General features: G+C 44.7%; 3 protein-coding genes and 1 long non-coding RNA gene across 4 annotated transcripts; 1 reads left to right on the forward strand and 3 right to left on the reverse strand.

The window, feature by feature from the left end:
* Positions 1–16,499: 16,499 nt before the first annotated feature.
* Positions 16,500–17,006, reverse strand: LOC100763797 (major allergen I polypeptide chain 1-like). The gene is made up of 3 exons (XM_027430250.1): positions 16,946–17,006; positions 16,628–16,815; positions 16,500–16,574 (listed from the first exon to the last, which is right to left on the reverse strand). Exons 1-3 carry the CDS (start codon positions 17,004–17,006, stop codon positions 16,500–16,502), a joined length of 324 nt encoding a protein of 107 aa, XP_027286051.1.
* Positions 17,007–24,429: 7,423 nt separating this feature from the next.
* On the forward strand, positions 24,430–26,255 carry LOC113837176 (androgen-binding protein homolog). Its single transcript, XM_027430254.2, has 3 exons — positions 24,430–24,490; positions 24,970–25,151; positions 26,154–26,255. Exons 1-3 carry the CDS (start codon positions 24,430–24,432, stop codon positions 26,253–26,255), a joined length of 345 nt encoding a protein of 114 aa, XP_027286055.1.
* Positions 26,256–26,932: 677 nt separating this feature from the next.
* Positions 26,933–28,013, reverse strand: LOC103159736. The gene is made up of 2 exons (XR_004771234.1): positions 27,744–28,013; positions 26,933–27,305 (listed from the first exon to the last, which is right to left on the reverse strand). It is a non-coding gene; the product is annotated as an uncharacterized LOC103159736 (long non-coding RNA).
* A 17,627-nt stretch (positions 28,014–45,640) lies between these two features.
* On the reverse strand, positions 45,641–46,426 carry LOC113837185 (androgen-binding protein homolog). Its single transcript, XM_035449527.1, has 2 exons — positions 46,366–46,426; positions 45,641–45,894 (listed from the first exon to the last, which is right to left on the reverse strand). The coding sequence occupies exons 1-2, from the start codon at positions 46,424–46,426 to the stop codon at positions 45,650–45,652; spliced, it is 306 nt and encodes a 101-aa protein (XP_035305418.1). The 3' UTR covers positions 45,641–45,649.
* Between the last annotated feature and the right edge of the window lie 25,167 nt (positions 46,427–71,593).

The following is a 71,593-nucleotide window of genomic DNA, read 5'->3' on the forward strand; positions in this document are numbered from 1 at the left end:
ATCACATATCAACGGGAACCAATACAACTAAAATACTTGTAAAGGAATGAAAGAGGCTGTTGTCTCATATGGTCTCTATAGCCCTATGTCAAAGAATTATTAAATTTGTGGGCAACTTTTAATAGGGTAACGCCCATAGATTGGGAATTCCTAATATCAGCTGTACTTAAAAATTCACCTCAAATACAGTGGAGGGCTCTATGGAGGGAGGAAGCAAAAGCCCTTGAGCTTCCAGGTTTAAAGAAAGGTTATGAAGCTCCCCAAAATAAGATTCTTGGTGAGGGTCTTTACAATGACTCAGAGACTCAGGCTGCATATGATGAGCACATATTGTCCTTATGCATGACAGCAGCCTTAAATGCCTGTCACAAGGTCCATGAACCAGGAGAAAGAGTAGAACCATACACTAAGATAGCACAGGGACCGATAGAACAGTTCCCTGACTTTTTACAAAGACTATCCAGGGCAGTAAAGCTACAGGCAGCAAATTTAGACTCTAGAAATATACTCATACAATCTGTAGCTTATGAAAATGTGAATACACTATGCAAAAGGATACTTTTGGCTTTAAAGATCAGATCAGCACCACTGGAAGAGTGGGTCTTGCATACAGCTAATCTCGAGTATAATGTCCAAGATACAGAAGCTTGGATAGGAGAGGCAATCTCAAAAGGATTAAAAAAAAGACACCAAGAGCTTTGTTTTCCTGCTCTGTTTCCTCTCAACTTCCTTTCCTACTCTCTCTCTCACCTATGCGCTCTCTCTATGGCGACCAGCCATGGCGGTCAGCCATTTACCCTGTTCCTCTTCTCTTAGTCTCCCTACTCTGCCGGGCCTTATAATAAATTTATAGTCAATATGTAAAAAAAAAAAAAAAGACACCAAGAGCTGGGTGTTGGTGGCGCACGCCTTTAATCCCAGCACTCGGGAGGCAGAGGCAGGTGGATCTCTGTGAGTTCGAGACCAGCCTGGTTTACAAGAGCTAGTTCCAGGACAGACTTCAAAGCCACAGGGAAAAACCCTGTCTCAAAAAACCAATAATAAAAAAAAGACACCAAAAGGCTAAATGTCTTCTAGGTGATGACACAGAATCTTGGGAAGGAGAAGCAAACCCCAAAGGTCTAAAAGACACCAAGAGGCCAGATGCTCTAACTGTAAGTAAAACAGGAACTTGGTTGGGTAGGAAGAGCAATCCCCAGAGGGTCGAGATGGCATGAGAATACTAGATGTTTTTTAACTGTGGCAGAATAGGACACATTAGGAGAAATTCTAGGGAAGGAAATTCCAACAATGTGTCATATAGAAGGCCTCCGCCTTCTGGATTATGTAGGAGATGTGGTAAGGGCAGACACTGGACCAGAGACATCAGAAAACTCCTTGAGGGGCCTTTCGAAGGCCCCTCGTTGAGAAAGGTCCGGTCATTCCCAGTCACTGTGGAGGACAATCTCTCACAGGACTAATAGATAGTAATTGACTGTTGTAAAGAATGGTACCACTCCTGACCTGAACATCAGGGAGCTCTTGCTCCCCAGATTGATAGCTGAGATACCAGCATGGGACTGATCCAGACCCCAGGAACATGGGTTTCTGTGAGGAAACCTTGGAAATCTACAGGACCTCCTGTAGTAGTTCAGTACTTATCCCTAGCATAGGTGTGGACCTTGGGAGCTCAATCCACATAGAAGGATACTCTCTGAGCCTAGACACACGGGGGTGGGCCTAGGCCCTATCCCAAGTATATGATAGACTCTGATGACACCCTCGGGAAGGCCTTACCCTCCCTGGGGAGCAGAAAGGATATGTGATAGGTAGGGTTTTAGTTAGGAGGGGTGGTAGGGGAGGAGGGGAGGGAGAGGGAACTGGGATTGACATGTAAAACAATCTTGTTTCTAATTCAAATAAAAAAAAGGGAAAAAAGAGAATGGTACCACTCTAGATGGGTAGTTTGGCTAGTGAGGAGGAATCAAACATGACTGGAGGAGACAAAAACGCATATTTTGGCAAACTTCTATAAAGGATCAGAGGCCCAGTTGAAAGTAAGAATAAATAATAAAGTTATTACCAGTTTCATGGATACTGGGGCGGATGCGACTATTATAACCCCAAAGTCCTGGCCTCAGAGATGGCCTCTAAAAGAGGTGGATGCTCAATTTTTTTGGAAATCTATCTAGAGTATGCCAGAGTGCAAGGTGGGTTGTCTGCATTGGACCGAAAGGACAGAAAGGAAGGTTAAAGCCATATGTTGCAGACATTGCAGTTAATCTCTGAGGTCATGATCTTTTACAGCAATGGAATACCCAGATTAGCATTCCTCCAGTATCAGATGCAAATCATATACAACCTCTAGATGGTAGACAAAATATAGTAAGGCTCTATGGAAAACAGATACCAACCATCCAGGCTGTACATAAACAAAGTACAAATGATAAACCTACAGAGGAACCAAAAGCTCTACCTTTAAAATGGCTTACAGATGAACCTGTCTGGGTAGGACAATGGCCTATGACCTCTGAGAAGCTACAGGCTTTAGAAAAGCTAGTTCAGAAACAGCTACATGCTGGGCATATAGAAGAATCTACCAGTCCTTGGAATTCTCCTCTATTTGTTATCAAAAGTCTGGTAAATGGAGGATGCTGACAGATCTGAGAGCCACCAATAAAGTAATTCAGTCTATGGACTCTCTACAGCCTGAAAAGCCTTTGCCTCCTTGATACCTAAAGGATGGCTGATCATTGTCGTTGATCTAAAAGATTTTGTCTTCACTATACCGTTACAAGAAAAGAACAGGGAAAAATTTGCATTCATGGTACCTACTTATAATAATTCACAGCCAGTTAAGAGATTTCAGTGGAAGGTTTTGCCACAGGGAATGTTAAATAGTCCTACCTTGTGCCAGCACTTTGTGCAAAAACCTTTGGAAATAATTCATAAGAAATTTCCACACTCCATAATATATCATTATATGGATGACATTGTCAGATTCTTTTTTTTTTTTTTTTTGGTTTTTTGAGACAAGGTTTCTCAGTGGCTTTGGAGCCTATCCTGGAACTAGCTCTTGAGGACCAGGCTGGTCTGGAACTCACAGAGATCTGCCTGCCTCTGCCTCCCGAGTGCTGGGATTAAAGGCGTGCGCCACCAATGCCCGGCTGTTGTCAGATTCTAAGAAGGAAACATTAGAACTGATGTCTGAGACAGTAAAGGAAGTTCTACCTTGTTGGGGATTACAGATTGACCCAGGAAAGATACAAAGAGGAGATTCTATTAATTATTTTGGTTATAAAATAGAGTTACAAAAGATCAGGCTGCAAAAAGTACAAATTAGAAGAGATCGTTATCAAACTCTTAATGACCTGCAGAAACTGCTAGGGGAAATTTCTCAACTACAGAGAAATTCTCAGTAATTGGTGTGGAAGGACATGGCCTAAAGCATTTAAAAATGGCCCTACAAGGGGACAAGGACTTAAACAGTCCACAAATGTTATCAGCTGAAGCAGAAAAGGAATTACAATGGGTGGGAAACAGAATACTGGATGCTCATGTAGACAGTGTGGACCCTAATTTAGACGGTATTCCTGTTATTTTCCCAGCCAGAGAATATCCTTCAGGGATTCTGATACAGAGGGAGGATATTATATTAGAATGGCTATTTCTGCCACATAAACAGAATAAAAAGCTAAAAACATACATAGAAAAGATTTCTGATTTGATTCTAAAAGGCAAATTAAGACTTCGTCAACTGACTGGAAGGGACCCAGCAGAAATAATAGTACCTTTAACTAATGAGGAAATTTCCTCCTTATGGAAGGACAATGAATACTGGCAGACAGCTTGTACTAACTCTTTGGGAACAATTAGCAACAATTATCCCCAAACTGACAGAATTAAATTCATAAAAAACACCTATTTCTGGAGTCCCTGAGAAAAACACCTATTTCTGGAGTCCCTACCTTCTACACTGATGTGAACAAATCAGGTAAGGCAGGATATAAGGCAAGAGAGATAAGTAAAGCAGTTCAAAGTCTGTATAACTGTATAGAAGGCAGAATTACATGCAATTCTTATGGTACTTATGGATTTTACAGAGCCTCTCAATATAGTTACTGATTCTCAATAAGCAGAGAGAGTTGTTTTACACATTGAGACTGCAGAATTCGTTCCTTATAATACAGAATTAACTTCACTGTTTATACAGTTACAGGAAACAATCAGTAACCAGAATAATCCAATATATATAACACACATCAGATCCCAGAAGGGTCTGCCAGGCCCACTAGCACAAGGCAATGATGAGATTGATCATTTTTTAATAGGAAGTATTCTAGAAGCCTCAGAATTTCATCAGAAACATCATGTAAATAGCAAAGGTTTGAAAAAGGACTTCTTCATCACTTGGCAACAGGCCAAGGAGATAGTGAGAAACTGTCCCTACTTGTTCATTCTGTAATCAAGCTCCATTGCCAGCAGGCTGTAATCCTAAGGGCATTTGGAGAAATGAGGTCTGGTATATGGATGTCTTTCACTTTTCTGAATTTGGAAATTCAAAATATGTATATCATACTATAGACATATTTTCAGGGTTTCAATGGGCTACTGCTCTTAGCTCTGAAAAGACCGATTCTGCTACAACACACCTATTAGAGGTGATGGCGGTTATACCTGCACAAATAAAAACTGACAATGCTCCAGCATATGTCTCCACTAAATTGGAACAGTTTTTCAAATATTATAACATAAAGCATGTGACTGGTATACCACACAATCCCACAGGACAAGCAGTGGTAGAGAGCTCTAATCGAACACTGAAAGAAATGCTCCATAAACAGGCAGGGGGAACAAAACTCCCAAACATAGGTTACATAATGTGTTGTTAACACTAAACTTTCTTAATGCCAATGAGAAAGGACAAACAGCTGCAGAAAGACACTGGACTACAGAAAAAACTGAATCAGCCGGTATACTTCAAAGATGTACTGACCTCTGTATGAAAACCAGGACTTGTGATATGTTGGGGAAGGCGTTTTGCCTTTGTTTCCACAGGAGAAGAAAAGTTTTGTTGGGGCGAGGAAAATTCCATTCTGAAATTTCCAGTGGTTCCAGTAACCAGGAGATCCGGTCTGCATTGAATAGATGATTTGCTATTGAATGGCATGGGCTCAGTGGGGAATGTCTCCTAGTTTGCATCTCTACCGAACTAAGCATTTGAATGGGTCTGCACCTGGGCGGAGGTGCTGGGTGTGTGAGTAACAAGTGAGAACAGAGAGTGAGGAGCAATGGAGCAGAGAGAGGGGTCGGGAGGAGAGAAATGACCTCGTAGCCATGGAAGCATGGTTAGAAAACAGCCAAGAAGATGCTGAATAAAGGAGAGACTCTAGTTTTACAGCATGGAACTGAGAGCTCTGTAGAGGTGACAAGATGCCTGTGTTTGGTCTTTATCGACGTTGGGTTGCTAGGAGTTTCCAAGCCCATGCTCCCCGACTCAGGCCGAACCTCATGGCTGACATGGCTTGGAGCCGAGACCAGCCGGGCCACGACAAAATGAATGCGGGAGCTGAGAACGGGGGAAGAAGCCATGGACACCGTGAAGAAACGGACACCAAAGAAGCAATGGACAAGGCAGAGGCTTGGACACTTCAAAGAGACAGTCTTCGGGGTCAAACCGGTCGGAGAAGAATTACACACAGGACAAAAGAAGTGGCCGGGTGTGGTGAGTGAACAGTGTTAAGTCAGGAATAAAACTGTGTATAATTGTAGAAATAGGAAACAGATATTTGTAATATAAAATAGGAAGACGTCAGCCAGCAGCTGATGAGAAAAGATAAATCGGGTTATTTAACCCTCAAAGCAGAAATGTGCACAAAGTATATGTAAGACGAAAATGTCAGCCAGCAGCTGACGAAAAAGGTAAAGTGTGTTATTTAACTGTTAAGGGAAGAGAAGGTGCACACAGTGTTAGACCCCCGAAAACTCAAGTATCCGGGGTCCCAGGCCACGTTCGCAGTCACCCCAATCACCAGGCGGATTCGAGAGCTTGCTGCAAACTGCACAAGGCTTTATTGTAATTTAACGAGCTAACCCCATGTTAGCTCGGGTCTTTCACCCACCCGCCATGGCGGATGGCTAGAAAAGACGGCTCCTAGGGTCTCCCAAAAGATCTTATAGGGCAGCGTAAGGGGAGTGTCTAGGGGTACACACAGGCTCAGGATTGGTGTGCCTCCAGGCTTGGAGGGCTTGCCCTGTGTTGATTGGTCAACTGGTTGTTATGGCTCATAGGCCCTCCCAGGGCAGTTGCTATGCTCTCTACGTCATTGCTGTGCGCTTGTCCGTAAAGCACAGCCAGAGCCATAAAGCATAGCACCACCAGCTAACTTCCGATTGGTTCCTTGCCATGAGGCAGGCATCTGACCTCCAAGTGACCAAGGCAGGTTTATGGCAAGCACGTGTTCGGCCGTTATGGCTGCCGAAAGGGAAGCTGGTCCCTTCATTAGTAGGTGTGAGACTGAAATGTCAGTCAGGTGATAAAAGCAGTAAAATGTAATGCATTAAACTCCGGAATGAAAAATGCAGGTACTTGTAAATATGAAACAGGAATATTAGCCAGGTGATAAAAAGAAGCAAGTTATCCTTGAAAGTGAATTGTATATATAGTTAGAGAAATCAGGCAGGTAATCGTTAGTCAGATGATTGTATATTTATTTACTTAGATATAGTTTAATAGCCAGGGAAGCTGAAACAAAGCAAAAGCAAATTCAGAAGATTTTAGAGTTTTAAAAGGATCCTCCCGGCTTGCAAAAGCCACCGCCGTGGCCCTGTCAGCGTTTCGAGTTGCACAGGGGCTTGGGAAGACATAGGTGCAGCCTTGCATCCACGCAGGCCCTCGGGAGATATCTAGGAATGTAAAGGAGAACAGAAAACTCCGCGCCTACTTAGAGGCAGCTGGATGGTAAAGAATATACAGGACCAATGACTGGGATGAGCAGGGAGAGAGAGTTAATAAACACCAAGATGGAGGGAGCCTTCACCTCCTTCATTTTAAGATGGGAATACAGAAAGGCAAATACTCAATGGTAAAATGCCCTGGACCTCGGGGCTCCGGCAATTCATGGGTCCGAGGTGGATCACGCCTGCAAATAATGGGCGAGAAAGAAGCCGGACCAAGCAGATTCCATTGTCAAGGCCGATTTTATTGAAACCAAGGAGCTTTTTAAAGAGAAAGGAGGAGCAGAGATAAAGGAGGTGGGGGAGGCATGAGTTAATTGTTCTCAGGCAGGTATCCTGAATCTCCTGTGTTTATCTCAGGCACTAACTAAGGAAATGGGGGAGGGGACAGGTGTTAGTTGCTTCTCAGGCAGATATCCGGAATCTCCAGTGATAAGCCAGACTTTCTGGCGTCTAACTAGTTATGGGGTCGCCAAGGCTGGCTTCTGACAGTAAAATTCAGCAGGAGCTAAGAGACTCGGAAGTTTTAGCAAAATCGCTTACAGGAGATGGGAAATTTACAGGTTTCCTCGGATCAGAGAGAGAGAGAGAGAGAGAGAGAGAGAGAGAGAGGCTCAGGGGAATATAAGCAAGATTCATGCGCCAATACCATTCAAACAACTCAAGGAACTAAAGATGGCTTGTGTCCAATATGGACCAACAGTAATTTTTACCCAGAGACTGATAGGGAATATTTCTGTAGAAGCTTCATTCCTAGGAAATTGAAAGCGAGTAGCCAAGGCCTGCCGGTCAGGAGGAGAATATTTGTTATATAGAGAGCAGGCAGGGACCTAGGGAGTTAGTTCAGAATTGGTTTCTAGGCCTGTGTGGACATTATACAAAAAGGTTAGAGACACAGGTGTTGGAACTTTGATTGTGAAACAGCTAGCTGATGAGAATGCTGGTACTGCATGCCAGGCCACGCTAAGGCCTCACAGGAAGAGGACTGACGTAGGCGAGTTCATTAAGATTTTTTCAGATGTGGACCTAGCTCACACTCAGGGATTAGCAATGGTGGCTGCCTTACAGGAACTTCAGTTAAAAATACGTTATTCCTACAAAGAAAGCAAGGCATAGGGAGGAAGAAATGCACAGAGCCTTCTAGAGGTTGCTTTGGACGTGTTCAGGAAGGACACCAGGTCAGACAGAGTCCCAACAAAAGAGAAAATAGTGGATCAGGCTTGTGCCCAAAATACAGCCATAGATTTTCCAGCGGCTGGGAGGGCAAAAGTCAAGCTAAGGCCAAGGTAAATTCTGACAGCGGCCGAGGTCTGCCAGCTCTCAGCCAGTGGCTTAGTGCCACCTCCTGCCAGCATCTTTGGCGGGCTGGACAAAATGGCTGATGGGGCGGCAGGCAGCCTGAAGCTCCTCGGGGTAACTTGCAGCCTTGGGAACCGCCTCCATGGCTGATGGCTAGTCAAATGTATATAATGCTATTGATACAGCCAGACAGAAACTGTTTTGGGATTTATAGAGAAGAAAGGGCAACATATTTAAGCTTAGATTTGTTCAAATTTTGGATGCTCATATTTCAAGGATTGACTATAGCTACTATGCTAGGAGAAATTTCAATTAGGGATTTTTCTTTTCAACAAACTGACCATAACCTAGGCAAAAGGAGAAATGTGAGATGTATGCAAGCTATGAATGTTTGGTGTGGCCACACCTGGATGCGTGATGTGATTGTGAATTTATGAATGAAAATTCCTAAATTGCCTTGGATATGATTAGAGAGATGCTTGAATTGCCTCGGGTATAGTTAAAATTACCAAAATCACTTTAAATAATATAGTCACAAAGAGCATCTAGTCAGTCAGTCAGTCAATGTCTTAACAGGGAAAATTAATGATTTAAGCCCTAGGAGATAGTCAATAAAAAAGATAGCAAAAGCCTATAGCAATATGTTGTATTCTAAAGAAATTAAGGCTTAATAGATAAGTATTAGAAACGATAGTTTACAATTTTTTGTTAGAAGTTGTTAAATATTCAATAGTAGAGTCCCTTTTTTGGGGCATCTAATGATGACTTAAATTCTTTAAATAAGATTCTATAAGGAGGTAGTGATCCAAATGTACCCAGATAATTAACTAAGAAGGTAGACAAGTCTTTCTATAATTAGAGGAGTCGATTCAGCATCAATAGATATATTATATTGACTCTGCAAAACCATGGGAAGCTTATGTGATCCCCACAAAGCATAGTCCGACTTCTGTTTTGTGGCAGAAGGAACCATTATTATGGTTACACCTACCTGTCTCACCAGCCAAAGTATTGAACCCTTATTTTAAAGCAGTAGCCTGCATGCTGCAGAAATGCCATGTAGATTCTAGGAAGTATTTTAGGAGAGAACCAAGTATGATACATGTCCCTTACACCAAGCAACAGTTTAATTGGTTGTTTCAGAACAATGATTCGTGGGCAATTGTCTTGGCTCAGTTTTCAGGAAGAATTGATAATCAGTTTCTAGCTCATGGACTGTTGCAATTTACACTAATGCATCCTTTTCTATTTCCAAATTTGTAAAAAAGCAGTCCTGTAAAAAATGCTATATTAGTTTTTACTGATGGCTTTAATGAGAGAGTCGCTTGCTATGTTATTGATAAAAAGAAATAGATGGGGCAGACAGCTCTGGCTTCAGCTCAAATAGTCAAATTGCAAGCTGTTGCAATGGTCTTTCAGATCTTAATAAATAATTCATTTAATTTGTATACTGACAGTCACTATGTCTTTAAAGGCTCTTTAGGTAATAGAGACAGTTCCATACATAAGAGCCAATGATAGCCAGGTTAAAATGTTATTTGAGCAAATTCAAAATGTTATTCACCTGAGAGAATTGCCATGGTTCATGGGTCACACTGGGAAGCCATTAAATAAGGCCTTTCTCTGATTACTAGCCAAATGAAATTAGTCAACAGATTAATTAACAAAATTGGTTGATTTGCCTTAAATAGAGAAAGCTCTACACTCTTGTAACTTTCATCATCAGAATAGCAGGAGTCTAAGAAAGCAATTTGACTTAACCAGAGAGACCGATGGTCAAATCATCAAACAATGTGGAATGTGTCCACAGTATCTACCTATAGCTACTTTAGGGGTGAATCCTCGAGGCCTACTCCCTAATCAACTATGGCAAATGGATGTTACTCATTGCAGAGTTTGGCAAGTTAAAAATACATTCAGATTTCTTGATTTATAAGTCACTGTTTTTAAGATGTTTTTGCTTACATGAGAGTCCCAGAAATTATAAAGACAGACAATAAAGATGGATATTATGGTAAGACATGTAAGTTATTTTGTACTCTTTGGAAAAGTGATCTAAAGACAGATAGATAATCCTTATGATCCTCCAGGACAAGGAGTTTTAGAACATACTCATTGCTCCTTAAAAACACAGCTTCTAAGATAAAAAGGGGGGAGCTGTGCCCCAGTCTCCATGATGCGTTAAACCACACACTGTTTATTCTAAACTTTTAAAATATGGATGCCAATCAGCAATCTGCTTCAGACGGATTCTGGCATGAAGGAACTCGAGCAAATTTTGCTCAGGTCAAATGGAGAGACGAATAGAGGGGACCAGACCCTGTAATTATTTGGGGTCGAGGGCATGTCTGTGTTTTCTTGAAGGTGGAGAACGAGACGTGCTGGCTGCTGGAGCGGTTGGTGAGATGCATGGAGCAGAGAGGAATTGGACCTGAGGCCTTGGAGATCATCTGAACCAGCTGGAGTGAAACACTGAACCGGTGTTCTGAACCTTGAGGACATCCAACCTACAGCCAGAGGAGGAAAGGAGACACACCCAGTTCCAGTTTCATGATGCTTTCCAGAGTCCCAGCTTCCCTACAGACGGACCCTACAGCTGGTCCCTTCAATACATCTCCATCCTGCAGGAGAACGTTTGCAGCTGTGAGAGCTCAGGTGCTACCTCCCGGAGGATTCTTTCTGATTCAGGAACACTTGGAGCTGGACCATAGCCCATCCGCCATTTGTTTTACAGAGACTGTTTCCAGCCACAGAGGGGTATGGTTTTCCTTGCCTTCAGGGACTCTTAAGACAGAACATGCATGACAGAATGTGTGATTCCATGACGCACACTCCTGGTAGGTTAAAGGGAGCCTCCTAAAACAGGTGCAGTCATCTGTCCTGATGCAGAAGCTCAGGTTTCTTTTTATTAATTTAAGAGAGGGGAATTGTCGGGATGGAGGAAAATTCCATTACGAAATTTCCAGCGGTTCCAGTAACTAGGAGATCCGGTCTGCAGGTCTGCATTGAATAGATGATTTGGTATTACATGGCCTCAGTGGGGAATGTCTCCTAGTTTGCATCTCTACAGAACTAAGCATTTGAATAGGCCTGCACCTGGGCGGAGGTGCTAGGTGTGTGAGTAACAAGTGAGGACAGAGAGTGAGGGACAGTAGAGCAGAGAGAGGGGTCGGGAGGAGAGAAATGACCTCGTAGCCATGGAAGCATGGTTAGAAAACAGCCAAGAAGGTGCTAGATAAACAAGAGCTAGTTTTACAGCATGGAACTGAGAGCTCTCTAGAGATGACAAGATGCCTGTGTTTGGTCTTTATCGACGTTGGGTTGCTAGGAGTTTCCAAGCCCATGCTCCCCGACTCAGGCGGTACCTCATGGCTGCTGTGGCTTGGAGCCAAGACCGGCTAGGCCACCGCAAAGCTTTGGATACCATCAAAGTTGATCAAGATACTAGTCAAAAAAGAAAAACCTCTGGATAAGGAGAAATGACAGGTCATCCACCAAGGTATAATCTCATAAACTGTATAGAAACCTCCCAAAGGAAAGGGAAGTGTTTTGTTTTTATCTTCACAGGAATACTCATCTCCAGAAAGCAAAAAGACACTGCATGGGTGGATACTTAAAGAAGAGAGGATAGTTATCCAAAAAGATCCATCAAACAAAAGGAATTTGCCGTATGATAAACTCTACAGCTGTATTTTGATAAAATCTATTTCTCTTTACTTCCTGGTCCCTATTCAAGTAAAACAACGATGGTGTTAGAGTTGCATTTGGCTTTCCTCCTCTAAATCCAAGCATGTTGCTAAAATAAAATTCAGAGTTTCTGTACTATATCAAGAAGCCAATTGATGTAATATAGAATAAGAAAAATTGGGGACTGTCATTTGTCTAGAGGATTTTTCTCTGAAAGTATAAATTCCCTCATAATTATTATTTTCCTTATTGTTGCCTTTCCCAGTATGCATACAAATAAAAGTTAAAATTTCTCTGCTACCATTAAAGTACTTCCTAACAGCATTCCTTGAACTCTCTGGAAAGAAAATGGGCCCCACCTCATTGGATGCCAGGCTTTGGTGGGGAATGGCTCCTATTTCTGTATAACAAAGACCTGGACCAGGGAGAGTCTGCATCCACCCTGAGGGCTAGTGAGATGTGCTGGGGTGGAGTGTGTGAGGGCTTGAGTGTCTCTAGGATTAAGGGAAATATTTGATACCAGCCCTATATACATGATAATAGATGTCTTCGCTGGGCATTAGTGGTGCACACACCTTTAATCCCAGCACTTGGGAGGCAGAGGCAGGTAGTCTGTGTGACTTCTAGGCCAGTCTGGTCTACACACAGAGGGAGTTCCAGGATAGTCTCCTAAACAATAAAGAGAAACCCCGTCTTGAAAAACCAACCCCCCCCCCAAAAAAAAAAAAAAACCCAAAAAGACAGGGCTTCTCTGTGTAGCTTTGGAGCCTGTCCTGGAACTCACTTTGTATGCCAGACTGGGCAAACTTCCTTTTTGCGTCTCACTGTGTAGTTGTTGTGCGATCAAACTTTTCCTGGAGAAACCCAGGCCACTTCTGTTCACCCCAGATAGGGAACCCAAGACTGACCAAGGTAGAGAAATCCAACTTGGTGAATCAAGGAGTTTTATCGGGGTCACTTACAGGAGCAGAAATGACTCAGAGACAGCTGCATCACCAAAACCCACGACAGCATGAGTGACAGCTCACAATCAATGGAAATTTGGAGCCCAGCCTGCAGGCGGCTCAACAGGACGAACTCTCGGTTTTATTGCTTCCTCTGGCACAGAGAGACTGAAGCTCTTGTGAGTTGTTTAGCTTGCTGCCTAAAGAGCTTCTGGCAGGACAGAAGGGCTCCTTCTCAAAGGAAGCTATTCTACAACAGGGGTGTTCCAGAATTCACAGTGTGACCAGTCTGACCTTGAACTTTCAGAGCTCTGCCTGCCTCTCTGCCTCCCAAATGCTGGGATTAAATGTGTGTGCACCCACTACGCCTTGCCTCACTTTCTTTAAGCTAATTCTTTTTTCTTTTACATTTTTAAACTGTGTGTACAAGTATCTGCATGGCAGGGCACACCCGTGGAAGCCCTAGGACAGCTGTGGGAGTTAAGCCCATATGGACTGTCAGGCTTAATGGCAAGGTCCTTTACCCACGGAGCCGTCTCGCTAGCTGTTGTCTGACACTGTTCCCAAGAAGATGTGAACAGTGTCTATTCATTCCAAAGAAGGGGTCAATGGCAGACTAAAGTACAAGTACCACAGGAGTCCAATTGATAAACCAGTAAGTTTTATTGGGACAGGAGCACTCACGACTCAAAGACAGCCGCGTCACCAAAGACAGCTCACAAACGCTGGGATCCTGGAGCGCACTGCACAGTTAGCAGGCAGCTCAGTAGGTTGGCTTGGATGGCAGAGCCTGAAAGATCTGGAAGGTCATGTCATGCTGACCCTTTCTGACCCTAGAGGGTTCCGACTCTGTAGGTTGGAGAATGCAACTGAGAAGGGGAAGGGGCGGCAGCTAATGGCAGTCTGATGTAAGTCCCCGGGGAGCTGTGTGGGAGGGGAGCCCGGGTGTGCTAGTGAGGACAAACCGGCCCTCTCACACGTGACACCTTCACACTCACTGAAGGCTATGACACCATCTGCCTAAGGCCAGGCCTACCTAATCCATCTGGTGCCTTTCTCTCTGGAAGCCCAGGCTTCTTAGTTTTTGTAGAGCTGTGTGACTGAGTCCAAGGGCCTGGACATGCTGAATGGCTGCTGAGAGCTGAGGCAGGCCCCAGACAAAGAAGCCCTGAGTTTTTCAATCTGTGGAAAGGAGCATGGCAGGAAAGCCCCCTGAGTCCCACATGGGGACTGAAGAATTCGCACACGGTCTTCATAAGCCCCTAGACAACCCTAAGTTAGCCCCTGCGCAGGCAAGAGGCCCCCTTCAGAAGCACCGTCCAGCCGGATGCTTGAGTCAGAGTAGTGGGTCCTAGACATTAGACCTTATGGGCCTCCTCTTGCGCGGTTTGCTTTGGATTCAGTTTCCTTGTGTTCCCTAACAGTTCCTGTGCTGGAAACTTGGTCCCCAGTGAGGTGACATGAGAGACGTGTAAGAGGGGAGACAACTGGGAGGCGAAAAGGTGACTGGGGTGTTGCCCTGGGAAGGGGTCTGGGTGAGGGGGTCCCCCTGTGTGAGGGCTGGAGGCCACCCCCACGATGACTTGGCCTCGTGACTAGTGCGATTTTCTGCACCTTTGTCTCATGCAGCCGAAGGGTCCTCACTAGAGGCTAAAAAGATGAGCCTGCAGAACTTTGGCCTTCAAAATGATGACGTTTTTCTTTATAATATCCAGCCTTCAGTAATTTATCACGGCCTTATATAAAAGAATAATACACTCTATGCCTCTAATGAGAAGACCTGCACCCCTGGGGCTTCCCATGAGCCTGTGCATTATGAGGAACCTACATACATCCTTCTGCATCGAGCCTGGTGGCGTGAAACCGAAGATTCACATGGGGACACGGCTCATTGATGGAGCAGGGCGACCCATGGCCTCACAACTGGCCACAAGGCAACTATTTGGTGACTGGTGTGGGAAAGGACTACTGCCATGGTCACAGAGTGGAACCACAGCGTGGGTTCTGGACCTCTAAGATCCTGGGTCCCACAGGGTATAATCCACTGGGGATGGATGGGCTCAGAACTGTGGAATGGCAGTAGAACACTCTGAGGTTGAACCCTTGGCTCTGGCCTGGTCCTGCACTTCTTTTCAGGCCAGGATTTTGTTCTCATGCCAGGGGTGTGATGCCTCACTGTAGGCCTGGAGAGAGGGAGGCTGTGTTTTTCATTGGTCTTGAGACAGGGTTTCTCTCTTCAGCTCTGGCTGTCCTGGAACTCACAATGTAGACCAGGCTGCTGGCAAACTCACAGAGATCCACCTGCCCCTGCCTTCCAGGGGCTGGCATTAAAGGCGTGCACCACCACCCTCCACTGAGGCAGGGAGTTTTATAGATGGGACACAACGAACCAGAGGAGCCCTGTGACACAATACTCTACACAACTGGCCCATGTCACGCGCAAGGGGCAGAAAGGACAGATTTTGCTGTGCAGAGGCTGTGACATCCTCAGCATACACTGGGCCTCTCTGTCCCTTCACTGTTCATGCTCCTGGGAGTTCAGTTGGGAAGGTCATATGTGTGCCCTATGGACGTGTCCCACAGACACTCTGGCTGCAGTGACTGTGGTCTCCTGGCATGCCCTAATGCATTCTGCTGGGTATTTTGTCATTGCTGCAACTGAGCAGTGATAGTTCAATGTCCATTGGTTTTTCCCCCCATATTGTCCAACCCAAGCAATGCCCCATCTCAAATCCAAACAGTCAGGCTCCCCTGTGAATTGCAAGGCTTTTATTGTTGGAATCCTGGTTTAGACACCTGGAGGGTAGGGTAGGGCTTGCTGCATCTATGCAGGTGAGCAGGCAAGTGGCTTCCTTGAGTCTTCTGGCACAGATGGATTCATCAACAGAATTTGTTAGCATCTATTTTAGCCTGCAAAGAGAAAGCCAGTGAGCCATCAGAGGTGAAGGAGATGTCACTGATCATACACAGGACACCTCTAGGGAGGGACCTGTACCTGTGTGCCAGAGCTCCTGGGCCTGACTAGGATCAGGGAGCCACCTCTCCATCCTGTCTCCCTAAAACCACATCAGGGCAAGCATTGTGAACAGCCTCCAATCCAGCCTGATGGAAAGAGCCACCTGCACTTGGGTCACCATGGGCACATGAGGGACAGAATAGAGAGGCAGCTGGGCAGGACCTGGAGTGGCTCAGGAGAGCCTGCAGGCAGCTGTGACCCCAGAAGTGAGCTGATTCCTGTCACATGATGACCCTCAGACACAAGCAGCTGAGGTGGTGACTGATGCTACTAGTTCTAGGGACAAGAGGGGACTCAATTACATGCTGCACCTGAGTCACCTAGGCCTGGATTCCACAGAGTGGCCTTGGAGATCCAGAGGACAAGAACAAAATTAGTGTTTTGGGAATGCGGTGGTAGACTTGACAAGTTAGGATAAAAGACCCAGGCTGGAGAAGGGTGCCGGGCCCTGAGCTGGTGTGGCTGCACCCAGAAGGCTGGGCCAGAGGCTGCAGGAGGCCAAGTGGTATTGTAGGGGGCAGGGATCCTCAGGGTCTAGTCTGGCTGGGTGGAGCTGAACGGCCAGGCCTAGCTCAGGCTGCCTGAGTGTCCCTTCCTGCCCCATCCTCCTGATACCATCAGGTGGGAGAGGCAACTTTCTGGATGCACAGAGAAGTTGCAGTGGTGGGGAGGAACACAGGCTCCATCTCTAACTGGGGGGAGCAGGGCAGAGGACAGGCACCCGGGCAGACACAAGAGAACTCACCACTAAACTTTGTATACTCTCCTTGTCTTCCTGTGTCAACTTGCTGTCAACACATTTCTTCAGATTTTCAGCATTTTCCAATACGGCAGGGCTATTACTGTATCGCTCCACAAACCCAACATAGTCAGACACAGACTGGCCAAGAAGAAGGTCAATATCCTCCTTTATAGCTGGGCAAATGTCACAATCTGGAACACAAAGAAAAGGGGATCCTCGCTTGAAACCTTGTGTCAGAACACAGGAGTCCTTCCTGGGGCAGTGAAGGTGTGAGCGCCCTGGAGACCCCAAAATCGCCAACACCCACAGCCTAGTACCCACCTCCCCCTGAGGTCAGGAGCAGGGCAGCCCCAAGCAACACGAGAGCACCAGGGAGCTTCATGGTAATGGCGGCAGGTGCTCCTACCTAGCTCAGGTCCCTTCTATACCTGCCCTGGGCTGCTCAGTGGGCAGGAAGGGGCTGTGTCTGAGCCCCTCCAGACTCCTCCCAGATCACTGTGTGAAACTTCCTGGGAATGTGTCAGGGGAGATGTGTATTTTGGCAAGAGGATAAGATCCTGGTCAACAAAGGGCCCTGGCTCAGCCTGGTCCCATTTTTAGAGCTCTGCTTAAGGTCACATTTCATCTGAAGACCAAAGGAAATGATGACTAGGGCGCCAGGCAACAGGCCCCTCAACCAGGCCTCCAGGATGAGCCCTAGGACACCCTGTGAGGAAGGGAACTCTAGGTTTACTTAAAAGTCTCCCCAGTAGTCAATGTTTAGGATAGACCAGATCCCAGACACTTGGGGACGCTGCTCTGACTGTTTCTGTCCCCGCCCCATCTTTCCCTTGCTTCATGGCTCCCTTGAACCACTCTCTAACCCTGAAGTCCTCCTGCTGTTGAAGTCATCCTTCAACTTGATCTTTTCCTTGTTGTTGTTTTGTTCTGAGACAGGGTCTCTACACATTTCCCTGGCGTCCTGGAAAATCTCTGTGTAGACCAGGCTAGCCTTGAACTCAGAGATCCACCTGCCTCTGCTTCCTGAGTGCTGGGATTAAATGTGTGCTCTACCAGCTAAACTGGACCTCTTATACCTCTTGTTGATGTTTCTGTTTTTTTTTTTTTTTTTTTTTTTTAAACAGGATCTTTCCCAGGTTAATCTTGTGTTCATAAACCTCCTAAGAAGGGAGTGGTATGTCTCTCTCTCTCTCTTTCTCTCTCTCTCTCTCTCTCTCTCTCTCTCTCTCTCTCTCTCTCTCTCTCTCTGTGTGTGTGTGTGTGTGTGTGTGGTGAATTCAGCTCTCCCTGTGGCTGGCTGTAAGCACTTTTAAAATCCATTAACAATGCCTGGTGTGGTGTCAAACACTTTCGATCCTAGCACACAGGAGACAGAGGCAGGTAGATGTCTGTGAGTTTGAGGTCAGCCTGGTCAGCACAGGGAGTTCCAGGCCAGCAAGAGCCACTCTGTGAGACCCTGTTAATATCATCATAAGTGTGTTCATTAAGACAACTGCCTCATAGTCATTTTATCATAACTAAGGAAAGATATTTCAGTGTGGAGCAGTCTGAGTCACTAATTGGCCACTGCCCGACTCTGCCTTGCTGCTCAGGTTGCCTTGTCCCTCAGAAAGGCGGCCTGACTGCCTTGGGGACAGCACCAGTCATTTTGAAGACTCCACAGGTACCTTGGGAAAACTAGAGGGAAATCTGGGCTGGTTACCCCGGCTTGGGAAAGCACAGCCTCAGTAAGGCTGTTTCAGAGTGTCTCGAAGAGTTTTGCCATTATACAATTCAACCATTTCCACCTGAGCCAGAGTGGAAGCACCTTCCTCCAGGAGCCTCGCAGAGGGGGTGCTGGGAGGCAGGCTGTGGCAGGCTGCAGTGCCCCTCTGACTATGGAGGTGGCCGCTCAGGCCACTCCCTGCGCTGGAGACACACTCTCACTCTCTCCCCTGGGACTGCCATTTTAGGCCTCATGAAAGGCTCTGTTGAGCCGTGACCTTCTTGCAGTACATTCAGGGGTGTGGCCTGAACAGACACTGACGGAGAAGAAGACAGCAGACATTACCTCAAAGGCTGAGGCAGGGGAGTGACAGCTGAGTGGTCAGCAGGCAAGGAACTGGATGTGTGGTAGCTGAAGCCTCTGACAGGAGACAGGGCAGGAAAGGGAAGGGTCACAGCAAGCGAGGGCAGAGCAGAGTCTGAGGAAGGGCGAAAGGGTACAATCCAGAGGACGGAAACTTGAGGTCCGGTTTTCCAGAATAGGGGAGCTGTGGTGTCTTTAGACAGAGGAGCTCACCAGGGCCGAGGGCCGCGGCACTGTGAGTGCCAAGCAGGTCCCCTTCCTAACCATGAGGTTCTGGGTCTAAGCTAGTGTGAGGCCTGCTCACCAGAGGGTGCCACCTGCTGCCTGCTTCTGTCCACGCTGCGGCACAGGGATGGCAACGGAGCAGCCCAAGCCAGCAGCTGGAGACCCCCCCCCCCCACAATGTCTGTCTTTTGAGTAAAGGGATCCCAGACAGCTAACCGGGGACTCACCTGCCTCAGCCATCCACAGAAGGGATTACAGGAGGGAAGCACCAAGTCTTCATTTCCTTGGACTCTGCAGGTCACCTGACCACTCTGTGTCTCCGGAAGCTAGAACTTATCATCTACCTGACCTGTTTGTCACCTGGAGCATCTCTGCATGAGGCAGGACACCATTTGCCATAAGTGTGACTCCAGTGAGAAGCAGGGCCTCCCAATGCTCTGCCCTCAGTGGCTGATGTGCTCGCCCTTCACCTGGCTGTGAGATTTGATGATCAATCCTCAGACATCATCAAACACCATGTAAGAGGGACAGGCAGCTATGGTTGAAACTCGGCTAGGCCACACACAGCAACCCCACCTTGAGCCTTGGTGCCCCGTGTGGCAGTGCTGAGAGGCAGTGATGTGGGTGGTGACAAGCAGGCCGAGCCCTGCTCTAGTTCTGACTCCACCAGCTCCCTCCCCTCCCCACCCCTCACCCTGAGTCCACACAGTGCAAGCAGTGTCTAGATGTGGCTGCCCTATCTGGGGCTGTCAAGACTCCAGACCATGAACCAAATTAACCTCTTTCCACATACAGTGCTGAGTCTGGGGAGTTTGGTCACAGCAATGGAACACAGATTACAGCACCACAGTACACGTGGACCCTGTACATAAGAACACGCCTGGGCTCCACCACAGCTCAGGGTTCTACACCCTGTCCCCAATTCCCCAGCTCCTCTTGCATTGGCCTCTTTTGTGTCCCTTAGATGTCTAAGGGCTCAGGAGAGGAAGGCCTGTGCCACTCTGTCCCAGGGACACCACATAGGAGGTCTCCACCATGGTGGTTAGATGGGCTGCAGGGCTAGCTGGCTTCTCTCAAGTCTATAAACAAGACCTTTCTGAAGACATGAAACAACAGGATCTGCCCACATAGCCCAGGCTGGCCTCAAACTCTCCACACCCTTGCCCCGCCTCCATATTCACCTTATATAAGTGCTTATGTAATTTGGCTGGTGTTCAGTTTTAAAAGTAAAGACTCTAAGTGTTTTGTTCAATCAGAACTAAATAGTTTCTTGTTAAAGGCATTGACTGTCACTTTCTCTCCATCAGTAGTGACAGATGAAGTTTGCCAAGGACTTTGAAAGGCATGAGCCTTTTGACTTACTGGATGCCTGAGCCAAACAGGATCTACATCCGGTAACTGTTTTGGGAAAGAGGTGCCAAGCACTAAGACCCACTTGTGAGCTGTCCACTGTGTCCACTGTGTCCTTGTTTCGATGACCTTGCAGGTCCCAAGAGCTGCTGAGGCCCAGCTAGGCCTTTCTCTTTGAGGGAAGTATTAGGAATGGAGACAAGGGCATATTGTGGCTAAGAAGTGTCTCCTGGTGGGTGACACCTGCATCACCCTGCTAGTTTATGAGAGTTGGCCTTAGGCTTATGTAGATCTGATGGAGGTTTAGTGCCTAATCCTGCTAGTCAGAGGACACGTGACAGCTACACCTTTCCCCACTCACTGGAATCTCTCGATTGAACCATTAAGATTCTGTGACCAGATATTTCTACTGTTTTCCTACCTACTCACATTTGCCTGTTTTTGTGTGTGGGTGTTCGTTCTTGTGTGTGTCTGTGTGTGTATGTGTTTGTGTGCACATGCACACATGTTCATTTGTGAGATGTGCTGGCTAGTTTTATGTCATCTTGACACAGGGTAAAGTCACCAGAAGGAGGCAACCTCCATTAAGAAATAGCCTCCACCTAGCAGTGGTGGCGCACGCCTTTAGTCCCAGCACTTGGCAGCAAAGGTAGGTGGATCTCTGTGAGTTCGGTGGCAGTCTTGTCTACTCTGAATTCTAGAACAGCCAGGGATACACAGAGAAACCTTGTCTCAAAAAAAAAAAAAAAAAAAAAAGCCAAGCAAAACACACAAACAACAACAACAACAACAAAACCAAAAAACAAAAAAGAAAATGCCTCCATAACTTTGAATTGCAGGCAAGCCTGTAAGGAAGCGTCCCCTCACCCCCACCACAAGACTGGGTTTATCTTGTAGCCTTGGCTGTCTTGGAAATCACTCTGTAGACCTGGTTGGCCTCAAACTGTCTCCTCTTCCCAGGTACTGGGATTAAAGGCGACTAGCAGTGCCCAATGGCCATGCATTTTCTTAATTACTTCTTGATGGGAAAGGATCTGCCCATTGTGGGTGACGGCATCCCTGGGCTTGTGGGCCTGGGTTCTGTAGGACAGCATGCTGAGGAAGCCATGGTAAACAAGCCAGTAACAGCACTCTGCATGGGCTCTGCGTCAGCTCCTGCCTCCCGGCTCCTGTCCTGCCTGAATCCTGTCCTGAATTGATGATGAATGGTGCTATGGAAGCAGAAGCCAAATGAACCCTTTCCCCTCAGTTTGCTTTTGGTCATGGTGTTTCATCACACCAATAGCAACAACAACCTTTTTGTTTGTTTGTTTGTGTTTGGATTTTGAGACAGGGTTTCGCTGTCGATGCGACAGTCCTGGAACTTGCTTAGTAGACCAGGCTGGCCTTGAACTCAGAGATCCACTGCCTCTGCATCCTGAGGGCTGGAATTAAAAGTGTGCACCACCACGCCTGGCTGAGCAATAGTAATCTTAACGAAGACACATGGCAGCCAGAGAGAGATAATAAAGAGCCTTCAGTCACTCTCTACCATATAAATATGCCTGATTATGTACGTGTGTGCATGTACATGTACACATACACACATACTTTATATGTAGATTTCTGTTCTGTAAAAGGATTTTTTTTTTTGTTTTCTATGCATGGAGATTTTGCCTGCATGAAAGTCTTACACACCGTGTGTGCAGGGCCTGTGGACCCCAGAGAAGGGTGTTGTATCCTGAGGAACTGGATTTACAGGGGGTTGTTAGCTGCCATGTGGGTGCTCAGTTCTCTTAACAGCCGATCTCCTTATAGTTTTTGACATAGGGTCTCTTCCTGAACCTGGAGCTTGCTAATGTGTCTAGACTCTCTGGCCAGTGAGCCCCAGGGGTGGACTCCCTAGGGCTGGAATTACAAGGTGCATGACTGTACCTGGCTTTCCTCATGGGTCTGGGGACTGAAACTCAGGTATTCAAGCTTACATAGCAAGTATTTTCCTAACTGGGGCAGCCCCAGCCCACCTTGCTTTTCCCTTTGGACACATGGAGCTCACACTGAAGGACTGAAGGAAGTAAACTTTCCTCCGGAGAGGAGAGGAGCCCATATAAGTACTCATGATTTCTTCTGCAAAAATAGTCTTTCATTCCTATTAATGTATCTGCCTATTCAATCATTCATGCCAGCACGGATTCATATCATATGTCACAATTATGTTATAATCCAATATGATGCTATTTAGTTTGTTATTGAAACTGTTTGATATTAGACCACGAAGAGGTAGTTTAGGCTTTCTTGTGCCAGTTTCCACAGACCTTATTCATATGTGTGTGTGTGTGTGTGTGTGTGTGTGTGTGTGTGTGTGTGTGTGAACATCAGAAGAAAACTAGGAGGAACTATTTCTCTCTTCCACCATGTGAGTTCCTGGATTTGAACTCAGGTCATCAGGCTTAGCAGCAAGCACCTTTAAATCACTAAGCTATCTCCACAGCCTTCCACCCTATTTTTTTTTTGTTAATTAAAGTTAGGGAACAGGCTTGTTTCACATGTAAGTCCCTTCTCCCTCTCCCTTCCCTCACCCCCATCCCTCCTCCCCCACCCCCAACCTACCCCCACCCCATCCACCTACCACTCCCCAGGCAGGGTAGCGCCCTCAACAGGGGCTCTGCAAAGTCCACCAAATCTTCCTGTGCTGGGCCTGGGCCCTTCCCCATGTGTCCAGGGCAAGAGTGTATCCCTTCACGCTTCCACCCTATTTTTTCAGACAAGTTCTCCTACTGAACCTGGAGCTCTTGTGAAATTAGTGGTAAATGCCATCACACTCTCCTCTTCACAGGGGACCTGGGGATCTGAACTCAGGTGCTAAGGTTTGCATAATGAGCACCGTGCCATCTCCTTAGACACCTGCATTTGTGTGTGCGTGGTCCAATGGATTAATCCCAGGTTTTTGCAGATGCTAAAATCACTCGTGTAAGGTATCAGTGGACTAGTGACAAAATCCCAGAGCAGGAGTGACTTTGTGCTTACAGTTTGAAGGGATGCAGTCCATCATGGCGGGGGAGGCCTGGTGCAGGAACTCGTCTTGGTTGATCACATCAACAATGAGGAAGTAGAGAGACATGGATGCCCAACCTGATTTCTCCTTTCCACACTATCTATGCTGTCCACATAAAGTCAGACTGCCTACATCAATTAACCTGGCCTAAAAACTCCACACTGACAGAGCTTTGTTTCCATGGTGACGCATGCATCTATCTGAGGGAAGTAGGTTGATTTGAACTTGAGAATTTCCACACAAACAGCACTTCCTGTGGACAGTGGAGAGCTCTAGTTTATAGACAGCCAGGCCAGTGTAGCCTCTGGGTCGGTGGACATTGCAGAGTTCATGGTACAGGGACGAATCCCTCCACATGGACCCTACTCTTTGAACTGTTAGAGAGCTGCTTCCTGGTAGAGGAGAGAAAGACAAGAGCAGGACAACAGGAATGAGCTACCGTGCCAGTGAGGAGGGAATGGCAGCAGGATGCAGTTGAGGGGACAAAACACCACCAGCCCCCGAGGATACCCACATGACCTAACACACTGGGACCACCCTGGGTGCCAGTCACTAAAAGCTTCAGATGGCGTCCCCTGTCCTGAGAGGTCTAGTCCAAAGTCTACAGCAGCTAGGATGTCCAAGAAACACAGTATGGCCATCAGATGTGAAAAGTCTTAATCTCACAAAAGCAGTATTGTGGGATGTTGGCTGCCTACAGTGACAGAAACCCTCCTTGAACCCTGTGCTTTCCACCTGCAAACTGAAGAGGACATGCTTGCAGCCAGGAGAGGAAGTAGTGATGACAGTTGTGCCAGGAGAACAGGGCACTTGGCTCAGCATGTGGCTGCTTAGAAAGGTCAGTCCTAATGTCTTCTGGCAAAGCTACAACCACTTCTGTCCAGAGACTGATGACATTAGGATGTCTCCGGACATTTGTTCTTCAGAGTGGGAGGGGACCCTATGCTCACTCCCCCATGCACGAGGGACAGGAATCCACAGGCGCCAGACTCTTGCCAAAGGCATTTGGAACTCCTGGGAGGCAGGGTTGGGGTTGGGAGGGATGGGGTGGGAGGGACTGGCTCAGGGAGACAGCAGCTTATAAGGCAGCAGGATCTGCTCTGAGAAGAGCATTCAGCACTCTACACCATGAAGGGGACCCTGTTTCTGCTGGCCTTGCTGGTGACCGGGGAGCTGGGCTTCCAGAAAAGTGAGAATGGGGACAGGGACAGATGGCTTCTCTGATCCTAGCTCACCCCATCTCACCTCCTTATGGATCTGCAGGCAGTGCAGGAGACAGATCTAAGGGGTCCCTGGAGGTCACTAGTCAGGAGTCCTACTGAAGACCCTTGAGGCTGACTGCTCTGGATGGAGACAGTTGGGGTGGGGGATGGGGAGCAGGAGGTGTGGTGCGGATGCCCTGTCCTTAGCTGCATGCACAGTTGAAGCTGGGTCATGTGTGGGCTTCTGTGGAGGTCAGATATGCAGGCTGGTGCACTCATTTATCCCCTTCTGCTGAGAGTGCGTGTCTATGGAAACTGTGTGCTGTGTCTGGGAGGCAGCAGCCTCGGGAGGGCAGGACTGTGTGGAGGGTCACTTAAGACATTTGTAGATGTGGCTGGAAAATGTGAATGTCTGCTTCTCCAGCCTGGGGATCCTTTAATGATGGCTTCCTGTCTGTGTTTACAGCGGAAGCTTGTGTCCTGTTTTATGAAGTCTTTGGTGGAGTGCTCAGTGGATCCAAGACATTGTTGAACCTCTTTCTTAGCAAGTTTAACCCGACTGCCGAGGAAAGGGAGGCTTTTGAGAAACTCCAGGAATGCTACAATGAGGGAGGATTGAAAAGCAAAGCCCTGGATGCCTCAGTTGTGGTAACTTCCTCCCTACCCCATTCCCCATGCACACACGGCACAATGCTGTGTACAAGGGATCCATGTAACCAATCACGTATTCAGGGGATGAACAACAGAGCACACAGACCCGTGCCCGCCATAGCACATGTCAATGCAGCATGCCTGGTCCACAGCCAGCCTGGTGTAAGCAAGCTCCTGCAAATCACTCTCATGCTATGGGAAAACTCGGGTTGTCCCCACACTAGGGCAGGCAGGGACACAGGAGGTCCTTGCTCTGGCTGCTGCACAGGTGGGGCTCCCTCAGCTCTACTCTAAGATGTCTGAATTCTGTCTACTGGCCAGTGTGTCACCTTCTCTGGAGCCTCCCTTGACTCTACCCCCTGTCTCAGATGGAGCCTTCCACTGGCATCCTCAGAGCCAGGCCAGAACCGCCCTGCATGGCTTAGATGCCACCCCACCCCCAGGGAGTGCCTGCAGCCGCTCACCACAGCTGCTCCTTGTTTCCCTTTGTCTCTTCTTTAAGCAAAGCTCTTGTATAGAGATGTGTCCTTTGAATAGTACAACCCTCAGGATGTTTGCATTTTAGATTTGAGTGACAGGTCCTGCAAAATCACAGTAGTACCTCCAAAAAGATTTCCTTCTAACACACTCACACAGGGGATGCATTGCTAACATGGTCACATGGCCAATGTGTGGGACAGAAGTCCTCAGGTATGGCAGACGCCATCAAAACTAACACTCAGCCATCTGTGTGGTCTCCAGACTAGTCCCCACCGTGACTTCCAGCACCTTCTCCCTTCATCCCTGCCTGGCTAGGGTGGCTTTTCTGACTTCCTCCTGACAGCTGTGGAGGAGCTCAGCTCCCTTGGGCAGAGTGTGTCGTGGAGACCTGAATCACTGCAGGGAGTTTTCTTCCCTTGGACAAGGGGCAGCCTCATCGTGGGGGACTGGGGAGCCCTGCTAAGGTTCTGCACCTCGCCTGTGACCACCTCAGACCCTCTCTGTCCTTTTGTTTTCCAGAAAACCATCACCTTCAGCCCAGAATGCAGGTATCATTTTACCACTGACGTACTAGAAAAAATTAACAGCATACTTTCCCAATTTAAAAGCCTTGCACAATGATGGCCGATGCGAGCGCCATCTTGCTGCCCCGTCCTCTCTCCCTCCTGAAGTTGGAATCCAGACGCCTGTCCCCTCCTTGTTCTGTCTGCTAAGCTTATTCTAATAAACACCTGCAGCTCTGCTCTGGTCTCCATGTCTGTGGCTGTGCAGGTGTCATGTGACATCTACAGAGGCTCTGGAAGACAGAGACAGAAGTGACTTGTGTGGGCACTCAGAGCAGGGTGACTGGAACTGACTGGCCAGGTAATCATGGGAAAGCCACTGCAGCCTTTTTTGTTACTATGTAGACCAGGCTGGCCTTGTACACCCAGAGGTTCACCGGTCGCTGCTTCCTAAGTGCTGGAATTCAAGGCATTTATCACCACCAGGGCAGGCTGAGTGCAGCTTTGTGACACTGTAAGGCAGAGCTGTCTCAAGGTAAATAGCATGTGAGCATCTACAGCCATCACAGGGTTGGCAGGACAGAAATGAGGAGCACAGATACTCACCTCACATGTCACAGGGCAGCTGGCTCCTTAGACATCCGTCCATAACAGTGCAGAGACTCTGAAGATGACTTGGGTGTGCTTGTTTATCAGATTCTCTTGGTCTGCTAGTGACAGTCACCATTCTTCATAGCCTGTTCCAGGACAGTGAAACTACATAGAAAGACCCCGCCACAAAAACAAAAATGAAACTTAATAATCAACAAAAATCTTTAATAGGGAAAAGATAGGAGTAGACGCTCATAAAGAAAAGAGAGTGTCTGGGAAGAAGATTGAAGGGATAAAGGGCCCCTTGCATTATGGGGACCTGAGTTCGAATCCCAGAACCCAAACAAAGACAGTGTGGCCAGCATAGGTCCATAATCCCCGTGCTCCTGTCCAGAGATGAGAGAGACAGGTGAATATCCAGAAGTCTGTCTGCAGTCCAGTGTCAGATGACCAGAGAGACCTGTCTCAAACAAGGTAGCTGAGGAGTGACACCCGAGATTGTCCTTTGACCTCCATGTGCACACTGGGATTGTGCATGGATGCTCTCTCATGTGCTCACACACAAAACACCAGGCAACTGAAAAGGAAAGGAATGTCAATCAGTACAAACAGAAATCAGGAGCAGCATTAGTTCATAGAGATACAAATGACAGCACAACCAATGAGAGTGGCGAATACTGAGAAGACAGACTGAGCAGAGCAAGTGTTTGTGAGCATGCTGAGGAACCCAGGGTCTAACTGCTGGTAGCAGAGTCACACAGACAGGACACAGTGTATCAGATAAACATGCAAGTAGACTATGACCATAGAGTGCTGTGTTCACTGGTTCTCTGATGTGACAGATTGTAATGCTTCCTAAGGAAGGGCGACCACCCCTTAGAGAGACCAAATGCCCCACCAGGATCACAGCTCTCATGTGCAAACCAGTGACTCCCCAGTGTACAGACTGGCTTCAACTCTGAGCATCACGCCAGTTTTTTTCCACACCAACACCTCAGCACCAGGCGTGACTGACATCTGAAACCTGACAGGATTATTCAAACCAGGAAGTCCGAGAAGTGTTTCCTCAGCATGTGGAGTCTCAGGTCAAAGGATGAGCCCTCCTGCTCAATCCGGGTCTCTCATGCGACCAAATCACCATCCAGAGACAACCACAGTGTCCTCAGCTCCCCGCCCCGTGTCCCCTGCGCTGCCCTCCCGAGTCTGCGGCGTCTCCGCGGGGCCCCGGCTGTGGGGACGCCACACTCAGACTCAGATGGCACCAGGACGGCAGCCTGAGCACACCGGAAGTTGTGTCTGTGAGGCGCCGCGCTGAGTCTTCTGGGTAATGTAGTTCCCTCTGTCCATGGTGCTCAGTGGCCATGAGCACCACAGAGTCAGTCACTTGGGTACCTGCTGTCTGCTGTCCCCATGTTCTGGTTTCCCTCCTTCTCCTGGGGACAGACCGAGATGGTCTGGGAAAATTGCAGCCAATCTCAGAAAATTCGAGAGACCTCATTTCAGATCTTCTCTAATGCTATAAATTCAGAAGACTCAGGGAACCAGATTCGTCTGACCTAAGAAGTGTGCTCATCTGATGACCCTGGAGTTCATATTATTCCCTTATTTGGATTTGTGTGCATGTAGAGTGTCCCTTTCAAAAGGGAGTTGTGCAGCTGGGGAGATGGCTCAACAGATAAAGGCACGTGCTCCCTAACCTGGAAACCTGAGTTCAGGCCTCAGAAACTACATGGTCGAATGAGAGCACTGTGGTGATTTTTTGATTGTGCTCGAACAACTAAAGCTTGCGTGAAGGTCCTGGGTGAAGTTAGGCCTAGTTGCCCATAGAGGGCAAGTTGTGGTGCACACATCTTTAATCCTACCACTTGGAAGAAGAACAGCAAGATCCGGAATTCAAGGCAACTCTGGGCTACTTGAAATTGAACACATCTAAAAGAGAAAGACATGCGTGGTGGTGGCTCTCACCTTTGATCCCAGCACTTGGGATCTAATGCCTTTGCACCCAGAACTTGGGAGATACACACCTTTAATTCCAGCAATGGTGAGGTGGAGACCAGAATGTAAGGCTGGCGGTGAAAGATCTCTGCCTCTTCAGTTGGAGGATTGGTAGGGACAGGACCCCCTCTTCTGTCTGAAGATTTCATAGAGAGGCTTCTTAAAGTCTCTCCAGTGGCTGACTCTCTTACTTCTCTCATCTTTCAGCATTTATCCTGACTTCTGTCTCCAGGTTTTGGTCATTATGTCCATTAGGATTTGTTCTACATCTGGTGTCCAAGTTTAGTGCACAAATTCACAAAAGTCATAGTTTGTCATTGAGAAACACCTAGGGGAGCCTCTCAAAGATCCACATGCCCATTCGGTCAGTCCCTTCCTGACTTTTTAATCCCAGGACTTGGGATGCTGAGGCAGGTGGATATATGAGAATTTGAAGCCAGACTGGTCTACCGAGTGAGTTCCAACCCAGCCTCCAAAGCAACAGAGAAACCCTGTCTCGAAAAGCAAAACAACAAACAAATGACATTATCATTTAAATTCTTATAGATTCAGGTGGGGATAGAACAAGATTGCATTAGATTCTTGGCATCCAAATTCCCCCTCTTTGGGAGGTAAATGTTCAGCTTTTAGGAATTGGAACCTTAATTCAGGTTAAACAGGATGCAAGATGGGTCCATGTATAGGTGCCCAGGACACAGAGAGAAATTAAAGCCATGTGTGTCTAACATCACAATGAATTTATGGGGACATGATTTGTTACAGCACTGGAATACTCAGACTAACATTCCCCCAATCTTAGAAATGAACCAAAAATTAACGAAGTTTCTGGGGAACATGTGAGAAGGTATTATAAAAACAGTAACCCACCATTCAGGTTGTGTAAGAGCAAGGCACAACAGCTTCTGGGATTTCAAAGGCTCCAACAGTGCTACCTTTAAAATGGTTCACAGACAAACTGGATAGAGTTGATTAATGGAATGGCTTTTAGCATCAGAGAAACTGTTGGCCTAAGGGAGTAAGGGACTCCACAAGAGCCCAGATAAGAAGATATAAAATATTTATTTGGGGGAAACACTCACACAATCCCTCAAATTTCCAGAAATCTAACATTGTCACAGGCTTGAGTTGTGTTGATCAGCTCAAAGTCAACATAACGAATCAGGTGGGATCCTTTTATTGGACTCCATCTTTTTTCTGGAGATTTCAGAGACTGCAGTTGGGAAAATGTCTTGTTCACTGTGGAAAATGTAAACATCATTAATAGCAAAAGGAAGAGTTTAAATTTTTAAGGATATCCATCCAAAGAAACGAACCGATAACGATGAAAATAAGTATGGGGAGAAGTAGAATTTTGGTGAGAAACAAGGTTATGACAAGCATAGTCCCTAGATTTTAGGATTTCTTCTGTCCCACGCCAGGTGGCTCTTCTGATATGAGACAGAAACTTATATCACAAATTGTCTCTTAACAGCATGACTGAATTTTAAGAAGATAGTCCAACTCCAAATCCAGCTATGATTTTAAGTGAGTTGGGACTACCACTATGCTTAGAAGTAAGGAGATAGAGATGTTGAGGTAGTGAGATTTTACCCTGCAGAGAATATCGGTACCATAAGTCAGATTTTCTTTGCCTTATGATTCTCTCTGGGTAGGTTTCTTTCAAAGTGTTTTGATTTCTTGAAGATGGGCATTTTTATTTTTCTTGAAGATGGGCATTTTTATTTTTCTTGTGAAGATGGGCATTTTTATTTTCCTGCAAAGACAAGAACAGAACCCTGCCAGAATCCTTGTGAGGTTTCCTTACAACTTGTAAGACAGTCACCTCGGGGGATGAACTGTCATTTCTCTATATCAAGATACTTCTGTTCAAACTGAATCTTAAATAATTTTGATGGTATCCAGAGCTTCTCTTAATCTGTGGAAGCAAAAGCAAAAACCTTCCCCAAAGCAGGACACATCCCTGTCTCCATTCTGAGGTCAACACGTCCTTGAAGTTCTTAGGCTGATTTACTTCATTGGTTTTGCCTATTGTCCAATGTCTCTCCAAAGCTGTTTCTACTTTCTCATTAGCATTAGGGAAATTGAAGGTGAGAAGACATAGTGCAGTACACTTTTGGGGGTCTTGGCTCCCCCCTCATGTTTACAAAACATTTATTTAAAGTGCAGTTAGATTTCTCAACAACTGCATGTCCTGTAGGATTGTGTTGTTAACCTGTAATATGCATTATGTTATAATATTCAAAAACCTGTTTCATCTTGCTAGAGAAACATGCTGCAGCATTGTCAGTTTTAATTTGTGCAGGTATTCCCAGGATGGCTATTATTTCTAATAGGTGTGTAGAATCACAGAATCATCCCTTTCAGAGATCAAAGCAGCTGCCCATTGAATCCCTGAAATTGTGTCTATTGTGTGGGGTATATATTTCAATTTTCCAAATTCTGCTAAATGAAACACATCCATTTGCCAAATTCCATTTCTTTGCATACTTTCTAGGCTATTGACTGCAGGTAAAGGAGTTTGACTAAAGAAGGAATGAGTAGGACATTTTTTTTTTTTTGCGATTTCCTTGGCTTATTGCCAGGTGATGGAAACATGGATTTTTAAACCTTTGCTATTGACATGGTATATTTTTATGAAATTATAAGGTGTCTATCACACTTCATATCAATAACTGAACAATTTCATCATCACCCTGTGCTAGAATAGTGGCAGACCCGTATGGAATCTCATGTTTGTTATACATAAAGAATGATTCCAGGGGCTGGAGAGAGAGCTCAGTGATTGGGAGCATGGGTGGCTCTTCCAGAGGTCCTGACTTCAATCCCTGCAACCACATGGTGGCTCACAACCATCTAGTAATGAGATCTGGTGCCCTCTTCTGGCCTGCATGGATATATGCTGGCAGAACACTGTATACATAATAAATAAATCTTAAAAAAAAAAAAAAAAGCTGTGTGCCACACACTCAGCTATTTTGGATGGAACTCGAAGAACCCATTCTGAGTGAGGTAACCCAATCACAAAAAAGACAAACATGATATGTACTGACTCATATGTGGACCTGCTTTATGATACATAGTAGTGACTGTGCTTTATCAGAGCTGTTTTTAATGATGTTGCTCAGAATGGTTTCCTTCCAGATGATGATTGAGAAGCTAATTAAAAAAAATGGTGCCAAGTACCACAAGGATAATGGAACTGTGCTGTTTTTCTGGGATTTTGTTTTTTACTTTTTTTTTTTAATGGAGAGTGTTGGATGTCTCTACAATTTTGTTTAAATGACTGCAGAACCTGGGAAAGCTGTTGCTGCTATTGATGCATAACATATTGCCATTATTGGGCTTTATATATATATATATATATATATATATATATATATTGAATTTTTGGAAACTTTAGCTGTGCTGTCAACTTTGGAAAAAAGTATCCCAGTTTACCATGTTGAGTTGGCATTGTACAAAAATTAACAGCCATATTGTTCTAGAAATGTTGAACTTAATTTTTTTCCATTTGTACAGGGGTAACTCACTGTATTAAATATGTAAGATCTTAAAAAAAAGAAGGGATCTTGAGAGCCCATCCCATGTGAAGGGATGCTCTCTTGACCTGGACACATGGGGAAGGGCCTAGGCCTGGCCCAGGATGACGTGGTAGACTTTGGGGAGCCCCTTTTGAGGGCCTTACCCTGCCTGGGGAGTGGAGGGGGGATGGGTAGGGGCAGGTGGGATGTTGGGAGGAGGGGAGGGAGAGGGAGAAGGGATTGACATCTGAAGAAAGCTTGTTCCTAATTTGAACTAATAAAATAAAAATAATAATAAAAAAGTACTGGTTTCATGAACAGCTTGAATAAACATTTTTGTTTTAGTTTCTCAAAGTACCACTAGAAGTTTGTCTGTTATTATATATAATTATTTTGCCACTACCTAGTAAGCATGGTATTTATTTTCAGTTTTAGAGACACAAAGGCTATACCCCAATGGACTACTGGCTCCTGTATTCCTATCTTTATCAAGTTGTGTAACTTAATAATTTGTATAAACTTAATACATTGTTTTTATCAGCTGTGAATCTGCTTTAGCTTACAATTAAAAAAATAATTTATGACACTCATTATGTGCTCATTGCCTTATACAACTGGTATTTGTTATACTGATCTATAACTTCAAACATGCCTACCTCATAAGAAATATCCATTTTATCACTGAGTTTTATAATACAGTCGAGGTATAGTTCCTTTAAGAATTAATGAGTCAAGCATTCTTTCTATACAATAAAACTGTATATGTGATATTCAACAATAAAGTTCTTTTTTATGGAGTGAAAAAAAGAATGATTCCAGGGACTGGAGAGATAGCTCAGTGGTTGGGAGCACGGGCGGCTCTTCCAGAGGTCCTGAGTTCAATCCCTGCAACCACATGGTGGCTCACAACCATCTAGTAATGAGATCTGGTGTCCTCTTATGGCCTGCAGGGATACATGCAGGCAGAACACTGCATAGGTAATAAATAAATCTTTAAAAAAAAAAAGCCGTGTGACACACCCAGCTATTTTGGATGGTACTCGAAGAACCCAATCACAAAAAGACAAACATGGTATGTACTCACTCATACGCGGTGTTTAGACATAGAGCAAGGGATCACCAGCGCACAATCCACACTGCCAGAGAAACTAGTAAACAAGGAGGACCCTAAAAGAGACAAACTTTGTCCCCTGGAGAAGGAGAAAGGGTCACCATACCCTGAGCAAATTGAGAGCATGGGAAGAGGGGGGAGGGAGCTACGAGAATGAGAAGGGGAGAAGAGGAAGGATGCAGAGGTCATGAGGGAGCAGAAAGGTCGAGTCAGGTGTAGATTAGAAGAAAGGACATGTGATAGGTAGGGTTTTAGTTGGGGGGGGTGGGAGAGAACGGGAGGGAGAAGGAAACTGGGATTGTCATGTAAATCAATCTTGTTTGTAATTCAAATAAAAAAAGACAATGATTCCTAGTCCTGATTATTTCCTGTGATTGTATAAATAAGAAAGTTAAATATGTTTCATCAGGAATAATTCAACCGTTTCAATATGTAAGCCAATTCTCTGTGCATATGGAGAGTAAGTAACTATATTGAGGACTTCTGTAAAGTTCATTAGTACCATGAGAATATCAGACAATTCTAAATTTTACAGAGTTATGAGGGCTTTGAACTACTGTACTTGTATTTTCTGATTTGTATCTGCCTTTCCTGATTTGTTTTCATCAGATTAGAACATAGGGACTCGAGAGATTGATGTTTTCCTTACAATGCATGGAAGGACATAAGTGGTTCATTTTATGAATTTAATTTTGTCACTTTTTGTAATAGCTGTTATTCATCTATCCCAAAAACTTACTGCATGCCCTCTGCCAATATTCATTATTTTTCCATAAAGAGGCAATTTCCTCATTAGTTAAAGGTGCTGTAATTTCTGCTGGGTCCATTCCTGTCAGTTAATAAAGGCTCAATTTCCCTTAAAAATCAAATCAGAAATCTTTCTATGGATGTCTTTCTCATTTTGTTTGTGTGGTAGAAATATCCATTCCACTCTAATACCTTCCCTCTGCATCAATCCCTGACGGGTATTCCCTAGAGGGTGACATCACCAGAATACAGGTAAGCTTTGGATCCTCATGGTCCACACGGGCCTCCAGTATCTTCCTTCCATCAGAGCCAGTTCTTTTTCAGGTTCAGTTGATAATTCCTTTAGACGATTCAAGTTCTAATTTTTCAATTCATGTCCTTCTACTCCAATAGTGGTCTGTAGAAGGAAATCTCTCCAAGCAATTTCTGAAAACCATTAAGAGTCTGGAATTGACTTGTTCTGATCTGTACTCTCTATGATCTAATTTTCTGTAGACCTATTTTATAACCTAAGAAATTAAAGGAATATCTCTGGGGAAGGTTTAAGAGTAAGGGGCATGTTCGGTGAAGGTCCTTTCTTCCGTTTCATCTTCGGCTGGCTGTAGTTACTGAAGCCCTTCTGGCTGGCATGGTTGCTCTGTAAGTAAGGCTTTTCCCTATTAAGTTTCCTTGTATTTTTACCTGACACCTAATTGGTAATTTCCACAACATTTGGTTGTCAGAAGCAGGATATTGTAACCTAGGCCTCCTTTGAGAGGGACCCAAGGGTCCCACCGGGACAGCAGACTAGTTGGCTGGGAAGCTCTCTCTCTCTACAGGTGCTCCCAGCTCCACAGCCGACTTGCTGTGCCACACAAGCATGTTCCTACTGCCACTGACCGGCTCCGAGCAATCCGCCCAGCTGTTCTCCAGACTTCCCCACGACTTTACCACTACAGTTTCTATTTGCGCACATGGGACTGGCCCAGATTGCAGTCTACCCGGGCCCAGAAACCTCCTGCCCTTGAGCCAAGTAGGCCTCCGTTTTAAGCAGGATTCGATGCTCCCCCTGGCAGAGGCAGCCGTTAAGCTGCTCTTCTGTCAGCGGTTGTCGCTGAAAGGCCTTACATGCTCCCAGCTAAGGGCAGTCGCCCGTGTGACATCATCCCCACCGCCGACACCATGTTACCTGACCCACCGCTACCAAAAGCTGCACAGACTAGCTGAACGACTGTGCCCCTGCTGGTCAAAGGTAGTTACTGCATCTGGAGTAGGAGCCACCAGGTAAAATCCTGGCAGAATGTTTATCATTTGTTTCAATTGGAAATACTTTTGCTCCTTACATGAATTCAATGTTCGAGGAGGATGCTGGTTTGCCCATCACCTGCCTGTATGCAGCAGGAGGAATGAGCGTCCTGGTACAAATAACATTACTAGTCAGAGCCATCAGTAACAGGGACAAAGATAACCCCACCACCTGCTTGCAGGAAATAACAGATTTACGCAATGAGGTTTTGGAGAACAGATTACGTCAGGCCACATTTTTGCAGCAAGTAGAACAGAAGTTGGATGATAAGCTTGGCTTTATGTCCAATGTGCTAAAGGCAGAGCTGTTTTACCCAAGATGAGATGCAGCGTATTTCTGATAAGATAAACACAGAGAGATGCTCCATGTCTGAGGCCTTAGAGGCTAGGCTGTCATAGGACCATGAGGAACTAAAGAATATCTGTAGCCACCTAGAAACTCAGATAGGCTCTGTGTCCCAGAAATTAGATGCAAAGGTGCCAAATACCCAGGATAGGGTTGAAGCATTGAATAATGCCATTCAATCAATCGTGGAAGCATCTAAGGCAGCAGATTACAAATTTGAGTCTAGATTCAAATGTTTGGAAGATAATTTACAGTACCGGGCTGACAGATTAGATAGTTCCATTCAGTCAATTGCTGAGGCCTCCAAATCAGCAAATCATGACCTGGAGTCTAGACTCCAATACCTAGAAGGCAATTTCCATGTCATCCAGATGCTGTCTAAGGAGCAGCGTATTAAAGACCTAGAGAAACATGTAGAGGAGCAGTTAGAGCAATTTACAGATTAGCTAACATGCTTGGAATACTTAATGATGCAGGAAGTTGAAACTTTTCATAAGGATATCATTACTAGGCTTAAAGATCATTGGGATGCCTCAGAGGCAGAATCACTCCAATCCAAGGCACCTACTCCACCCAGGCATCATGACTACTCTTCTAAGGTTCTTATAAGTGCACTATTAGTGTTCCCAGCTACCATGGTAGAAAAGCCAGCTTCTAAGAAACACCGTCAGGGACAGATGGCTTATGTATTGCAACCTATAGATGTGAAGGATCTTAAGAATATTAAAGAATCAGTTGTCTCATATAGTCTCCATAGCCCATATGTAAAACAGCTACTATATTCAAGGGCAACCTTGCACAGGGTGATGCCCATGAACTGGGAATGATTGGTAGCAGCTGTACTTGAGAATTCATGACAAATCCAGTGGAAGACGTTGGTCACGGAAGAGGTGAAACATAAAGAGGTCAAGGCATAAAGGACGGTTATTAAGCCCTCCGAGATAAGATTCTTGGTGAGGGTATTTATGCTAACCCACAGATTCAGTCTGAATATGACGACCATATTCTGTCCCTATGCAGGAAAGCAGCATTAACGCCTGGGATAAGGTTTGTGAGCCAGGAGAACGCCTAGAAGCTTATACCAGAATAGAACAGGGACCTACAGAACAGTTCCAGGACTTCTTACAAAGGTTAACTAGGGCAGTGGAATTACAGGTAACAGATCCATAAACAAGACAATCAATTATATATACATTAGCTTATAGAAATGCAAACCCAATATACAAAAGAATACTTTTGCCTTTAAAGATTGGATAAGCTCCGCTAGAAGAATGGGTTTTGTATGCAGCCAACATTGACTATAATGTGCAAGATACTGGAGCTTGGGTAGTAGAAGCCATCTTGAAAGGTTTAAAAAGGCAACAGGAGATTAAAAGTTCTAGAGGTGAGGACGCAAGGGCTTGGGAAGGAGAAGCACCTTACAGAGGTCAACATAGGTATCAAGAGGCTAGAGGTTACTACTACTATGAACCAGAACCTTGGGTAGGAAGAGCCTTCCCCATGAAGGCGCCAGGAAGCTAGATGTTTCAGCTGTGGTAGAATGGACATACTAAGAGAAATTGTAGACAAACGAATACTAACAATGCCTCATATGGAAGGCCACTGCCTTCTGGATTGTGTAGAAGATGTGGTAAGGGCAGACAATGAACCAATGAATGTAGATCGACCAAGGACGTTCAAGGAAACCCCTTAAGGCCGGGAAACACTGAGGGGGGACTCAAGAAGGGCCCCACATCGAGAAAGGTCCCTTTGTTCCCAGTAGCAGTGGAAGACAATCTCTCACAGGATGAATAGATAGTTCTTTGCCTATTGTGAAAAAATAATACTGCCCTAAATGGTAGTTTGTCTAGTGATGAAGAATCAAATGTGACTGGACAAGATGAGAAACACATATTTTGGCAAACTTCTTTTTTTTAACTTAATATGGTTAAAATTTTAATTTATATTACCAATTTTTAAAATTTGTAGACATGAGAAATCATAGCAAACAGTTTACGTTTTTCTGTGACCTTCTACGACTTGCTTTAATCCTTTATAACATTCTATAAACCTTTAGTTCATTTCTGTGATTTTCTTAAGACATTCTTAGACACATTTCTCTTTCTCTTTCCCTCTTTATTATTTTAGTCTCTTACATTTTTTCTCATTTCTCAGTCAACATAAAAACTCTTATCAAAGTCCCTTTTATAGTTTTAATAACTTTAAGGCTGTTTCTTTAGAATGTCCAGAGCAGGCCAGATAGTTCATCTGCCCAGCTCCATGTGCTCAGGGCAGAGACCTGGGGTGTGTGTGCTGGTAATCCTAGACCCTCTGCCAATGCAGGGGTGGGAAAAAGACCCCCGCATTTTCCCTGTATACCAGGTGTGTGGAGCACAGAGAAGACCAGGCAGCCGGGCAAATGGTGGTCTTGCAGCCATGTGCTCAGGGCAGGGAAACTCCTGCCACAAGCCAGGACCCATTGCAGGATGGCAGTTGGGGCAGAGACAGCCCCACTTCTCATGCCTCATAGACCAGCAGGTGAGGATGGAAAAACAGACTCTTCTACATTGGCCAGGCTCAGCTGTGAGGGCTGCAGCAGAGGGTTGGAGTTCAGAGTAGCAGCCTAAGGGGACTCCTCTACAGCACACTCTAACCCATGGTGCATGCCAGAGGAACTCCTGTCCCATGCCACATACTCAGGGCAGCAAGAAAAGACCTCTGACCCACGCATGCCACATGCGTGGGCAGTAAGGACAGAGAAAGACGCTTAACAAACTGCAAAATGTGAAACTTGGACAGAACAAAATTAACAGAATAGAAGACCTGAAAACACAAAACTGACACAACACCGAAAAGCACACAGGGAGAGTGTGGGCTGCAGCACATTAGATAACACAGAGAGCAAACCTGCTGCTCAACTGCCCAGCCACCCAGCCAGTTCCAACCCTCCAGGCTTTACAGAAACCATTCAGAAACAAAAACTGGAAAAGAAAGTTACCTAGTGTGGCACCACATGACTCAAAGAAAGGGGGTGTCATGGTGGATACTGAATTGAAAATCAATGATGAAAACACACAGACAGAATAGACAGAAAAGAACAGACGTCAACCCAATCCGTCTGAGCTGCTTATAAGGCAATGGCGCTGGGAAGACGGGCGGCAGAACCAGGCGGTATAATCACTGCTAACAGAAGAGAGTCCAAGCGCCCTTGGCCCCCGTCCGTACCTACTGGGTGTCCTCAGGGCAGCAGGCTGTGATCCTCCGGGCACATATGCCGTTCACAGTTGAGGTGGAATCCGGGGATGGGGGTGGCTAGTACGGAGACAGACACAAACAGCAAAAACAGAAGGACAGACACAACAGACAGGACAAACTATGCGGCAGACCAAATTACAGACATGGCACCAAACCAAAATTACAAACAACACTTAGACTTTTGTCCAGGGCGGGTCCAAGGGATCTCAGGACATGTCTGCCTCTGAGGCACATCTGCTTTCCCTATGGTCCAAATCAAATGACCCTTGGACTTTCGTCCAGGGCAGGACCCATCAGAGTCTCAGGACACATCTGTCTCCCCCTGAGGTCCAAATTACCAAATACAAGTCCTGCGCAGGCACAGATCAAATTCAAGTTTGATTTGGCACTAAACCAACGAAACAGCAAGAGACATAACAAGCAAACATGGACATAACATTGAACATGTAAGTTGCAAGCTCGATTGATCTTACCTCCAAGATAAAATCCACTCAGGTGAGGGGTGTTTGAAAATCACGGACGAGCCCCAAAATGTAAGACCTCTGGAAGGCTCAGGCCTCCAGGATCTCAGCCCAGGACCGCAATCACCCCAATCAAAGCAGATTCGAAAGCTTGATGCAAACTGCACGAGGCTTTATTGTTGTTTAATGAGCTAACCCCATGTTAGCTCGGGTCTTTCATCCATCCACCATGGAGGCAAACTTCTTTAATGATAAAAGACCGCAGTTGAAAGTAAAAATTAATAAAGTTATTACTGGCTTAGTAGACACTGGGGCGGATGTGACAATTATTACCCAAAAGCCTTGGACTCAGAAATGGCCTCTTAGAGAGGCAAATGTACAATTTTTAGGAATTGGAAGTCTATCTGGAGTTTGACAGAGTGTTAACTTGGTGATCTGTATTGGACCTGAAGGACAGAAAGGGAGACTGAAACCATACATGGCTGATCTAGTTATAAATCTCTAGGGTCATGATCTCTTACAGCAATGGAATACTCAGATTAATATTCCTCCAGTGTTGGATACAAATTATGTACAATCTTTAGATAGTAGAAAAGATCTGGTAAGACGCTATGGAAAACGGTTACACCAACCACCCGGGCTGTACAGAAACTAGGTACAAATGATGGACCTTCAGAGGAGCCAAAGGCCCTGCCATTGAAGTGGCTGACAGATGAACCAGTTTGGGTAGGACAATGGCCTATGAACTCTGAGAAGCTAGAGGCTTTATAAATGTTAGTACAGGAACAGCTAGATGCTGGACATATAGAGGAATGTACCAGTCCTTGGAATTCTCCTGTATTTGTTATCAAAAAGAAGTCAGGTAAGTGGAGAATGCTGACAGACCTGAGAGCTATAAATAAGGTAATTCAACCAATGGGCTCTCTGCAAACTGGAATGCCATTACCTTCCGTAATACCTAAAGGATGGCTGATCATAGTCATTGATCCGAAAGACTGCTTTTTCACAATACTGTTACAGGAAAATGATAGAGATAAATTTGCAGTTACTGTACCAACTCTTAATAATTCACAGCCAGTGGAGGGTTTTGCCACAAGGAATGCTAAATAGTCCTACTTTGTGTCAGCACTTTGTACAGCAACCTTTGGAAATAATTTGTAAGAAATTTTTCACAATCTCTTATTTATCATTAAATGGACGACATTCTTTTATCAGATTCCAATAAGGAAACTTTGGAACGTATGTTTGAAATGGTGAAGGAAGTTCTGCCTAGATGGAAGTTACAGATTGCCCCAGAAGAGACACAAAGAGGAGACTCTATTAACTATTTAGGTTACAAGATAGACTTACAAAGGATCAGACCTCAAAAGGTACAAATTAGAAGGCATGGTTATCAAACCCTTAATAGTATTCAGAACCTGCTAGGGGACATTTCTCAATTACAGAAAATTATTGGGGTAGAAACACATGACTTAAAGCATTTAAAAATGACCCTTAATGGTGAAAAGGACCTAAACAGCTGAGGCAGAAAAAGAATTATAATGGGTAGAAAACAGAATATTGAATGCACATGTAAACCTTGATTTACATTGTATTCTGGTTATCTTGCCATCCAGAGAATACCCTTGAGGGAGTCTGATGCAGAGGGAAGACAGCACATTGGAGTGGATATTTCTGCCACATAAACAGAATAAAAAGTTAAAGACATATATAGGAAAGATTTCTGTTTTAATTCTAAAGGGCAAATTAAGACTGTAAACTGACTGGAAAAGATCCAACAGAAATCATAGTACTTTTAACTAATGAGGAAATTTCCTCCTTGTGGAAGGATAATGAATATTGGCAAATAGCTCTTACTGACTTTTTGGGAACCATTAGCAACAATTATCCCAAAACTGACAGGATTAAATTCATAAAAAATACAGTCTGGATTCTTCCACGTATTGTAAGACAAACTCCCATTTCTGGAGTTCTTACCTTCTACACTGATGCCAACAAATCAGGTAAGGCTGGTTATAAAGCAGGTGAGGTAAGTAAAGCAGTTCAAAGTCTGTCTACATCTGTACAGAAGGCAGAATTATATGCAATTCTCATGGTACTTATGGATTTTCTGGAACCTCTTAATATAGTTACTGATTCTCAATATGCAGAGAGAGTCGTGTTACATATTGAGACTGCAGAATTTGTTCCTGATAATACAGAATTAACTTCTCTGTTTTTACAATTGCAGGAAACAATCAGAAACAGAAGTAATCCTATATATATTACACATATTAGATCCCATACGGGTCTGCCAGGCCCGCTAGCACAAGGCAATGATGAGATTGATCGTTTATTAATTGGAAGTGTGCTAGAAGCCTCAGAATTTCATAAGAAACATCATGTAAATAGCAAAGGTTTGAAAAAGGACTTCTCCATCACTTGGCTACAAGCCAAGGAGATAGTGAGAAACTGTCCTACTTGTTCCTTTTATAATCAAACTCCACTGCCAACAGGCTGTACTCCTAAGGGCATTTGGAGAAATGAGGTTTGGCAGATGGATGTCTTTCACTCTGAAAAAGCTGATTCTGTTATTACACACCTGCTAGAGGTGATGGCAGTTATGGGTATACCTGCACCAATAAAAACTGACAATGCTCAGGCATATGTCTCCACAAAATTGGAACAGTTTTTCAAATATTGTAACATAAATCATGTCACTGGTATATCACACAATTCTACAGTATAAGCGGTGTTTGAGAGATCTAACAGAACACTTAAGGAGATGCTCCATAAACAGGCTGTTAAGTCAAAACCCCCCAAACATAGGTAGTACAATGGTTTATTAACACTAATCTTTGTTAATGCCAATGAGAAAGGAAAAAAAGCTGCAGAACGACACTGGACGATGGAAAGAACTACTGAACAGAATCAGCTAGTATACATCAAAGATGTACTCTGTTTGGAAACCAGGACATGTGTTAAGTTGGGATAGGGGTTTTGCATTGGTTTCTACAGGAGAAGAAAAGCTTTGGATACCATCAAAGTTGATCAAGATTGAGTTGAAAAGGAAAAACCTCTCGAAATGATAGGTATTCTACTAAGGTATATCTCATAAACTAAATAGAAGCCTCCCAAAAGAAAGGGAAGTGTTTTGCTTTTATCTTCACAGGAAAACTCATCTCCAGAAGGCAAAGGACACTGCATGTGTAGATGCTTAAGAAGAGAAGGTAGCTCTAACCATTAAACAAAAGGAACATGCCATTCGGTAAACATTACAGCTGTCTCTCAGAGAAATCTATTTCTCTTCATTTCCTAGTCTTTATTCAATTAAACCAATGCTGGCTTTAGAGCTTTATTTGGTTTTCCTCCTCTAAAATCCAAGCACGTTGTTTAACAAAACTTTAGAGTATCTAGAAGCCAATTGATGTAATACAGAATAAGAGAAGAATTTGGGGACTGTCTTTGTCTTTTCTTGGCTCTTTCTCTCATGGTGTACACCCTCTCATAATGGTTATTCTCCCAGTATGCCTTTCCCAGTATGCGTACATACACAAGCAAAGATTTCTCTGCTAACGTTTATGTTTGAGTCCCACACAGCCAATGAAGACCTGCCTGACAACAATCCCTGGACACCCTGGAAAGAAAATGGACCACACCTCCTCGACTGCACTGGATCCAACTTGATCCATTCCAACTGACACTCCGAACAGAGGTTCGAGTACTGACTTCAATCAAGTTGAGGATTTCAAGCGAGATCTTCAATCAAGTGAATCCCATCTAACATGGACTGGATACAATCCATTCAAGACTTTCACTATACTAACATTTTCTTCCTACAGGACCCCACCAAGCTATCACCATCCAATTTCAGCAGGAAGTAACTTGGAGGATGCTATGCCCCCTTTCCCCATTGTTGTCACTTAGGATAGTGTATATACCTAGTTAGGGATAGCTTCCTATTATTTATGGTTGGGATTGGAAGGAGGTGTTCAGGCTTGGAAACCTCTTTCAGATGAACTTAGGGTTTAGTTAAAATAGATAATTAGGATGTGACATAAGCAGATTGTTGTGTCTTCTTATATTTCATCTTTATGATTGCTAATTTTGGATACTTTACACTGTTAAGTTTTAATCCTCTTTTAGACTAAAAGGGGAATTGTAGGGGACATCTTAACCACGCCTGCTAGGGGCTGGCTACAGGTGTGCCTGACCATGCCTGCCAGGATGTGTTCAGTGTGACATAGGGAATGTTTAAGAGTGAGGGGCGCACACGTGCAAGGTCCCTTCTTCTGTTTCATTTCTGCTTGCTGTACTTACTGCTGCCCCGCCGGCAGCCTAAGTTACTCTGTAAGTAAAGCTTTTCCCTAATAAATTCCCTTGTATTTTTACCTGACTCCAAATTGGTATTTCCCACAATAAAGGTATTTTTGCAAGGTCTAATGGATATATTTGAGATAGACAGGCATTTTCAAACACTTCAGATTTCAGACCCTTTTCTTATTTCTTTATTTGAGCATCTATTCAGCCCATTACCATTAAAGGTGTTGGTCTGTCTTTAAGTTTTAGTTTTTTTTTGTGGCTGGTTCATTCTTCGTAGTTTCACTGTCCTGGAAATTGCTATGTAGACCAGGCTATTAGAAATGGTGATTGTCACTAGCAGACCAAGAGAATCTGATAAGAACTCCCAACTTATCTTTGGAGTCTCTGCCCTGTTATGGATTGATTTCTAAAGAGCCATTAGACCTGTGACATGTCAGGGGAGTAGCTGGACACCCCATTTCTGCCCTTCCTGCACAGTGAAGGCTGCAGCGAGTCACATGCCATTTACCCTGAGCAAGCTCCTGTCTTAGCATCTCACAAAGCTGCAGTCAGCCTGCCCTGGTGGTGATAAATGCCTTTATTTCCAGCACTTAGGAAGCAGAGACAGGTGAAGTTCTGGGTGTCCAAGCCTATCCTGGTCTACATAGCAACAAAAAAGGCTGCAATGGCTTTCCCCGATCACCTGGTCAGTCAGTACCACTCACCTTGCTCTGAGTGCCCACACATGTCACTTTTGGCACTGTCTCCCAGATCTTCTGAAGATGTCACATGACACCTGCACAGTACATAGACATGGGGACCAGAGCAGTGATGCAGGTGTTTATTAGAATAAGCTTAGCAGACAGAACAAGGAGGGGACAGGTGTCTGGATTCCAACTTCAGGAGGGAGAGCCGACAGGGCAGCAAGAAGGTGCTCAGCGGTTACAAGGAAAAGAATGCTTGTATTTTTTGCATGGTGTCTTCGGTATAGTATTCCTTGCATTCTGGGCTATCTGTGATTTCATGCTGGAAAACAAAATGACAGAGTAGGTCAGTGGTGGTCACAGGCAAGGTGTAGAACCTCTGCAGGGCTCCCCAGTCCCCCACAATGAGGCTGCCCCTTGTCCAAGGGAAGAAAACTCCCTGCAGTGATTCAGGTCTCCACAACACACTCTGACCAAGGGAGCTGAGCTCATCCACAGCTGTCAGGAGGAAGTCAGAAAAGCCACCCTAGCCAGGCAGGGATGAAGGAAGAAGGTGCTGGAAGTCATGGTGGGGACTAGTTTGGAGACGACACAGATGGCTGAGTGTTAGTTTTGATGGCGTCTGCCATACCTGAGGACTTCTGTCCACACATTGGCCATGTGACCAAGTTAGCAATACATCCCCTGTGTGAGTGTGTTAGAAGGAAATCTTTTTGGAGAGTGCTGTGGCTTTCCAGGACCTGTCACTCAAACCTAAAGTACAAACATCATGAGGGTTGTACTATTCAAAGGACACATCTCTATAAAACAGCTTTGCTTAAAGAGCAGACAAAAGGGAAATGAGGAACAGCTGTGGTGAGCGGCTGCAGGCACTCCCTGGGGGTGGGGTGGCATCTAAGCCATGCAGGGCGGGTCTGGCCTGGCTCTGAGGATGCCAGTGGAAGGCTCCATCTGAGACAGGGGGTAGAGTCAAGGGAGAAGGTGACACTGGCCAGTAGACAGAATTCAGACATCTTAGAGTAGAGCTGAGGGAGCCCCACCTGTGCATCAGCCAGAGCAAGGACCTCCTGTGTCCCTGCCTGCCCTAGTGTGGGGACAACCCGAGTTCACCCATAGCATGGGGGTGATTTGCAGGAGCTTGCTTACACCAGGGTGGCTGTGGACCAGGCATGCTGCATTGACATGTGCTATGGCGGGCACGGGTTTGTGTGCTCTGTCATCGATCCTCTGACACACATTACTGGTTATAAGGATCACTTGTGCCATGTGTGCATGGGGTTTGGGGTAGGGAGGAAGTTACCAGAAGTAAGGTGTCCAGGGTTTTGCCGTCCACTCCTGCCTCATTGTAGCACTCCTGGATTTTTTCATAAGCTGCTCTTTCCTCGGCAGTTGGCTCAAACTTGCTAATGAGCGCATTCATGATTATCTTGTTTCCACTGAGCATTGTCGCGTAAGTTTCAAAGTAAGTGATGCATGCTTCCGCTGAAACAGCACACGGAAAATCACCATTAAAGGAAACCCAGGCTGGAGAAGCAGACATTCACATTTTCCAGCCACATCTACAAATGTCTTAAGTGACCTTCCACACAGTCCTGCCCACCCGAGGCTGCTGCCTCCCAGACACAGCACACAGTTTCCATAGACACGCACTCTCAGCAAAAGGGGATAAATGAGTGCACCAGCCTGCATATCTGACCTTCACAGAAGCCCACACATGACCCAGCTTCAACTGTGCATGCAGCTAAGGACAGGGCATCCACACCACACCTCCAGCTCCCCATCCCCCACCCCAACTGTCTCCATCCAGAGCAGTCAGCCTCAAGGACTTCAGTAGGACTCCTGACTAGTGACCTCCAGGGACCCCTTAGATCTGTCTCCTGCACTGCTTGCAGATCCATAAGGAGGTGAGATGGGGTGAGCAAGGATCAGAAAGACATCTGTCCCCATTCTCACTTTTCTGGAAGCCCAGCTCCCCGGTCACCAGCAAGGCCAGCAGAAGCAGGGTCCCCTTCATGGTGGAGAGTGCTGAATGCTCTTCTCAGAGCAGATCCTGCTGCCTTATAAGCTGCTGTCTCCCTGAGCCAGTCCCTCCCACCCCATCCCACCCAACCCCAACCCTGCCTTCCAGGAGTTCCAAATGCCTTTGGCAAGAGGCTGGCACCTGTGGATTCCTGTCCCTCTTGCATGGGGGAGTGAGCATAGGGTCTCCTCCCACTCTGAAGAACAAATGCCTGGAGACATCCTAATGTCTTCAGTTTCTGGACAGAAGTGGTTGTACCTTTGCCAGAAAACGTTAGGACTGACCTTTCTAAGCAGCCACATGCTGAGCCAAGTGCCCTGTGTCCTGCCCCAACTGTCACCTCTGCTTCCTGGTCACATTCCTCCTCACTGCTCCTGGCTCAAGCATGTCCTCTCCATCTTTGAGGTGCAAAGCACAGGGGTCAAGGAGGGTTTCTGTCACTGTCGGCAGCCAACAGCCCACAACACTGCTTTCTCCTGAGATGAAGACCTCAGTAGAAGTGTGCATATCTTGGGGCCATACTGTGTTTCTTGGACATCTTAGCTGCTGTAGACTTTGGACTACACCTCTCAGGACAGGGGACACCATCTGGTGTTTTTAGTGAGTGCCACCCAGGGTGGTCTCAGCATGTTAGGTCATGTGGGTATCCTCGGGGGCTGGTGGTGTTTTTGTCCCCTCAACTGCATCCTGCTGCCATTCCCCCCTCACTGGCACGGTAGCTCATTCCTGTTGTCCTGCTCTTGTCTTTTTCTCCTCTACCAGGAAGCAGGTCTCTAACAGTTCAAAGAGTAGAGTCCATGTGGAGGGATTCGTGCCTGTACCATGAACTCTCCTCTGCCCACAGACTATGCTGCGTGTGTGGACAGTCTCAAGTTCAAATCAACCTACTTCCCTCAGACGTCGGTGTCACAAAAGAGACTGTCAGCAGTGGGTTGTGTTTCCTGCAGGAGGAGACTTGCAATGTGTGATGGCTGATCTTCATGGTCCTCCTGATGGAAACAAACCTCTGTCAGTGTGGAGTTTTTAGAATACGTTAATTGATGTAGGCATTCTGACTTTGTGTGGGCAGTGTGGACTAGGGTCTACTTGGAGTGGAAAGGAGAAAGCAGCCTGGGCCTTCATGTCTCTCTACTTCCTGATTGTCCATGCGATCAACGAAGACAAGTTCTTGCACAAGTTCTCACACTCACACACTCTTGCACCAGGCCTCCCCCGCCATGATGGACTGCATCCCTTCAAACTGTAAGCACAAAGTCACTCCTGCTCTGGATTTGGTCACTAGTTCTCTAATGTCTTACAGGATTATATTTTAGCATTTTTTTGGCCCTGAACGTAATCAATAGAACCACCCACAAAAATAAGGGTGGCTAAGGAGATGACTCAGTGGATGACGTACTCATTATGCCAGCCTAAGGATCTGAGTTCAGATTCCCAGGTCCCCTGTAAGGAGTTGAGTATGGTGTCATCCACAACTAATCCCAGCTGAGCTCCAGATTCAATTAGAGAACTTGTCTGAAAAAATAGGGTGGAAGGTTGTGGAGATAGCTAGTGATTTAAGGTCCTTGGAGCTAACCTGATGTCCCAAGTTCAAATCCCAGAAACCACAGGGTAGAAGAATAGGACTGGATCCCCTAATTGTCCTCTCATGTAAACACAAACACACACACACACACACACACACACACACACACACACACACTCACACACACACACACTCACACACACTCACTCACACACACACACTCACACACACACTCACACACACACACTCACACACACACTCACACACACACACACACACACTCACACACACACACTCACACACACACACTCACACACACACACACACTCACACACACACACTCACACACTCACACACACACACTCACTCACACACACACACTCACACACACTCACACACACACTCTCACACACACACTCACACACACAACACACACTCACACACACACACTCACACACACACACTCACACACACACACACTCACACACACTCTCACTCACACACACACACTCACACTCACACACACACTCACACACACACACACTCATTCACACACACACACTCGCGCGCGTGCACACACACTCACCACACAATGCACACTCACACACTCACACACTCACACACACTCACACTCACACACACACACACTCACACACACACTCACATACTCACACACACACTCACACACACTCACACTCACACTCACACACACACACACACCACAATAGACAAGAAATTACACACACACATATAGAACAACATGAGTAGGTAGGAAAACAGTAGAGATACCTGGTCACAGAATGTTAATGGTTCAAGTGAGAATTTCCACTCAGTGGGGAAAGGTGTAGGTGTCATGTGTTCTCTAACATCCAGGGTGAAGGCACTAAACCTCTGTGAGGTCTATGGAAAAGCCTGATCCAGCTCTGACAAACTGGCAGAGAGCTGCAGGTGTCACCCACCAGTACACACATCTTAGCCACAGGATGCCCTTGTCTCCATTCCTAATACTTCCAAGGCATAGAAAGGCCTAGCTGGGCCTCAGCAGCCATGGGACATGCAAGGCCATCAAAACAAGGACGAGAGGACATGGTGGACAGATCAGGAGTGGGTATTAGTGCTTGGCACCTCTTTGCCAAAAACGGTTACTGGATGCAGATCCTGTTTGGCTCGTGCGACCAGTAAGTTAAAGGCTAATGCCTCTCTAAGTCTTTGGCAAACTTCATCTGTCACTCCTGATGGAGAGAAATAACTATCAATGCCTTTAACAACAAACTACTTAGTTCTGACTGACCAAAAACACTAAGAGTCTTTACTTTTAAAAATGAATTCCAGCCAAATTACACAAGCACTTATATAAGGTGAATATGGAGGCGGGGCAAGGGTGTGGAGAGTTTGAGGCCAGCCTGGGCTATGTGGGCAGATCCTGTTGTTTCATGTTTTCAGAAAGGTCTTGTTTATAGACTTGAGAGAAGCCAGCTAGCCCTCCAGCCCATCTAACCACCATGGTGGAGACCTCCTATGTGGTGTCCCTGGGACAGAGTGGCACAGGCCTTCCTCTCCTGAGCCCTTAGACATCTAAGGGACACAAAAGCAGCCAGTGAAAGAGGAGCTGGGGAATTGGGGACAGGGTATAGAGCCCCGAGCTGTGGTAGAGCCCGGGCTTGTTTTTAGGTACAGGTCCACGTGTACTGTGGTGTTGTAATCTGTGTTCCATTGCTGTGACCAAACTCCCCAGACTCGGCACTGTATGTGGAAAGAGGTTAATTTGGTTCATGGTCTGGAGTCTTGACAGCCCCAGATAGGGCAGCCACATCTAGACACTGCTTGCACTGTGTGGACTCAGGGTGAGGGGTGGGGAGGGGAGGGAGCTGGTGGAGTCAGAACTAGAGCAGGGGCTCCACCTGCTTGTCACCACCCACATCACTGCCTCTCAGCACTGCCACACGGGGGACCAAGGCTCAAGGTGGGGCTGCTGTGTGTGGCCTAGCCAAGTGCAACCATAGCTGCCTGTCCCTCTTACATGCTGTTTTATGTTGTCATAGTGATATTAACAGGGTCCACAGAGTAATTCTGGCTGGCCTGGAACTCCCTGTGCTGACCAGGATGACCTCAGTCTCACAGAGATCACCTGCCTCTGTCTCCTGTGTGCTAGGACTGAAGTGTTTGACACCACACCAGGCATTGTTAGTGGATTTTACCAGTGCTTACAGCCAGCCACAGGGGAAGCTGAATTCACCACACACTCACACCACACACACACACACACACACACACACACACACACACACAGAGTAACAAGAACACCATACACACAATATACCACACATACATCACACACACACACACACAAACACACATGACACACACATGCTACACAATCCACACACAACACTGATACACACACACACCATACAAACACGCTATACACACACATGACACACACAACCCACATACACCACACTCACAAACATATTCTACACACACACACAACACACCTAGCATACACATATACCACAAACACACACCACCTAAAACAACATACATGTACACATATATGCAAGACATACCATAGCACAATACATACTGTAGAAACAAACACGCCATATAACCCGAACACTCCACACATCCACATACTACACACACCCACAAACACAACTCAGAAACACACACATATTTCATACATCACACACATATGTAAGTATACCACACACATACACACCTATGCCACACACACACAGTCCAGACACAATCCGCATACACCAACACCACACACAGACATACACATAACACACAGCACACACATGCTCCACAAACTCACATACCATAAACACACAATATACACACACCACCCAAAACAACACACATGCACCCCCACACCACACATACATATTACAGAAACGCATACAAACCACACAACCATATGCTACACACACACACACACACACACACACACACACACACACACACACACACACAACACACACTCCCTTTTAGGAATTTTATGAACCCATGGTTAACCTGGGCCTGATCCTATATGAAAAATCCAAGAAACATCAAAAAGAGGTATAAGAGGGCCAGTTTAGCTGGGTAGAGCACACATTTAATCCCAGCACTCAGGAGGCAGAGGCAGGTGGATTTCGGAGTTCAAGGGCAGCCTGGTCTCCACAGAGATGTTCTAGCACAGGAGGGCAATGTCTAGAGATGCTACCTCAAAACAACAAGGAAGAGATCAAGTTGAAGGATGACTTCAACAGCAGGAGGACTTCAGGGTTAGAGAGTGGTTCAAGGAAGCCATGAAGCAAGGGAAAGCTGGGGGCAGGGACAGAAACAGTCAGAGCAGCGTCCCCAAGTGTCTGGGATCTGGTCTATCCTAGACATTGACTACTGGGGAGACTTTTAAGTAAACCTAGATTTCCCTTCATCACAGGGTGACCTAGGGCTCATCCTGGAGGCCTGGTTGAGGGGCCTGTTGCCTGGCTCCCTAGTCATTTCTTTTGGTCTTCATATGACATGGAACCTTGAGCAGAGCACTAAGAGGGGGACCAGGCTAAGACAAGGCCCTTTGTTGACCAGGATCTTATCCTCTTGCCAAAATACACATCTCCCCTGACACAGCCCCAGGGAGTGTCACACAGGGTTCTGGGAGGAGTCTGGAGGGGCTCAGACACAGCCCCTCCCTGCCCACTGAGCAGCCCAGAGCAGGTATAGAAGGGACCTGAACTAGGTAGGAGCACCTGCCGCCATTACCATGAAGCTCCCTGGTGCTCTCGTGTTGCTTGGGGCTGCCCTGCTCCTGACCTCAGGGGGAGGTAGGTACTAGGCTGTGGGTGTTGGGGATTTTGGGGTTTCCAGGGCGCTCACACCTTCACTTACCCAGCAAGGACTCCTGTGTTCTGACATAAGGTTTCAACGGAGGATCCCTTTTCTTTGTGTTCCAGATTGTGGCATTTGCCCAGCTATAAAGGAGGAGGTTGGGCTTCTAGTTGGCCCATCTGTGCCTGACTATCTGATGTTTGTTGAGAAATACAAGAAAGACAACGCAACACTGGAAAATGCTAAAAATCTGAAGACATGTGTTGACAACAAGCTGACAGAGGAAGACAAGGAGAATGTACTCAGTTTGCTGGTGAGTTCTCTTGGGTCTGTCCCGGGAGCTGCCCTGCTCACCCCAGTTAGAGATGGAGCCTGGGCTCCTTCCCACCTCTGCAACTTCTGTGTGCATAAAGAAAGTTGGCTCTCCTAACTGCTGGTTTCAGGAGGATGGGGCAGGAAGGGACACTCAGGCAGCCTGAGCTAGGCCTGGCTGTTCACTCGGCCCAGCCAGACTAGACCCTGAGGATCCCTGTCCCCCTGATACCACTTGGCCTCCTGCAGCCTCTGGCCCAGCCTTCTGGGTGCAGCCCAGGGCCCGGAACCTTTTCTCCAGCCTGGGTCTTTTATCCTAACTTGTCAAGTCTACCACCGCATTCCCAAACACTCATTTTTTTCTTGAACTCTGGATCTCCAAGGCCACTCTGTGGAATCCAGGCCTAGGTGACTCAGGTGCAGCATGTAATTGAGTCCCCTCTTGTCCCTAGAACTAGTAGCATCAGTCACCACCTCAGCTGCTTGTGTCTGAGGGTCATCATGTGACAGGAATCAGTTCACTTGTGGGGTCACACCTGCCTGCAGGCTCTCCTGAGCCACTCCAGGTCCTGCCCAGATGTCTCTCCATTCTGTCCCTCATGTGCCCATGGTGACCTGAGTGCAGGTGGCTCTTTCCGTCAGGCTAAATTGGAGGCTGTTCACAACCCTGCTGTGGTTTGAGGGAGACAGGATGGAGAGGTGGCTCCCTGATCCTAGTCAGGCCCAGGAGCTCTGGCACACAGGTACAGGTCCCTCCCTAGAGGTGTCCTGTGTATGATCAGAGACATCTCCTTCACCTCTGATGGCTCACTGGCTTTCTCTTTGCAGGCTAAAATAGATGCTAACAAATACTGTTGATGAGTCCATCTGTGCCAGAAGACTCAAGGAAGCCACTTGCCTGCTCACCTGCATAGATGCAGCAAGCCCTACCCTACCCTCCAGGTGTCTAAACCCGGATTCCAACAATAAAAGCCTTGCAATTCACAGGGGAGCCTGACTGTTTGGATTTGAGATGGGGCATTGATTAGGTTGGCGGATATGGGGGGAAAAACCAGTGGACATTGACCCATCACTGCTCAATTGCAACAATGACAAAATGCCCTGGCAGCATGCATTAGGCATGCCAGGAGACCACAGTCACTGCAGCCAGAGTGTCTGTGGGACAGGTCCATAGGGCACACACATGACCTCCCCAACTGAACTCCCAGGAGCATGAACAGTGAAGGACAGGGAGGCCCCGTGTGCGTTGAGGAAGTCAGAGCTTCTGGACAACAAAATCTGTCCTTTCTGCCCCCTGAAGGGGCCATGGTCCAGTTGTAGAGAGTACTTGTGTCACAGGGCTCTCTGGACCTCTGTGTTCTGAACACAGATGGGTGTGGACAGCAGGCTCAGGCTTCTGGGGACATGACTTCTTTGTTATTACATTTGTTTAGGATGTGTGTGTATGTTTCTCTCTGTGTGTCTCTGTCTCTGTCTCTTTGTCTCCCCCCACCTGTGTGTGTGTGTGTGTGTGTGTGTGTGTGTGTGTGTGTGGAGGTCAAAGGTGCTATGTAGCATTTCTCCTAATTGGTTTTAATAATAAAAACCCGGAGCGAGATGTCAGATAATTGGTAAACTTTGAGACAGAAGAGAATAAAGGAGCCAACACTATAGGGACTTCTAACCTATACCAAATGCTCAGATGGAAGTGTGGGGGAGGTTCCATGTTCACAAATCCTCCAAATGAAGATGCCTAGAGTCTGCCTCCTCCAGCCTTATGCTCCTGTCTCCACCAGAGGTGTGAGCCACAGGCACCCAGCTCTTATGTCTTTCAGACTGGTTGAATTTCCTGTACCCCAGTGTGGTGTTGAACTCCTGGTCTTCCTGCTTCCTCCTCCCAACTGCTTGGGTTGAAGGCCATGCCCTGGCCTCTATGGTTAACTAGTGTCTACATCCACCCCTGATCTTAAGACAAGCAGTATTTGTTAGAACACAAACAAAAATTTGCATTTCCCCCTTTTGTTCTAAAATTCAAAAAGCTTATAATTAATATAAGAAAAACTATATAGAAAAACTATAATAACTATATACAAAATATCCAGGCAACAAATACATCAACAGTCCGTAAATATTTTACAAATTCACAAGAATTAATCCAGTATCTCTCCTGTTTTGGTGGTTCCACAAGGTTGTACCTAATTCACTTTCTATTCCATCTTCCATTACCAAAAGTGTCTTTGTAAGTCCTTCAACCTTGTACAATTTTCATTTCTTTAGTGAATTTCTTTACTGAATCTGCTTCAAGGTAAGTTATAAGAATAAAGTCTTCAACTCCACCAGAGAACTGAGAAAGAAATAATGTTATCTGATTAAATAGGGTGTGCAAGCAAGGACTTCCCCAAAATGTGACTAATGACAGACACAGCTGGCTTCCTGGGCAGTCACCTAAGTTTCCTCTGAAATATTGGGCATCCATCTTCAGCCTGCAGGCCTAGCAGATCTGACAGACTTTTTCATAAAGCAGGATAGTCTCATGATTTGCCTTACCTTGTCTTGGCAAAGTTCGTAAGTCACTCTTTTTTCTGTGCTGCTTGTCCAATTTGGGCAGCATACTGTCAGCAGTCAAGGCAAAAGCAATTTCTGCCCAGTGGCTAACACTTACCACAAAGATAGTAAACTCAGTGTGGGGTTACTTCACTGCCCATCATCTTCTCTAAAGGAGATTGTTAAAACATCTCAAATGCAATAATCTGCAGAACTTGAAGTGTATGACGGCCTCCTGTCTCCCACAAATTTATCCATTTGATCTTTAAAACATAACTTCCTAGAACAATTAGAAAATTCATCAACTATACTAAAAAATCACACTGCTCTGGAGGACAGAATGGCTTTGGAGGAAGAACTGAAAGTTCCAGAAAGAAAGAGAAAATGTATATTTTGCAAGACTTCTATAATGATTAAATATCAAAGCTATTAGTAGAAATAAATAACCTTATAATTAAGGGATATTTGGTCACATGTGTGGATGTGACTTTTATCACTCCAAAATCTTGGCTCTGTATTGGCCTTTTGAGGAAGCAGATGTTCAATTCTTAGGGACTAGAAACCTATTTCTCGTAAAACAAAGCAAGAGGTGGGTTGAATGCATAGGTTCAGAAGGACACAGAGCAAGGCTGAGGTCATAGGTGTCATATAGATCAGTGAATCTGTCAGTCACGATCTTTGCAGCAGTGGAAACCCAGATAAACACTCCTGCAGTCTCAGACACCCACCTTAGACCATCTCATGTTGCACAAAACAGGCCACAACAACAGGACCAACAGCCCTACTGTTGAAATGGTTAACTGACAATCCCCGCTAGGTTGGCCAATGGCATATGACTTCAGAGAAACTATAGGCCTTAGAACTGCTGGGTCAGGAAAAGCTAAATGCTGGACATATTGAAGAATCCACCAGCCCTTGGAATCTCCTGTATTTATTTTTAAAAAGAAATCTGGAAAATGGAGAATGCTGACAGACCTGAGATGCATAAGTAAAGTAATTCAGCTGATGGGCTGTCTTCAGCCTGGAGTGTCCTTGCAGTCTCTGTTACCTACAGAATGGCCTATCACAGATACTGACTAAAACACTGTTTCCTCACTATACCTTTACTTGAAAAAGATAGAGAAAATGGTGACTTCATGGTGCCTTCACATACTTCTCAGGTGTTCAAGAGATATGAAGGCCTTCCCACAGGAAATGTTGACAAGCTCCCCCCTGACCCGATATTTTATGAAAAAATATTGAAAAGAATTACTGTACAGCATCCACACTCTATGATTTACCATTATGTGTATAATTATGTATATAATTTACCATTATATACCACTGATATTGTATTGAGTGATTTAAAGCCAAACACTTGGAAAAAATATTCAAAGAAGTAAAGAAAGTTTTACCTCTGTGGGGATTACAAACTGCCCCCTAAAAAACAGAGGGGAGATGTATGAATTCCTTGGAATATAAAATAGGTCTACAGAAAATTATAGCACACAAAGGGGAATCAGGAGAATTCAGTTACAGACTCTTAATGGTTTTCAGAAATTCCTTGAGAGATTTCCCTCTACAGACCACGATTGGAGTAGAAGGACATGAATTGAAAGTTTTGAACAAGACACTAAAAGGGGATGAGGACTTGAATCGTACAAAAGAATTCCCAGCTGAAGCTGAAAAAGTACTGGCTCTGGTGGGAAGAAGACGCTGGAGGCCCATGTGGACCGTGAGGATGCAAAGCTTACCTGCAATCTGGTTATGCTACCCTCTAGGAAACGCCCTTCAGGGATTGATGCAGAGGGAAGATATTAGATTGGAGTGGATATTTCTACCACAGATCTGAAAGAAGAAAGACACACGTAGAAAAGATTTCTCATTTAATTTTTAAGGGAAAACTGAGACATTGTCAACTGACAGGAATCGACACAGCAGAAATTACAGTCCCTTTAACTAATGAGGGAATTTCTTCTTTATGGAAAGATAATGAACAGTGGCAAAGACCATGCAGCTCGTTTTCTGGAATGATGAATAACAGTTACAGCAAAAGTGAGACTATAAAATTCATGAAAGGATCTTTTCCCATTCTGTGGGTGGTCGTTTTGTTTACTGACTTTGTCCTGTGCCTTACAGAAGCTTCTCAGTTTCAGGAGGTCCCATTTATTGATTGCAGACCTCAGTGTCTGTGCTTCTGGAGTGATGTTCAGGAATCATTCTCCTGGGATTTTGATGGGGATTGCGTTGAATCTGTAGATTGCTTTTGGTAGTATTGCCATTTTTACTATGTTAATTCTGCCTATCCAAGAGCATGGTTCTGACAATCCAGGCAATGGAGGAGAGGATAACCTAAAAGCCCTTCCCCTAAAATGAGATTGATGACTACTCTTTATGCCATCCTAGAGCCCTCATCCAGTGGCTGATGGAAGCGGAGACAGACATCCACAGATATACACTGTGCTGAAATCTGGAACCTAGTTGAAGAGAGGGAGGAATGAAGAACGAAGGGGTCAGTACCAGGTTGGAGAAACCCACAGAAACAGTTGGCCTGAAAAAGGGAAAGCATGTCGACCCCAGATGCTCTTTGGGAGGCCAGTACGGGACTAATCCAGCCCCCTGATCATGGATGCCAATGGGGAGGCTCCTGCACTCCTGGGAGCCTCCGGAGGTGGACTCGCTTTTTGCCCTGGTGTGTGGGGGACTTCGAGAGCCCATCCCACTTGAAGGGATGCACTCTGTCTCTGAACACATGGGGAGGGACCCAGACCCAGCACAGGAAGATTTGGTGGACTAGGTGGAGCCCCGGTTGGGGGCCCTACCCTGCCTGGGGAGTGGTGGGGGGTAGGTTGGAGGTGGGGGAGAAGGAATGGGGGTAAGGGGAGGGAGAGGGAGAGGGAGAGGGGAATTACATGTGAAACAAGCCTGTTCCCTAACTTGAATTAATAATAATAAAAAGAGAGAAAAAAAATTCATGAAAGGAACTATTTGGGTCCTTCCGTGAATTGTAAGGAAAACACCAATATCTGGAGTCCCTATGTTCTATACTGATGCCAACAAGTCAGGTAAGGGAGAATAAAACTAGAAAATATGAGGACAGTGGTTCAAATCCCATATAACTCTTCAAAGGTTAGAATGGTCTGCCATTGTCACTGTATGAATGGAATTTACATAACCCTTCAATATAGTTACTGACTATCAATACACACAGGGATTTGGCTTACATATTGAAACTTGAATTTATTCCTGATGAAACAGAATTAACTTTCTTTTTATACAATCAGAGGAAACAATCAGGAATAGAATAACCTATATTTGTGACCCACATCTGATCCCATACAGGTCTGCCAGGTTCTCTAGGACAATGTAATGATGAAATTGATCAATTATTAATAGGAAGTAAGAAGGAAGCCTCATAACTTCATAAAAATATGCCATCTCAATAGCAAAGGTTTAAAAAACTATCTTTCCATCACTTAGCAATGACCAAGGAAATGGTAACACATGTCTTAATTGTTCCTTCTATAGCCAGTCATTTACCTGCTGGAAGTAACCCTAAACGTATGCAATGAAATTGAACTTGGCAAATTCAACAGACACAGTTTCAGGTTTCAATGGGCAACTGCTTTGACCTCTGAAAGGGATAAATCTGTAATTATTACATACCTATGAGAAGTAATGGCCATCGTGGGAATACCTGCACATATAAAACTGACAATGCTCCAGCACGTGTCTCTAGTTTGAATAGTATAACACAAAGCCTATTACAGGTAAACCACAGAATTCTACAGGACAAACAGTTGTTGAGGGATCTAATTGCACTTTAAAACAAATGTGTTATAAACAGGAAGGGCGGTCAAGACCACCAAAGAGAGATGGCTTTTCTTAATGCTAATGAGAAAGGAACAGCAGCTGCGGAGAGACATTGGACAATGGGAAAAACCTCTGAGCTAAATCAGCTGGTGACTGCAAGGATGTGTTGACCTCAGAATGGAGACCAGCCTATGTGCTGCATTGGGGAAGGCCTTTTGCTTCTGATTCCACAGGAGAAGAAAAGCTATGGATACCATCAAAATGATTCAAGATTCAGTTTGAACAGGAGAAACCTCTTGGATAAAGGGAAATGGTAGCTCATCCACCGAAGTGATAATCCCACAAATTGTAAGGAAACCTCACAATGTTCGTGGCAGGGTGCTGTTCTTGTCTTTGCAGCAAAATAGAAAGACCCATCTTTAAGAATTCAAAACACTGTGGACATCTAGATGCCTAGAAAAGAAGTGATAGCTATCCAGAAAATATCATCAAGCAAAGAAATTCTGACCTATGATACCAATATTCTCTGTGAGGTAAAATCTCACTACCTCATCATCTGCATCTCCTTACTTCTCAGTGGATGGCTAATCCTGACCCACGTAATTTAAACCTGGCTTTGGATTTGGACTGTGGCTCTCTCCTTCTCTACATCCAAGCATGTTGTTAAGAGAAAAATTCAGAATGTCTGCCTCATATCCATAGAGCCACCTGGTATGGATAGAAGAAAAGCTAAAATTTAGGGACTGTGATGGTCATAACTCTTTTTCTCACCAGAATTCTAGTTCTCCCCATACTTATTTTCCTGTTTTCAGTACCTTTCTTATGGATGTATATCTATAAAATTTTAAACTCTTCCTTTTGTTATTAATGACATTTAAGTTTTCCACATTGAACAATACATTTTGCTAACTGCAGTCTCTGAAGTCTCCAAAAGGAGATGGGGTCACACAATAACAATTCCATCTGATACATTATGATGGCTTAGAGCTGATAAACACAACTCAAACCTGTGATAACGTTAGATTTGGGGAAATTCAAGGAAGCTGTAGTCTCCTATGGCATCCATTCACCAATTGTAAAGCAGATGATAAACACAAGGTCTGTGTGTAATAGGGTTATCCCTGTAGATTGGATAGATGTGATTAAAGCTGTCCTAGAGACTGGACCATAATTACACTGGACTTCCTGGTTTCTAGAAGGGACTACGTATATTGAACAAAAGTCTAAAGCTTGAGGGAGAGATATCTCCCAAGATTAAATTCTTTTTTTCCTTTTATTTTATTTTATTTTTATTATTAATTCAAGTTAGGGAACAGGCTTGTTTCATATGTAATTCCCCTCTCCCTCTCCCTCTCCCTCCCCTTACCCCCATTCCTTCTCCCCCACCTCCACCTACCCCCCACCACTCCCCAGGCAGGGTAGGGCCCCCAACCGGGGCTCCACCAAGTCCACCAAATCTTTCTGTGCTGGGCCTGGGACCCTCCCCATGTGTTCAGAGACAGAGTGCATCCCTTCAAGTGGGATGGGCTCTCGAAGTCCCCCACATACACCAGGGCAAAAAGCCATTCCCCCCTCCGGAGGCTCCCAGGAGTGCAGGGGCCTCCCCATTGGCATCCATGATTGGGGGGATGGATTAGTCCCGTACTGGCCTCCCAAAGAGCATCTGGGGTCGACATGCTTTCCCTTTTTCAGGCCAACTGTTTCTGTGGGTTTCTCCAACCTGGTACAGACCCCTTTGTTCTTCATTCCTCCCTCTCTTCAACTAGGTTCCAGATTTCAGCTCAGTGTATTTCTGTGGATGTCTCTGCTTCCATCAGCCACTGGATGAGGACTCTAGGATAGCATAGAGAGTAGTCATCAGTCTCATTCTAGGGGAAGGGCTTCTAGGCCATCCTCTCCTCCACTGCCCGGACTGTCAGATCGTGTCATCCTTGTAGGTCTCTGGAGATCTCCCTATTTCCAGATCTCTTCTCGGACCTATAGTGGCTCCCTCTGATATGGTATCTCTCATCCTGCTTTCTCTTCTCTATTCTTCCCTCAACTCAATATCTCTGCTCCTCCATTTCTTCTCCTCTCCTCTTCTTCTTGTGCTCTTATTGTGGCAGGACCCACTCCTCTACCCTCATGCTCTCAGTTAGCTCGGGAGTTTATGCTACTTCCCATTCCTGGGGTCCATTTATCCCTTAGAGTCATTCATGATTTCTAGTTTCTTTGGGGAAGAGGATTATAGGCTGGTAAAACTTTGCTCTATGTCTAAAAATCATATATGAGTGAGTACATACCATGTTTGTCTTTTTGTGATTGGGTTACCTCACTCAGGATGGTTTCATCTAGTTCCATCCATTTGCCTGCGAATTTCAAGATTCCATTGCATTTTTCTGCTGAGTAGTACTCCATTGTATAAATGTACCACATTTTCTCTTTCCATTCTTCAGTTGAGGGGCATCTAGGTTGCTTCCAGGTTCTGGCTATTACAAACAATGCTGCTATGAACATGGTTGAACATATGTCCTTGTTGTCTGGACATGCAGTATTTGGGTATATACCCAAGAGAGGAATGGCTGGATCTTGAGGTAGATTAATTCCCATTTTTCTGAGCAACCGCCATACTGATTTCCAGAGTGATCTTACAAGTTCACACTCCCACCAGCAATGGAGGAGTGTTCCTTCTTCTCCACATCCTCTCCAGCATAGGTTGTCATTGGTATTTTTGATTTTAGCCATTCTGACAGGTGTGAGGTGGTATCTCAGAGTTGTTTTGAGTTGCATTTCTCTGATGGCCAAGGATTTTGAGCACTTTCTTAAGTGTCTTTCAGCCATTTCAGATTCCTCTGTTGAAAAATCTCTGTTTAGTTCTGCACCCCACTTTTTAATTTCATTGTATGGTGTTTTGGTGGCTAGCTTCTTGAGCTCCTTGTATATTTTGGAAATCAGTCCTCTGTCAGATGTGGGGCTGGTGAAGATCTTTTCCCATTCTGTGGGTGGTCGTTTTGTCTTACTGACTGTGTCCTTTGCCTTACAGAAGCTTCTCAGTTTCAGGAGGTCCCATTTATTGATTGCAGACCTCAGTGTCTGTGCTTCTGGCGTGATGTTCAGGAATCGTTCTCCTGTGCCAATTTGTTCAAGGGTTATTCCCACTTTCTCTTCTAGAAGATTCAGTGTGGCTGGATTTATGGAGAGATCTTTGATCCATTTGCACTTAAGTTTCGTGCATGGTGACAGGTATGGATCAATCTGCAATTTTCTGCATGTCCGAATCCAATTGTGCCAGCACCATTTGTTGAAGATGCTATCTTTTTTTCCATTGTATGGATTTAGCACCTTTGTCAAAAATAAGGTGTTTGTAGGTGAGTGGATTAATATCTGGGTCTTCAATGCGATTCCATTGGTCTATCTGTCTATTCTTGTGCCAATACCAAGCTGTTTTCAGAACTATGGCTCTATAGTAGAGCTTGAAGTCAGGGATGGTGATGCCTCCAGAAGATCTTTTATTGTAAAGAGTTGTTTTGGCTATCCTGGGTTTTTTATTTTTCCATATAAAGTTGAGTATTGTTCTTTCAATGTCTGTGAAAAACTGTGTTGGGATTTTGATGGGGATTGCTTTGAATCTGTAGATTGCTTTTGGTAGGATTGCCATTTTTACTATGTTAATTCTGCCTATCCAAGAGCATGGGAGATCTTTCCACTTTCTGGTATCTTCTTTAATCTCTTTCTTTAAAGTCTCAAAGTTCTTATTGTACAGATCTTTCACTTTTTTGGTTAGTGTTACCCCCAGATATTTTATGTTGCTTGTGGATATTGTGAAAGGTGATGTTTCCATGATTTCTTTCTCATTGAGTTTATCATCTGTATACAGTAGGGCTACAGATTTTTTGAGTTAATTTTGTATCCTGCTACCTTGCTGAAGGTGTTTATCAGCTGTAGGAGTTTCCTGGTAGAGTTTTTTGGGTCACTTATGTAGACTATCACGTCATCTGCAAATAGTGAAAGTTTGACTTCGTCCTTTCCAATTTGTATCCCTTTGATCCCCTGTTCTTGTCTTATTGCTCTAGCTAGAACTTCAAGTACAATATTGAAGAGGTATGGAGAGAGTGGACAGCCTTGTCTTGTTCCTGATTTTAGAGGAAAAGCTTCGAGTTTCTCTCCATTTATTTTGATGTTGGCTATTGGTTTGGTGTATATCGCATTTATCATGTTTAGATATGTTCCTGTTATCCCTGTTCTCTCCAAGATCTTTATCATGAAGGGATGTTGGATTTTGTCAAAGGCTTTTTCAGCATCTAGTGAGATGATCATGTGGTTTTTCTTTTTCAGTTTGTTTATATGGTGGATTACATTGATGGATTTTCATATGTTGAACCATCCTTGCATCCCTGGGATGAAGCCCACTTGATCGTGGTGGATGATTTTTCTGATATGTTCTTGGATTCGATTCGCCAATATTTTATTGAGTATTTTAGCATCAATGTTCATGAGGGATATAGGTCTGTAGTTCTCTTTCTTAGTCTTATCTTTGTGTGGCTTGGGTTATCAAAGTGATTGTAGCCTTGTAGAAAGAGTTTGGCAATATCCCATCAGCTTCTATTGTGCGGAACAGTTTGAGGAGTACTGGAATTAGCTCTTGTTTGAATTTCTGGTAGAATTCTGCAGTGAAGCCATCTGGCCCTGTCTTTTTTTGGTTGGGAGGCTTTTGATTACTGCTTCTATTTCATTAGGGGTTATAGGTCGATCTAAACTGTTTATCTGATCTTGATTTAATTTTGGTAAGTGATATTTATCCAGAAAGCTGTCCATTTCCTTTAGATTTTCCAATTTTGTGGAATACAGTTTTTCAAAGTATGACCTAAAGATTCTCTGGATTTCCTCAGTGTCCGTTGTTATATCCCCCTTTTCATTTCTGATTTTGTTAATTAGCATGCTCTCTCTCTGCCTTTTGATTAGTTTGGCTAGAGGTTTGTCTATCTTGTTGATCTTCTCAAAGAACCAACTCTTTGTTTCATTGATTCTTTGTAATGTTTTCCTAGTTTCTACTTTGTTTATTTCGGCTCTCAGGTTGATTATTTCCTGGCGTCTACTCCTCCTTGGTGTGTTTGCTTCTTTTTGTTCTAAAGCTTTCAGTTGTGCTGTCAATTCTCTAATGTGACTTCCTCCAGTTTCTTCATGTGGGCACTTAGTGCTATGAACTTCCCTCTTAGCACTGCTTTCAGGGTGTCCCATAAGTTCGGGTATGTTGTGTCTACATTCTCATTAAATTCTAGGAAGTCTTTAATTTCTTTTTTTATTTCTTCCTCAACCCAGGAATGGTGCAATTGGGTGTTATTCATTTTCCACGCAAATGTAGGTTTTCTGCAATTCGTAATGCTGTTGAATTCCAGCTTTAATGCATGGTGGTCTGATAAGATACAGGGGGTTATTTCAATACTTTTGTAACTGTGGAGGTTTTCTTTGCTGCCAACTATGTGGTCAATTTTTGAGAAGGTTCCATGTGGCGCTGAGAAGAAGGTATATTCTTTTGTGTTTGGATGGAATGTTCTATAGATATCTGTTAAACCCAGTTGGGTCATAACTTCTGTCAGATCCTTTGTTTCTTTGTTAAGTTTCTGTCTAGTAGTCCTGTCTAGTGGTGTAAGGGGGGTGTTGAAGTCTTCTACTATAAGTGTGTGTGGTTTTATGTGTGGTTTGAGCTTTAGTAATGTTTCTTTCACAAATGTGGGTGCGTTCATATTTGGAGCATAGATGTTCAGGATTGAGACTTCATCTTGATTGACTTTTCCTGTGATGAGTATGAAATGCCCTTCTTCATCTCTTTTGATTGCTTTTAGTTTAAAGTCCAATTTGTTAGATATTATGATTGCTACACCGGCTTGTTTCTTGAGGCCATTTGATTGGAAAATCTTTTCCCATCCTTTTACTCTGAGGTACGCCTGTCTTTGAAGTTGAGGTGTGTTTCTTGTAAACAGCAGAAGGATGGATTCTGTCTTCGTATCCATTCTGTTAGCCTATATCTTTTTATGGGTAAATTAAGACCATTGACATTTAGGGATATTAATGTCCATTGTTCGTTGGTTCTGGTTTGTTTTGGATTTATTGTTGGTGGTGTCATTGTGTATGGATTTTGCCCTCCTGCTTCTTTTTGTGTTTGGCAAAATTAGATTATCTATTGCCTGTGTTTTTGTGCATGTAGTTATGTTCCTTGGGTTGGAGTTTTCCTTCCAGAACCTTCTGTAGTGCTGGATTTGTGGATATGTATTGTTTAAATCTGTTTTTGTCATGGAATATCTTGTTTTCTCCATCTATAATGATTGAAAGTTTTGCTGGGTACAGTAGTCTGGGTTGACATCCATGCTCCCTTAGTGCTTGTAGGGTATCTATCCAAGACCTTCTGGCTTTCAGAGTTTCCATTGAGAAGTCAGGTGTGATTCTAATTGGTTTGCCTTTATATGTTACTTGGCCTTTTTCCTTTGCAGCTCTTAATATTTTCTCTTTATTCTGTAGATTTGGAGTTTTGATTATTATGTGTCGGGGGGACTTCTTTTTGTGGTCCAGTCTGTTTGGTGTCCTATAAGCTTCTTGTACTTTCATAGGCATATCTTTCTGTAGGTTGGGGAAGTTTTCTTCTATGATTTTGTTGAATATGTTTTCTGTACCTTTGAGCAGTGTTTCTTCACCTTCTTCTACACCTATTATTCTTAGGTTTGGTCTTTTCACGGTGTCCCATATTTCCTGGATATTTTGTGTTAGGGATTTGTTGGACTTGAGGTTTTCTTTGGTTGATGAATGTATATCCTCTAGCGAGTCTTCAATAGCTGAGATTCTCTCTTCTGTCTCTTGGATTCTATTAGTTAAACTCACGTCTTTAGTTCCTGATCATTTATCCAGTCTTTCCTTTTCCAGCATCGCCTCATTCTGTGTTTGTTTTATTGTGTCTAATTCAGCTTTCATGCTTTGAACTGTTTCAAGAGCTTCCTTCACTTGTTTGGTTGTTTTATCTTGGGTTTCTTTAGCTTCTTTAAGAGATTTGTTTATTTCTTGAATTTTTTGGTTTGTCTTTTCCTCTATTTCCTGTAATTTTTTGCTTGCTTTTTCTTCTATTTCTTTAAGGGATTTTCTTGTTTCCTCTTTGAAGGTCTCTATCATCTTGCTGAGATAATTTTTGAGGTCCATCTCATCTTCATGCACTATGTTGGGCTTTTCAGGTCTTGCTGGAGTGGGGTCCCTAGATTCTGGTGGTGTCATATTGGTCTTTTTGTTGTTGAGCGAGTTCTTATTCTGTCTTCTTCCTATATCTTTTTCCAGTGAGTGCAGATAGGATCTCTCTATCTCCTCTTGTTACTCTGTAGTGTGTGTGGGCCAGGAATTCAATGTCCGAAGCTCTGGATGGTCTTGCCTCTCTTCGTAGTCTCCTCACTCTGAAGGAGTTAGGCCTCCATAGGGATCCTCCTGGTCTGGTGTCCCGCGCGCTATATGTTCTCGCCGGCAAGAACAACACACACAGGACACTCGGATCCTTCTGCAGAAAAGCTTTAATGCATCTTGAGAGGGGAGAGCATAAGCTTACCAGAGCGGAGACCCTGAACCAAGAAACCCATCCCTTAATAAAGGCTGGCAAGCAGCCGCCTGGGACGTGTTACCCTATGAATGGCTTCAGCTCCTCAGGCCAAATGAGCCACGGGATAGGCAGAGATCAAAGGAATGGAAATTACCCAGCGCCTGTGAAGTAATTTACATTTTGGTGTCTGCAGGCACCATCATTGTAATGGAGAATGCAGGAACGGCTCCCTACATATCCCCCTTTTTTTATTAATTAATGATTTATAAGCAAATAGGTCACCCATATGTTGAGGGATAGAGGCAGAGGTTGTACCTTCCCAAATCAAACATTAAGACTGTGTACAAGAGTCGCCATCAGGCTGTTAGCTTGACCCGAAGCGCTCTCGACCTGTCCTCTGCCGTTTTTCTGGGAAAGGGAGTCTCGGGGCAGGCAACCCTTATGCAGGACAACATGCCTCCCAGAGAAGCCTGCATACTAGGCAACTCTGTGCGATGCCTTTGCTCAACACCCTCATGGGCTGCTCAAACCAGACACTCTACCCTGTGCAATGAGCCTAGGCTCCGGGTGTGCAAGAGCTGTCTGGCCGGCGGCCTATTGCTTAAGCATAGTTAGCCAAATAAGCGCTTGGGCGATAACCATCTTGCCTCTCTTAGTTTTGAGCCTTGAGCTTACATACCAGCCAGAGAAGTAACACCAATCTGCAAACGGCTGCATCAAACAATCCCACCCCCACCCCTTAAGCGATACAATCTCTCCGTCAAGGACAGGAGTTAATCTGGATAACGATAGCGGCTCTCAACTCCCGGGGAGAGGGTGGAGTTCCGACTTTTGAGGGTCCGGAGGGGCTCTTCGGGTGAGTCTTTTTGGGATCCACAGGGGATTCTCTTCATCCTGTGGAAAAACACATATCGCTCCCCTGGATCTTATGAGAATAGGATCCGGGCCTCTCCAAAGACCAGTTAAGATATCTTTTTATTTTACCATTTCCTTGGCCTTTTAGGTTTTGAGGTGAGACGCTTGGCCGCGGTATGGCCCCCAGCGTCAATGTTTATGAGGCTTTAAAGCCATAGGCATTCCAGGCCTTTAAGAGGTGTTGAATAACATGCATGGCCTTTTCCCCTATCAAAGACTGGGAAAGCCATCTGTAATTTCCTCCGCTCCTCTAATGGTAAGAAGGAGTCGGTACCAAATAATGGGGGTGCTGATGGAAGTACACCCGCTGGATTAACAGGCGATGGCCTCATATTTGCTTTCACTTTTGGCAGCTGATATCTATCGGGGTGGTATCTGTCCTCTTTATATCGTGCTGCCTCCTCCTCTAGCTCTGCTTCCTTGTTAGAGTCAGAGTCTGAGCTGCTCAGCTCCAAGGCCTCTAGTTTCATTGTAGGGCAGAGGCTAGGTTTTGAGTCTTTATTTCTCTTAAATTTACCGGGGTGTGACCGGTTATTCCCTATTTTCTCTCCCTCCTTTTTTGTTTCTTTTTTACCTAGCTGAGCTGTTTCCTCTAAAACTTTATCTCTTGAGCTTTCAGAGTCATCAGAGCTATCAAGATTTAAAGCTTTAAACTTATTTACAGAATCATCTAACAAATTATTCACTCCCTTGTCATTAGACATCCCAGGAGGTCCTTTTTCCTTACACACGCCCTTGTCAGTAGACATCCCGGGAGGTCCTTTTTCCTTATATTTTATTGTTGGGCGCGCCCCATCTCTCACCACATTCGGTTTCTGACATGTAATTCTGGACTTCTTTAAGATTGCTACAACAGTGAGAAAGGTCAAAATAGCTCCTAGTAAAAGTATAGAAGCCTCTATATTAACCTCTCAAAATAGCAACATTCCCAAGCCAAAGTCCAGAAAAAACATACCTCTCCGAATTTACCACCCTGCAGTTCTGAATCCGCCCTGTTAGAGGGGTCTCCGCAATGCCGGTGATGTTAACAAAGTTCCCGGGTTTCGGCACCAGATGTCCCGCGCGCTATATGTTCTCACCGGCAAGAACAACACACACAGGACACTCGGATCCTTCTGCAGAAAAGCTTTAATGCATCTTGAGAGGGGAGAGCATAAGCTTACCAGAGCGGAGACCCTGAACCAAGAAACCCATCCCTTAATAAAGGCTGGCAAGCTGCCGCCTGGGACGTGTTACCCTATGAATGGCTTCAGCTCCTCAGGCCAAATGAGCCACGGGATAGGCAGAGATCAAAGGAATGGAAATTACCCAGCGCCTGTGAAGTAATTTACATTTTGGTGTCTGCAGGCACCATCATTGTAATGGAGAATGCAGGAACGGCTCCCTACAGTCTGGTCTGGTCTGGTCTGTGATGAGTCGGTGGAAGGGGAAGGAAGAGTGTCCTGTACCCAGATTCAGGGAGCTGCTCCCTGCCTGGGCGTGTCTGTTTCAAGCAGGGACAAGCCTGGAGGGATCTGGGTGAATGGCGTTTAGGACAGAAGTTGGGTAAAAGCAGGGGATCGCTCACCTGGTCTGGTCTGTGATCCCAAGATTAAATTCTTGGAGAAGGATATTTTGCTTCTTTAGAAAGGCAAGGTCAATATGATGATAATCTCTTGGGTTTGATCCATGCAGCAGCTTTCAATGCTTGGGACAGAATTGGAGAAGCAGGAAAGAAAACTGAATCATTTACAAAAGTCATACAGGGCCCAAAGGAAGCATTCATAGACATCTTACAAAGACTGTTATTAGCATCAATAGAATGCTAACAGATCACACGACTTTAATCCCAGCACTAGAGGGGTAAGAAAAGATAGAAGCAGGGTCTTCACTATTCAGTATCAGGCATTCATTGTGCAGCCACCCTGAAGATAGGAGGAGGCATTCATTCTCCAGGCTCACTGAGGAAAGCTCCCGGTTCAGAACTTTCAGACTGAGGTAGAGGGAAGAAAGTAATGGCCAGTTGGTTTGCTTTTCTGATATCCAGCTTGATATTTGAACCCTATTATCAGTCTCTGGGTGTTTTCTTTATTTGTTTCACACCTGGCTAGGGACTAGTTACAAAAGTTACAGTTAATCCTCTTGAGACTTAACCATCATTTTAGCTTTTTTTTTTTTTTTTTTTTTTTTTTTTTTTTTTTCAGGATCCCATAGAGAAACCATAGCCCCCAAGAGAGCTAGAAGCAATTCTAAGAAAACAACACCCCCCCCTCCTAACAGTTGGGTTTAAGGTTTTTTGGGTGTTTTTTTTTCATGGTTATGGTTAATTCTCACCTTTTAAGTCTTGGTTATAACTTCTAATAGGATTGCGATGGAATAACGAAGTTTAGACTCAATAATTGGGGGAATTGATAGCATATGATTGCTGGTAGATTACCGTAATTTGTTGTGAACTGTTTTATAAACTATTAGTTAAAGACAGTTTACATTGATATGGATGCTTGTATATTGATATATTTGTAAAGTTCTTGCACATGTGAAAATTTATATATATTTATATATATTATATATATGTATATATATATAATATCAAAGTCATTGTCTTCCTGCTGTACTCCTATTTAAAGGTTGTTTATTTTTTATCTGAAGCTTTAGTCTATACCCTGTATTTGTTACTGAGGATTTTAGGTAATAGTCATCCATACTTGTGTAACCTGGCTATGTTAGTTAGGCTCTCTAGATGCACAGAGTTATATTCGGCGTAGATAATTGATCTTCAAACACTTCTCTTCCCCAGCCCTAACTCTGGGGAGGTTCTGTTTTTGACAAGTGATTACTGACCAAATGGAAAGCATTTATTAGTCATATAAGTTAGGTTACATTGCCTGGTCACACTGTTTGATGAACTATCACCTGTTCTAATTAAGAGACCTGTGTTGTTCAAATCCAACCTTTATCAAATTTGATGGTAGCCATAGCTTTTTTTTCTCCTTGGATACAAAAGCAAAACACCTTCCCCAAGTTCACACATCTTCTGGTTTCAATTCTGAGGTCAACACATCTTTAAAGTATACTGGCTGATTTAATTCCCTAGCATTTTCTATTATCCAATGTCTCTCTGCATCTGTCTTTCTTTCTCACTGGCAATTAGAAAATTTGAATTTAATAGAGCATTATGCAATCTATTTCTTGGGGTCTTTATTCCCCCTTCCTGTTCATTTAGCATATCCTTTAGTATTCATTTTGATTCTTCTTTACCTGCTTGCCCTGTAGGTTTGGTTGGTATACTGGTCATATGCTTTATAGTGTAATAATAAAAAAAAACTGTTTCATTTTACTAGAGACATATGCTGGAGCATTGTCCATCTTAATTTGTACATATATAACCATGATGGAATAACTCCTAATAAATGTGTGATTACAGAATTAGGTTTTTAAGGAGTCAAAGCAGTTGCCCATTGAAATCCTGAATAGGTGTCAATGGTATGATGTGGTGTACATATTTTAGTTTTCCAAATTCTACAAAATGGAACCCATGCATTTGCCAGTTTTCTTTCCTTTGAGAACCCTTTGGGTTACTTCCTGAATGTAGTTGATTTTGGTTGTATGAAAAACAAGTAAGACCTTTCCTTATAATTTTCTTGACTTGCTGCCAAGAGTTGAAAAAAATCATTTTCCAAAGTGTTACTGGTGACCTGGTGATTTTTATGAAATTCTGAGGCTTTGAACACATTTCATACCAAGAGTTAATCAATTGCTTCCTTACCTTCTGCTGAATGGCCTAGCTGACCCTAATGGGATCCAATGTATGTTATATATGGGATGATTCCTATTCCTGATTATTTCTCGTAACTGAATAAATAATAAAGTCAATTCTGTACAATATTGTATGAACTCAGTAATTTCAACATGCAAAACAATACTCTGCCTATTAAGAATCACTAAGTATGTTGAGAGGTTCCATAAAATCCATTAATACCATGAGAATAGCAAACAATACTGATGGTTGGACATAAGCAAAAGGGATTTGAGTCACTCTACTTAAATTTCTGGTTTGGAACCCACATTTCCTGATTTATTAGCATCAGTATGTAGGGGCTCCAGATATTGATGTTTCCCTACAATGTGAGGGAGAATCCAGAAGGTCTTTATATGAATTGAATTCTCTTGCTTTGGGGATACTTGTTGTTAATCTCCACAAAAACGACGGCAAGCTCTTTGCGAAGATACACTTTCTGGCCATAATTTGTCAATCTCATCATTAGCAAAAGGTATTACAATTTCTGCTGTCTATTCCTGCTCATTGATGAAGTGTCATATTTTCTTTTAGAATCATCTCAGAGGTCTTTCCACATATGTTTTTATTTTTTACTCTGTTTATGTGGTTTAAAAAGATCCATTCTAAGGGACTATCTTGCCTGTGCAATCATAGTCATGTAGGAGAATGCATAGAGGGTAAAATAACCAAAATGGAAACAAGCTTTTGATCCAAACAATCCACATGTGCATCCTTTAATTTCTTTTCCACCAAAGACAATTATCTCACAACTACAGCTGATCATTCTCTTGGACTTTTTAAGTCCTTGTCACCTTTTAGGTTTTGGAACAACTTACTTAGTTTTGAATTCTTACTCCAATAGTGAGTCATAAATGGACAATGTCTCGAGCAAACTTTAAAGTCATTCATTAATTAATTGTCTGCCATTGATCTCTCCAGATTTGTACCTTCTTGGGTCCAATTTTTTGTACACAGATT

Source organism: Cricetulus griseus, chromosome 9 (assembly GCF_003668045.3).
Source record: "Cricetulus griseus strain 17A/GY chromosome 9, alternate assembly CriGri-PICRH-1.0, whole genome shotgun sequence".
Classification (NCBI taxonomy): domain Eukaryota; kingdom Metazoa; phylum Chordata; class Mammalia; order Rodentia; family Cricetidae; genus Cricetulus; species Cricetulus griseus.

Excerpts from the sequence above, each read along its gene's own strand:
- LOC100763797 (XM_027430250.1), bottom strand. The coding sequence starts at position 17,006 with ATGAAGCTCCCTGGTGCTCTCGTGTTGCTTGGGGCTGCCCTGCTCCTG. Across the intron at positions 16,816-16,945 it reads GCTCCTGACCTCAGGGGGAG|ATTGTGACATTTGCCCAGCT; the intron begins GTGGGTACTAGG and ends TTTGTGTTCCAG. Across the intron at positions 16,575-16,627 it reads AGAGTATACAAAGTTTAGTG|TTAGAGATGGAGCCTGTGTT; the intron begins GTGAGTTCTCTT and ends TGCTCCCCCCAG.
- LOC113837176 (XM_027430254.2), top strand. The coding sequence starts at position 24,430 with ATGAAGGGGACCCTGTTTCTGCTGGCCTTGCTGGTGACCGGGGAGCTG. Across the intron at positions 24,491-24,969 it reads GGAGCTGGGCTTCCAGAAAA|CGGAAGCTTGTGTCCTGTTT; the intron begins GTGAGAATGGGG and ends CTGTGTTTACAG. Across the intron at positions 25,152-26,153 it reads CCCTGGATGCCTCAGTTGTG|AAAACCATCACCTTCAGCCC; the intron begins GTAACTTCCTCC and ends TTTGTTTTCCAG.
- LOC113837185 (XM_035449527.1), bottom strand. The coding sequence starts at position 46,426 with ATGAAGGGGACCCTGCTTCTGCTGGCCTTGCTGGTGACCGGGGAGCTG. Across the intron at positions 45,895-46,365 it reads GGAGCTGGGCTTCCAGAAAA|CGGAAGCATGCATCACTTAC; the intron begins GTGAGAATGGGG and ends GTGCTGTTTCAG.